The following is a 72,089-nucleotide window of genomic DNA, read 5'->3' on the forward strand; positions in this document are numbered from 1 at the left end:
ATAATAATGATAATATATTTTGTCCAACACGGTAATATTTATGATACAAATGTATATGATAATCTAGGTAGAGACTTCTAATAAAGTCTTATTATGCACGGTTAACTGGCAACGTCCACACTTGCCTTTTCCAATGTAACTGGTTATATACAATCAACATGCCGTTCTTAAATATAGTTGTCAGGTAATGAATATTAGATATACAAAAGAAATATTGTTGTGTAATCTTTTTTGTGTTAGAAAAATGTATGGTTGTTCTTACTTGAATTTTGATGTATAAACATTGTTCCTGGTACCATTTTGTCATCAACATTTGCTAAACAGGTTTCGATTGTACAAAATAAAACGAGACTGACCAGACATAGCAGAGTCACGTGTTTAAAACCCGCCATTGTTGTGCCTAAAACTTACTGTGTCTAGGTAATCCTATTTTCTAAAATCTTAAATCTTAAAAAAGACTACATGTAGAACATAATTGAGCGAATTTTATGAAACCAGGAAGCCTGAAGCCTGGACCTTACGTTTGCTAAAACAATTAACTTTTATAGAATACAGGAAGAAAATTGTATATCTTTGTGACAAGGATATTAAAGGCGGTTCAATACGCTTTACAAAACATTTCTTACTTCAAAAGATAAATTTTAATGAATACTTAAAAAGGAACGTATATAATGAATGAAATAGTAAAACATTGTATTTCCCCACAAATTGTAAACTAACAATTATTGTTAACATTTGCTACACTACATTAAGGGAAGATACATGAGTCATTCAATAAAAGTGACACTATGTACATTAAATTCAAAATGGTGAGTGCACAGGTAAATATCAAAATAACTTTACAATTTTTCATAATTGTTTTCAATTTTGTATTCTACGTCACAAAAAATGATCTGATTCAAAAGCTCACGTGACACACTAAAGTTCTATAAATATTCCTCGTGATCTATGGGTAACGTGCAATTGATAAAAAGTGTGAGACAAGCTTTCTTATTTTAGACAGTTTCTATATATTATCCTTATCATTTATTTTTTTATTATCATCTTTTAAATGTAAACTAGATCTAATGCAGTTCAACTTAACAATGAAAAAATGAGCATAATGTCACTTTGTCACAATGTGAAATATTTACTTTTAGCAAACGTTTTGGTTTCTTTATACTTTTGATTACATTGATGTACATCATATTCAATTTAATTAAAACTAATGCAAATAATTAATTATATTTAAATTATAGTAGGTAAACTTATCACAAAGGTTAATGATCCAGATGTTTTTATTAATTTAATTTATTTATTCATTCATTCATTCCAGTCTTATATATGCACAACTTCATATAAAATACATGAATATAATCATTCTATCAGAACTATAAGATACTGAAATATCTTAAATATAACAACACAAACATCAATGGTCAGTATGAAAACACAGCAAATGTTAAACAAGATCATATACGGCTACTACATGTATTAGATATTCAGAGTATACTTGTTTCAGTGACTGAGAAATGATTTGTAATTTACACAGGTGATAAAATACCAAATCATTATATGTCAATTTTAAATATGAGTATTAAATTTAAACACTGGGAATGTTTTATCTGTATGTTTTAAAATATATGTAATAATAATGAAATTGTTGCCCTATGTACAAAATAAATTTTTTATATATCACACAAAGTTTTACATCGTCGGAACGCCACATGTATCGCTTTCGCTGATCTACACTGAGAATGAAAGTTTCATTGCTCAGTTTTAATATATCACAGCAGGGATTTGCGAGGATTAAAACATTGTCTGGGTGAGATAATATAAACACAAATTTAACAGTATCTGACATATCATAAAACACATTTACAAATTAAGCCCTCTGATACACAACACACGTATTTGAGCATATATAGGACATTTTAGTAAAACATACATTTATGTTTCAATGCAAACTTTCAAAATAAACATATTCACAGATACAGGTACGTTAAAGATATACTATGCTCATCCTTGAGTAAAGTATTTTACTCACAGAAATTTATTGAAATCTATGAAATTCTTACTGAATATGTCCAGTTTGAATATAAAGAATGAATAAACTAGGTACTGGAAGCCGTTTTCCTTAATACAGGTCAAGCAAAGTTAATGTTTTCTTTAAAAAAAATGCCAGTTTTTTATTGACACTATACATGTATATGTATTAACATTGTGATCAACTTTAGTGTATAGAATTTAAAACATAACATATCGTTTTTGTTTGAAATCAAAACGTTTATTTTATATTTAAAAAAAAGACTGTGTAGCAAGTATCAATATTTTCCAATACTAAATTTGAGAATAGTATATCTTTAACATAACTCCCTGTTCTATTCTGAGTGTGGCAATATCTCTTCTGAATTTGGACAGCGCAGGCCTATGAGAGTATGGTAATTGTAATTTAGAATCATAAAAATTGATAAAATTAACCGCTTAAATTGAATATGGAAAATGAAAACAATATTTGTTTTGAATATGGAAAATGAAAACAATATTTTTTTTGCGGATATTTTCGGTCATGCAACTGATCGATAATAATTGCTTTCCAACACATATCACATTAAACAGCAAATATATTTGTACCTTTACCAGTATATGGGAAGAACCTCATTGCTCTGTGGTGAACAGCATTAACATATAAAAAGACCGCACACACGGACGAAACATATATGATAATGGTAATATATTAATAAAACAAAGATCATAGTATATAAACGGAATCAATGTACGCTGTCTTGCAAGCCTATACAGTTCAATGGGTACCCTGTCATACACGCACGTGTAATTTTCCGATCATTTTACCCTTCTCGAGAGGCTATATATTTCAACGATAACAGGAAGTAGACTTGTCCAACTTTTCGGCCCTTTCCGCCAAACATCGGATCACTTATAGGAACCGAAAGTACAAAATGTCTACCTGTTGACATAAACTCGGATTTGGTTATAATTGTATAACAGAAAGCATTTTTTTTATTGTCAGACATATTTTCAATCATAGTTTACCGAAATAGACGTTTATTTTTCTTTAGATGTTAAATATATACATTCTGTTGATGTTTACATTTAAAACCACATGGTAAACGTATTGAGTTCGAGGTTATTATGAATAATAGCCGGGATGCTCCGATTGGTTAATAATAAGTTTATTTGCAGAAAATAGTTTTCACAATACACAGAAACAGCCAGCAAAAAGTACTTGTGATACGTTTAAAATGTTACACTTTTTAATTGTGTCCACATATCCCCAGGAAAACTATTATCAGATTAGTGAATACAATAATGATTTCACCACAACATATGTGTTAATAAAATGGCACATGTCAATGTTTGTGGTTAAATCTATTGTTATTCAAATAAAATTTTAACCTTTACCTTTTCGAAGCAATCATTTCCCCTTAATCTTTCACAATTCAGTGTTAATTTTGCACAGTTTCTTAATTACTTCAACATTCCTGTGTTACGGGATATACGGTAATCATTATGCAATGCTTAATCTTATGCTCACCAATTTCTCGATTTAACACATTTTCTTTTGTAAAGAGCACAATCGAACAAAAACAGGTCGGTAAATATATCTGTTAATCGATCGCTAAGTGATTTACTAGACCGCTTTTAACAAAAGAGACGGTATATTATAACTGTTACAATTTAATCGCACACTTCGTCAGAATCAAATTCAACATTCAAGGTCTTTCAACTTTGAAAGACCCTGAATGCGTTAATGCAGAAATACTGATAAAATGTATTCTTTCGGTAGTGCTTTCTTACCTACGCAGAATGTGCTTGCGCGAAATGCTTGTATCATATACAGCCAGTATCTTTATTTAAGACAGTCAATCTTTGTGAAAAATTCAAGCCCCGTGCGTAAGATTTTCGCTTTAACAACAAGCTCCGTATCACCAAATATCAATGTAACCTCATTTTTGTTGTCTTCACAGGTTTCTCCGTCTGGGAATTCTATTGACAGAACGCCAAGCTGTTCGCAACCTGGGTCAGTAACAAACTGTGGATAGGGATCGCTGGTACAATAAACGGATATCTCCGCCATACGAGGATTCGTTGGAATATAAACTCTACGTACTTCGTGACCAACAGGATGTCCATCTCCTACTTCAACAAACTTGTCAAAAACGTTATGAATAACATTTTCATCTGACTCTTTATCCGCAGTCGACTGGTTATCACCTTGGCTACCGCCGTCGCGACAGCGCTGACTTCTGCCGAACCTCATACCAAAATCAAATTCGTTGAAGTCATCATCTGACCCCGAGCTGTATACGGCTTCGAGATCATTGAATGAAATATCGCTAGAGTCGTCACTCTCTGAACAATTGTTTGTTAATGAATAATTGTCCTCGTTATCAGAATCAGGAAGTGATTCTTTAACATTGATTCTCACTACTGAAACGCCATATGTATACTTCATTACTCTGGAAGACACAACATTAGGCATATGTCCGAACCGAACCGCTCCTTTAAGTACAGCAAGACCAGCCTCATTGGGTATTATAATGGTTTTGTTCGGAATATTTCTTTTCATTTCCTCGTGAACAAGCTGGCATTCCCCAAACCCACCAACGAGTAATATTCTCTGCACATACTTCATTTTTCTTTCAACAAGGAGATGTTTAACATGGGCAACTATTTCGTTTAATGGGGCTTCAAACCAACCTCGAACAATCGATACGTCAAGTCGCAGTTTATCGCTTGAGAATGTAACTTTGTCAGCTAAACCCATATCTCTGACTTTCCCTTTTAAGTCAGAATTTTCGACCTCTCTATATATTTCTCTGAGCGAAGCAGACACTCTGAATGTGATTTTCCCCTGTGAATTTGTTGTTATATTGCGTTTCTTTATTTCAAATTATCACTTGGACATCAAAGTAGTCAGCCATTTGTTCCTTTTTAAACCTCTCCATCGTCCTTTCTCCAAAAAGATTTGTCAGCCAGTCAAAATAGTTCTTGTCGACAGCAGTACCACCCCAAGGACCACCGCTTGCTTTGTGAATTTCTTTAAGAGAGCCATCTGCTTTCTTTTCATGGACTGATATGTCCGCTGTTCCTCCTAAAATATATATGTTAAAGCATATAGCATACACTATTCAAAGCTATTTAAGAAAGTTATGTTCTCTCATTTACGAAGAAAAAATAACAGATGTTTTACCTCGTAAGTCAACGACCATGTACTGGCATCCGACATCAGACACAGACTTCTTAAGATCAGTTGATACCATTTGACACCAAATCGAGGCCGCCTCGGGTTCAAGAGAAAGTTTCAAACGTGTTGAATCCAGTCCTGCCTGATGATTAATGCAAATATATGTCAGAAATAATCTTAATCAACTACAAATGAAAAATGTTTCGTCAGATAATTATTGCAAATGTATTTTCTCAATAGTCATTAGACCAAATGTTTTTTCTCTTTATGTTTGCTTTCATGACCTATGTTTGCTTTCATGACCTCCTTCCTATAGAGTATAAAATATCTCTGAGGTACATGTAAACGATATGTTACATTTAAGATATTACGCAAAAGCTGCTAAGTTATTAAATAATGTGTATAACTGCTATTTCACATTCAAAACGAAACAGCACCAAACATGTTTTTCACCATAAAGCAACGTGTTAAAATTACACAAATTATTGACACATGTTTTGTCATATTGACGGTCGGGTCGGCCTAACAACAAACCAGTATTTACAAAGTGCTCTATAAGCTACTAACTACTAATCCTACAAGATTTCTGAATCCGCGGTGAGAAACAAAAGATCGTTTGTCTCTATGTCCAAGATGCATTGTAAATGAGTTATTTCATCTCGCCCGAAGATCGAACGAGGACTCCTGAATAATTAACCTAATGCTTTGAATATTTGGCTAAGCGATCGAAAGAACAAAGTTTTGTACCATTATTGCAGCTTCTCTCATAAATTGTTTTGCGTTGTCATTCCAAATAGCTGGTACTGTAACGACATATTGTATGTCTTTCTCGTTCAAACCAACTGTCTGTTTGTTGATTGCTGTTAGCAAATGATTTCGGAGAAATCTAATAGCCATAGAAAATATCTCCATTGCTGGCATAGCTTTCCCATTAATGTCTTTTACCTTTGATGATCTATTCAATCCCTTTAAATGTAAACAGGGATCTTTATAAATAATTCAAATATACTTTTCCCCTTTCAAAAGCATACATAGTATAGATAACTAATAAACGATGCCTAGTTTCTATTTCATAGTATTAGATGTAGGTTTTAAATTGTGTTCTGCAAAATAGTTCAGACATCTACAAGGGATCCAGATACCCCGACAACATTCAGCCAAATTACCGCTTAAAAGATCGGCAAAAGAAAAAGCGGAACTGCGTTAGGGAAAATTGTGGGTGGTAAATTATTTAAAAATGCAAGTAAAAAATAAATATGAAAAAAATATGAATTTGAACCTTACATGGTGTAATTAAATGGGACGGAAATTAAAGGTTTGGGGATGAGGAAGGGGCGAACACAATGTTAAAGGGAGGTTAAGGGAAAAACTGTATATTTTATGCTTTAAAAGCTAGTAACGGGTTTAATCAGAGGTAATATTAAAACATATTTATTCCTACAAATGTTTATAAAAAGTAATATTAATAAGTTTTTCAATTAGCTGTTCTGATACGGACATAAACATAACATTTCTAAAGAAAAAATGTCACTTTTAAAGTGATGATATTGAGCAATTTGATAGATTGTAAACTTTAAATATATTTACCTCATTATTATAAAGCAACATCTTAAACCTGCGAAATAGCATCCAGCCATGGTGTTTGTTATCTTCGGCAAGATCAGAGTACCTGATCTCTGCCTCAAACCCAAACGAGTCAAACTCCTTACGTTGATTCAGAAGAACGCATGTGGATGTTTTAAGTGATATAAGCTTCTCGCTGCCAGCGTTACACCCCTGATTTGTTTGTATTTTCATCGGATCGTCGCGAAAGGAAAAAGCGTAGCCACTGTATGTTGTTCCAAAGTCAAAAGCTGCGACCAAAAGATGACGGGATGATGAGTGTTTACCTTTACAAGCCATTTCATCTATGAAATCAGATTACAAACTTTTAAAATCTCAAGTTTTATAATTTTGTACATGTATACATTTGTCTCTGCCAATTGAGATAAATGATGCATACTGTAACAAAATATATTAGTTACTCCCCTTGTTTTGATTATAAAATTATCTTTTACATTACACACACTGATTCACAAAATTTAATCACCATCAACCATCGTTTGCTTATTATAACTTATATTTGTAATTTTCATATTTTCTCATGTCCAAAATGTTATGCAATGTTTTCATTTTTGTGATTTTATGTAGTTATATAAGGCTTTTGAACCATCTTATGTACATATTTATATAACGTATATTGGCTGTGATAAGCATTACATCTATTGTTTAATCATTATGTAAATAAAACGTTATTTTACTGTTTTAAACGGCCCATTATACATTTTGTAAAATAGTCATTCATGTATACATGTCATAAATGACATAAACACAATATTTTTATTGTTGCCTCAATTTATGTTGTTATATTCTAGTCAATGTAGTAAATAACGATCTCCGAAATGGCATTTTATCAAGTGTTTTCAAGTGTCAATAATTGTGTCAATAATTGTGTGCAATAAATGCATTTTCTCCCTTCAATAGAAAAAAGTTTGTCTTTTTGCTTCTCATTTTGCATAATTACAGTTTTAAAGCTGCATGCCTTCAGATGAACCAATTTATTTTATAAGAATTAAAAAAAAGTATTCAAGATTACATGTATAGTAAAAGTTTACAGATTATGTGCTATTAATGACTGATTTTGCTGTATTTATCACCATACTTCTACTAAGTGACGCATTAATGGCTCATTGCACATTTTTACCTCTTTCTGACAATTTACGTTGATTGAATGTACCGTTTGCAGTGTGTTAATTACTTTCTGTATTTTTACTGCATGAGCATATTGTGAAAATTGGCTGTTTTCATTGAAAAGTAAAAACTGCTATGAATCTATGAAGATGTTTCAATTATGATCAAATTTGGAACAAATGTTGACTGGACCATCATGCTCAATCTTAATTTTCCTGTTACCAAGGCAGCGGGAAAGACATTTCAAAATTGCCAAACAATCACCATTTTGCGTTGATTTTCTATTAAAACTGATTTCAAAGTGCTGCAACTTCTCAATGGATTGAGATAGAGTCAAAAGCTCTTCAGCGTTGGTTACACGTTACCTAAAGATCGACCTGAGGCCAAATTTTAGTCTTTCTTCTTCGCGATGAGGGCTGCTGATCCCCTTCAAAGCCAGAAGCAAATGGGGACACATGCCCATTCTGGCACCCCCTTGGTTTACCTTTGTAAAGGGAACGCGCCAGAAAAGTGATCACTTTTTAACAACATTTCTCAAAACGAAAACAAGTGTTTGGGTCCAAAAATGGCATTTTGGTTCCAAGGGGGGGGGAGGGGGTTAAAAGCCTTCAAAACAGGTCTATATGAGGTTAAAAAGTAAATACATGAATCTAGAGGTATGCCGCTTTAAGTAAGACGTAAACTGATTCTCGAGAATGCATCTCGTTGAATTGATTAATATAAATGAATTATCACGCTTTACCGATCATCCACATTTCTTGTTACAGATTCCATTCAGTATAAGTAAACCTTTTACTTTACTTTATAAAGTTTGTTACTGTTATTTTGAGATTGATATAACTAGCCCCAGGGAGAACGAAATTAAACTTTACCAACCATTACATGAAGCATATAGACTCTCCAAAAATATTATAAATATAAGGAAAGGAAAGATAGGATTTTTATTTTTTAAAAACATGTTAAAACAGACAGTTTAACCGCAATTGTAAACACAATAAAAAAACTTCCTCGTTCATTCACATTTCTGATTTATTTCCTTTTCGTTAAAGCGCCGAGTTAAAGAAGAAAGACACCACAGTATCTATCGACAAGGTAAATACATTGTTTATAAACTTTCCACTTTACATCCAATTTACAAGGGAACGCTGTGTTTACGAACATTTGATCTTACAATTAAACACCCCAACCTTCACTAATACATGTTATATTTGTATAGTTATCCTCTATAAAGGCAAAAACAGTTACAAAGTTATTAGAAATCTATATTACATTTCAAAAAGAGTAAAATTGACTTACATAAAAATCGAAACCTATCGTCTTCAGCAGTAATGTTCAATGATTTCAACTCTGGATTATTCAATACAAATAATATATCAGGGCAGATTTCGAATTCTCAAAAACCTAAATATAGAAACAACTTCCTGGATTTTGTTTGTAGAACTGTTTAGTTTTTGTGCCAATAGAGACATGGCGTGTATTATATGAATGTTATCATTGAAAAGTAGATTAGGCATTATACTAAAGATCAAGAGGAACGTTTTAATCATTAAACGTTGATTATACGCCTTAAATTTTGTGTTTTGTTTTCTTTTTATAGTTATACGTATATCACCGTGTATATCCAGTAACGTTGACATGTGAAAATGTGAAAGTAAAGCAGCTCGTGCAAAAGTAACAACGATTCTATTCAAAGTTATGTCCGTTGCACGACAACTATAGTTTATAGTAAATCTACATTATCCGCATATTTCAAGGAATATAACACACATTTCAAGGAATATATTTACTTTTATAGAACATTCTTGAGAATACGACCTACTTCCGTATTGAGGGCAACTTTAGTGTTCCGTCGATATTAACTTTATTGTTTTGATATATTTGATATACTGTAGACATTTGTCAAACTATAAATGTATTATAACCGTTAAAACCTGTTTCAGGTACCTTTTAAGAGGAAACTGGCGTTGCGTTAGTGCATATGAACCGCAATCATAGGTCAGATGTTTTTTCCTACCATATTTTAAATGGTTTACCTAAACAATCATTTTTTTCAAGGAAATTAGTGACTATTCATCAGTAACTGTTTCCATAGAGTAGCGTATGAATTTAGAACTTCATTCATTGGTCGTTACGACGATATGACGTCATCTTTAGAACACAATTTCACTCCTCCCCTCCTTATGCCTTGTGAAATTTCCAAATGACCAAAAACGTTCACTGTAGTCAGTGTTTAAAGAAGTAAGGCTTATACATTTGTAAAATATATAACATCATGTTATGGAATTAATACGCATACGAAGAATAAACATCTTTTTAATCGTTTATCAAAGGACAATTGAGTTACTGACAAAAAGGTTAAATAAATCAAAGCATCTATAGATTAAAGATCCTGTATGTTTTGTAATTGCAGTTGTATACCACACTTGCATGAAATTATATATGTATATAATAATGCTAATACAACAGTTTTCAAACATCGAAGAATATGTAAAATATGTACTGCAAATATTTGTACATATCAAATGTAATCATTAAATTACATGCATTCATTTTTCATTGGAGAATTTGACTTAGAATTTATAGAAAACAAATTTCTAATATCCTCCCTTTATTTACATGAAATATTAAATCCGGTAATATCTTTATAAATAATGCTTTTTAGAACTTACAATATTGATAAATCTTAATTTGAGCATCATTATATAAAACCATAGAAAAATGTGTTACAGGATCTTTAATTAACCGTGAGTGTGTTACACAAAACGGGTGAGACAAAGATATTTAAAAAAAAACAACATCTATACAAGATGAAAGTCTGAAGAATAAACAACATATTGTTAAAGAGTACCCTTCTCAGTTCATGTTTTAATTTTAATCAAGAATTTACCATTATGCCAAGCATCCTCATTTGACACTAGCGTTAATAAGTTTCACACAGTCGCCCAAAGTTTCATTGAAGCTTGAGTTGAGATAAATAATTTTTATAAATGAACATGGAGGTCAACAGCTTAAGTTATATGCAAATAGCTCTCTAAATATACAAGTAGAAAACAAGCGTAATGACTTAAATGTTAAATCCTTCAGGTATGAATTAACAATGGACTAATATCGTCATAATAAAGAAGCAAACAGCAGGGTATCCAACTGTAAACGAAATTGATTCTTAGCAAGCAGCATGTTTAAAAATCAATACAAAATAAGACAGATAGATAGACAGAAAGCAGAAGCTTATATGTAGATCAGGAAGACATAAAGTTGATAATATAACTACCCAGAAAAAAATAAATTCAAAATGTAGCAAAACAATCTCAAAACAATGTGTTTCTAACAGTTTTATAGCAGTTTCAGACTTAGTTAAATCATAGATTTATCCATTGAAATATCTTAGCGGTCACAACATTGTACGTACATTGTCAATGTTCGTCTACTATAATAATAACAACGCACACACCCTTGTTTTAGACTGACTACATACAAGATATGTTCGTTATGGCATTTCCTGTTCCAATCCTACAATAATTTATAGCGGTTGAATTCTCTGATGTAACTGACCGCAAATAGAAATGAAATTATACTGTATATTACATAAGGATATGATCAATAGCCTGTTTACGAATATATTTTAACTACTGTCAAAAATATTTATAACTAATATTTTCATTTTATTTATCAGATAGATAGACATTGGCAATGTATTTAGAATGATATAATTATATAACAGCTATAAAAGTATTCAAAGTAGAAAAAAGAACATAACCATAATGAGAAAATTAAACATTCTTATATTTTACACCCATTCATCTGCACACTCTCACTGTAGTCTGCGCTTTTAATATTGTTATCGGCCATATTAGATCACCTTTTAAGTCATTTTCTTATCTCTAAAGTCATTTTAAGCGGGGTAAAAATAAAAAAGTTCGACGTGTAGATTTGGTATAGGTAAATATAGAGTAAAAAATTAAGTCTGCATATATGGAGAAAATAATAATAATAATAATAATAATAATAATTTTCGATTATTGATATTTATACGTTCTTATTCATCATTTCAGTCTCTTTTTCAATGTTGTAACAATATGTTATATATTTTAGCTCCTACACCTGAAGGAATACTCTTTTGCATTTTACATTGATAAATGTACATCTTAAAATAAATTGAAAGAAAATTACAGTTCTGATAGAGGATTTTCATAAGTAAAGCCAAAAATCATTTCATCTGCAGTTAATGATGGAAAAATGTTCTTTTTTGTTTTGAAATAGATATCAATGATGCCCTTTACAAAATTTCATTACCACAACAAATGTTCAATAGTTTCGTTTTCATTTTTACGAAAGGTACAAAAAGGATTATCATAGATTTTTGGGCTTTCTTTAAAGATTCTGTATTTATCTATTTTATGATCACATCCGTGTTATTTGTGCCGTGTGGCGGCTGTAAAAAGTCTCCCCGTACATTTAATCAATGATGTTATATTTTCGATCCTTGAAGATCGTTCAGCACGACATTATTGTTGTGCTTGTGGTATTTTTAGTTTCAACTTTTCGGCATTTTCTAGTTGGGTGGTTCCAATATTCCTACTTGAATAATGTTGAATCACCCTTAGGATATGTTACCTTCTTTTTAAATTTGTCTTTTGACGTCTTATCTGTGATACGCAGACTTCATAACCTCTGATTCCCTTTCAAAATTCCATTTTATTTAGTTTCGCCCATTGTTTTCTCGTTTAGGGCACACGCTTTTTATTACTTGGGGACCATACGCCGCTTTTCATGGAATGGCACGGAAGTGTCACATTGAAGGTTCCATGATAACCGCCGTATGAACACATCTGCGGATGTTTCTAAATTCAAAATTTTACTATTTCACGTTTAAATGTTGAATTCTGCTTAAGCCAGTGCTAGGGGGCGTGGACGGTGACTTGCACTTTCCAGTACCGTCCATGAACAGGCTCAATCAAACCGAGCCTGCAACATTTTCAATTTTGCCGTGTTGGGCTTTCTTTAGGGATTCTGTATTTATCTATTTTATAATTTATTAGTAATTATAATATTCTGTGCCAATTATTCTTTGATCCTCATTTGAAAGTCACTGTAACCTAGAATCTTTTGTTATTTTAAATGGCATTTCTTATATTTCTTTCCATTTGCTTTCTTTAGCCTTTGCATCCAGGTTACTTTAATTGTTGGTTGTGTGTTATCAGTATTCAATTAATTGTAAGTCTGTTTTCATCCCTCATTGTTTATAATTATGTTTTTTTTAAATAAGGCCACAAGTTTTCTTTACGTCATTCATACTTAAATTGAATTTTGTCATCATTTTATTTATCATTTTAAAAAGTTTGCATTTAGCCTGAATATGTTATTAAAATCTTCTAATGAAAGAAAAGCACGGTAAGAATATCAAACATATTTCCGGTATAATATACACCGGCTTTAAACCATGAATTAAGAAACATACTTTTATTGCCAATTAGCAAGCTATTGTTTATAACAAATAATATATTTATAGGTCTTGCAATACTGTTTTTCTGTATGTATAATTAGGCCATAACCATTTCTTAAGAAAATATTTGCTAAAAACAACAAACGCCATAGGAAATCTACATTGTTTTTATTTGAGATTTTACTGTGTACGAATTAATTTTTATTGTTGAAATTTATCAATCTATGGTGCATACTTGTGAGCCGGCATATATTTGACTTATGTAGGCTGCAGGGTCGGTTTGATTGAGCCTGTTCATGAACGGTACTGTCAAGTAAAAACTACCGTCCAAGCCCATAGCACCGGCTAAAGCAGAATTCAAAATTTAAACATGAAATTGTAAAATTTTGAATTTAAAAACATCCGCAGATGTATTCAAACGACGGTTACTTTAATGTGACACTTCTGTGCCATTCCATGAAAGCGGTGTACTGGTCCCTAAGTAATAAAAAGCGTGTGCCCTAAACGAGAAAACAATGGGCGGAACTAAACAAACTGGAATTTTGAAAAGGTATCAGAGGTTATGAAGCCTGCATATTACAGATAAAAACGTCAAAAGCCTAGGTTCAAAAGCAAGCAACATATGCTAAGTGTGATTCAACATTATTCAAGTAGGAAAATTAGAACCTACCAAAGTAGAATATGTCAAATAGTTAAACTGAAAGAACAAGAAAAATAATGTCGTGCTGAACAGTCATAAAGGATCGGGAATATAGCACCTCTGACTGAATTTACGGGCCTCCACACGGCACAAACAACGATGATGTGGCAATCTTATGTGCTTAGATACATATTATTGGATTAGTATGTGCTGTTATATATGTTAAGTTTTATTAAACAAATAATATAGGAAAGGGTATTAATGGAATAAAAAGACGGTAAGTCATAATCAAACTGATATAAAATACAGTCCAATTTTGCTAATACAGATCTATGTGCATATGGTTATGGTAATTAACAATATGTTTCAACCTCATAACAAGTTCTTTAAAGTTTGTATGTCTTTTATTTATTACGGCCGGTGCCACTAGCACCTGACACTCGATCAATACAGGTTCTCTTTGCAGGATATGAGTATCCATAAAAGCATTTGTCATTTCAGACACTAGAAATAAAAAGGTAGTTGAATATATTATGCTAAATAATAAGAAACTAACTTATCCTTTACCATCAATTGCCAATTTTTACATCTATTACTACCTTTAAATAAAGCCCAATCATTTTTTTCTTATTGATTCTACCAGAATCATAATAATGACAACGGTACCAGTGATTACATATTGCTATCCACTGGTCTACAATAATGGGGGATTCCAACTCATAACTCCTATTTGGTGTATATTTACAAGAGCCAAGGTAGAATCTCATTGCTATGTGTTGTATTGCTGCAATATAAGAGAACGACTAATAGTTGCCCCATAAGAGATAAAAAGGAGGTACATATGAATAATACAATTTGGTTAACATTTACACTATAAGCCAACTTTACTTTTGCATTTAGCAATGACAAGCCCCAAGACACGACCATCACTTGGTGCTATTGTTTTTGTAGTGATATTGTATTCAAGATGTTCCGTAACAAAATACTTGCTAGAATAATCTGTAACAAAATTACCACACTTTAAAATGCACAATATTACTTTTTGTAGCATTGACAAACATTCCATTTGCAATACACTTATCATTTAAGAATACTAATCATTTAAAATGATAACATATTTTCTAACTCTGTTTCATTTTGCAATTAACACAATATCATCTGCATATAAAAGTTTAAAAAAAACTCTATACACATTGAGTATGTGATGGACCTACATTGACCCAAATATTACATAGAATAAATGATTCATCCATTAACACAGTGTGACTTAATTGTGCACCTTACATTTTTAGTCAAAAATGATTATTTTGAGCTTGTGTCACACCTACATCAAGTACGTTCCAACAGCAGTGCCTTCAGCACATTGATTAAACTATGCTTCGCAATATCATTCTTCGTCAGAAATCAATAGGTCTTCTTTGGTAATAAAATGTCAATTATGCCTCAGAAATTTATATCTAAAAAAAAGTTTTCTTTTTGTTAATTTGTTACAGATGTATAAAACAATATTCGTTTGCCTACCTCTGCTCCTCTTGCTTTGTTGGCAAGTGGTATAATTGTAGTGAACAAGAGCCATGTCAACATGGCCATCCCCCGCCGAATGTGTTTGCTCATTGGAAGAATGTATATGTAGTACAGCAGAATAATTCCATTTTAGAGGTCTTTTGGTAATGAAAACTGATGGCTATAGTGATTACAGATTTGAAACCTATGTCATTACTGATGGCTGAAAATAACAAAGGGCAATAACTGAAAAATAATGCAGGGTAGGTTATCATTAATGTGTGCTGCATCCCTCCTCAGTAAAATCTATCCACCTATGAAGTTTCAAGTTGATACCTCAAATGAGAAAAAAAAATGAATTGAAAAATTAAGTATGAAAAATAACAAAGGGAAATAACTCAAAAATTATAAAAGGAAGAGTTATCATTCTTGCGCACAGCATTCCTCCTCAATAAAATCTATCCACCTATGACATTTCATGTTGACATCTCAAACACTTTTGAGTTATGCTCCACTCGGGTGAAAAATTAGGTATGAAAAATAACAAAAGGCAATAACTCTAAAATTATGAAAGGTAGAGTTATTATTCTTGTCCACTGCACACCTCCTGCGTGAGATCTATGCACCTATGAAGTTTCATGTTGATATCTCATTGGCTTTTGGAGTTATGCTCTGTACAAAAATCAATTTTGAAAAATAACAAAGGGCAATAACTCAAAAATTATGCAGGGTAGAGTTATCATTCTTGTGCAATGCACTCCTCCTCAATGAGGTCTATCCACCTATGAAGTTTCAAGTTGATTACTCAAATACTTTTAGAGATATGCTCCGGACAAAAATGTCGACGGACGGAAGGTCGGACGGACGGACGGAGATATTTCTATATCCCTCGCCGCCTTTTCGGCGGGGGATAACAAGCATTTTGTTTAGATGTCAAAATACTACTTTGTTTACATTTTTCAACATTTACGACACCTAACTGCAAATTCAGTCTGTTTAACATCCAGCTTGCTCAAATCCATTAGTAAAACATTCTTAAAGACAAGTTTGTCATTTCTAAAAAATTAATAAAAATGGATTTTTATTTCAATTGGCAATATAGAAAATCTCCCGAAGTAAAGTTCTTGACGATACCTCGCGGTGTTTTCTTCTTCTCCGGAATTTCACAAAAAGAAGGAGAAGGAAACTTGTATAAAATCGCCGACGAAGAAGAACAAAAGGCTGCAACTTTTGTTTCACGTTGAATAAAAGGCGGGAGGAAAAGAACATCGCAAGTTTTTCTTCTTCGGTAATTAAAACCACTTATTCATACTTACAATTAGTTCTTCTTCGTCGGAGAAAAAAGAAGCGTCGGAGAAGAAGAAGAAAACCAATTGTTTGTCTTCATCGGAGAAAGAAAAACGTCGAAGGAGAAGAACGCCATTTTTTCTCCTTCGTCGAAATTTACAGTCGAATGTGAAGAAGGACATTAGTTCAGCTTCTTCGGAAATTCACAAAAAGCCGACGAAGGAAGATAAAGTTCTTCTTCGGGGGTGTACTGCGGCTTACTATATGAAATAGTATTTACGTTTGAACGAATGTCACCCGTATATATTTGGGTAATAATGTACACCATAAAATAATCTTTTTTTTGATAGACATCAGTTTTATAAACAAATTAGAACTTTCTGTCATATAATCTTTCCGGGAATCATAAGTAGGTCTTCTCTTTAAGTAGATCCACCATCTTTACTTCAAACGAATGGCTGCAAAAGACGACCTTAGTTCGATAACAATGGATTAATTGACGTACACGTTCCTGACATTTTGCCTCAAACCTTTGACGAAATACATTTTTTTTTTCAACATGACGAGATATGTTAATAAAACAAATATGTTTTGATGAAATATTGCGAATAATAGTAACCAGATGTTTGAAGAAGCTTATAAGTTTGATCCATCTGACAACTTCATTAATGGTATCATTTTAAATTGGTTTATCAAATTTGTAATGAAAGGGAAGTAAGTACGAGTTAAATGCTTTCAATGTTTTAGTTATATAGATCTTTTATATATCCTACAATTTACTTAAGAAAATATATTAGATTGAAGAAGGTGTAGTTTCAATTGCCGTATAGAATTGTAATGGCTTATCTAAAGAGAAAGAAGAGGATTAAAACTTCTGTAATATATTAATTGTATCTAACTAAGATATCTTTTTTTTCTGCTAGAATCATAGTAATATAAAATTCAAAGGATGTGAGGTACACAATTTCTATTGCAAATTGCAACACAAAAAAGCACACCGGAATAGTGGTGGAATTATTTTGTTTTAAAGAGACTTTAAAGCGAAAAGAATTCCAAAAATTAGAAATCACTTTCACACAATCATATGGATATAGCCGATTAGAAAATAAAACATACAATTTGATACTATGAAACTGATGAAGAAGTAGGATTTGCTTGATGACACGTGCTGAGTATAGAAACATTACGATTATTTATTGAAGTGAAGGCAAATGAAATTAGAATCCAGTTAATGTTAAAAAAGCAATATAAATATTTGATAAAAGTTAACGGAATAGGTGTAAACTGATGCAGACGAGAGAAATTGAAGAGCTTTAAAGGAAAAGGTCATGTGATTTTTGGATATACTTTTAATAAAAAAATTCAACTTAACGAAAATATATATGTGCAAGAATTTCATGACTATTTTAAGAACTTATCAGATAGCATTAACACTACAACTCATCCAGATAGCGAGAATTACTGCGATAATCGGTTTTGTTATGCTGATTCTATTTTCGCGGATTTAGATTCTGTAATTACGACTGATGAAGTGCGCGATGTTAATAAGGTGTTTGAAATGAGGCAAGGCAGGTGGGAGAGATGATCTCGTTAATGAATATTTCATTGAAACATGTGACATCATATGGGACATCTACAGGATATTTTGTAATATAAAATTATCGCGCTGGACATGTTCCAAAGTGCTAATTTATACTGAGACGATATGGTATTATTTATGGATTACAACAAGGTTAGATGGCTATAAAATTAATGAAATACACTAAGGACATTGATTTCACCAAAATACAATGCTTATTTATTTGATTCATTTGTTATCTAAATTTTAAGTTCCTCTTCTGAACTTTCGGGTTTACTAAACACAAAGACATTAAAAGGGAACATTTGAAATGTTACCCAAAAAATGTAAATGTAAAATTATCACCCGGTAGTGTAGCTCTATATAGGGAATTAGGGCCATCCATTGTATGTGGTAACTGTTAAGTATTTTCTTGAAGTAAAAACTTACACAATTAAACGTTTAATATTATACAAAATTGGATTCGGTCGGGTATTTAAATTTGTCATATTAATTCTGATTGTTATATTCATGATCACGTGTTAATAGGTTAATAGTATAGGCAACTTAATCCTTAAATTTGTTAGACTGTGTATGAAAATGGTTTTTAGAGTGCTTAACATTACTTTTATTTTGACAACTTTCAAACATTATTGTACATTATTCAATAACGTTCATCTTAAATATAACTCAACGTAAGAATTATTCTCTAATGATTTGAGTATAAAGAAAACCTATTACTGAGTGAGTTTTATTCAACATTTCGTTGACTAGAACCAAGGTGATTAAACCTTCGTCATCAGTGTAGGCAAATATTCTATTCTATATGAAGCTCAGGTCTTGCATTGTAAAATCGAAATTCTAAAGCAGGGAAAATCCATTAACAAGTTCAGAGTGGGTTGGATTAAATATATTTAGTCAATAAATTTGTGTTCATACATTGATAAATTCATTGTCAATTATTTGACGCCTTTACATCCGGGGACTTCTTGCAGAGCATACCAGGATTCTATTGTTCTCGGGTTGTTACAACCGTTTGGACCGCCGTAATAATCACGTGACACCCCCTCGCACGTGAGTTCACAGCGGTATTTCTTTAAATACATTTGCATATAATTCTGAATACACTGTGATGCACATGTAATGTTGTTAGAACATTCCTTCCAGCCTGGAATAGAAAACATAAGTTTTAAATGAAACATCTCTCAAAATTAATTCAAAAGAAAAACAAAGAAAATTAACATTATTCTAAGGGCAATGTTCTTGCATCCAGGTTTGACATTTGGTTACGGTATATTAGATCGTTGCTTATTTTTCTTATATCTTTCAATATCTGAAACAGAAACTTTTACCAAGTTTCAGATAAATTTGCCGTTTCCTAGGGTTTGAAACGTTCCATTGTAGATCTCCCGTTATGTTTGCAGACATTTCGCAATGCTGCAATATTTCCTGGAACAAAGTTGTCACGATTTCTACAGGCATATAAGCAAGTGTACAAGAGCTACATTTGAAAAATATTTATACCACTGGAATCGGAAAATATTTCTATGGAACATATTGTACGTTTACTATTCGACAATTGTGACCTTGACATTGGAGGTAGGCGTCTGTCTGTTATGCACGACACTTTGTCTCGATATTGTGAACATTAGTGCCAAGTATTTTCAAAATCCTTTGATGGATGAGAAAGGTATAGACCAGACACGACATATACTATCCAACAAACACTGTTGATCTTCAAAGACAAAGTGTGTCTTTGACCTTGGAAATAGGGGTATGGATGTCACGCATGACACATCATCTTATTATATAAATAAATATTTGTGCAAAGCTGTTTCAAATTTCTTTGACGAATGGCTTAGATATGGACCGGACACAAAAGACTTAAGTGAGATGGACGGACAGACAGACTGACACAAGACGGAGCCCATTTCTAGATTTCCTTTTTATCCTGTGAAATGGCGGGGTACAATTACTGCATAAAATAGGAGTAAAACAAGAAAATGTAGAAACAGATATAGGTAGATGATACTGCATTATCTTGTAAGAAATTCCTTTAGAAATGAAAGTTACTTACCCAAATGTACACCAGGAAGAGTCTTACAGTCTTTCCACTGGGCTTGTGATAGACGGAAGTAGCCACAATGTAATGATATACCAAATATTTTACACCCAACCGGTTCACAGTTTGACAACTCCTAAAGAATTAAATTAAAATCTTTAAAACTTTAAAACTACAACCATTTGAACTGATTTTATGGTGCCGGTCGTGTACCATTTAATTCAAAACGTGCCTTCATCAATTAATCCGTGTTACATTTCGATTTTCTATTTTGATATGCTAAAGAAGAATCCCATGATTTCCACCATCTAAGTTTTATTGTAGAATGAACTCTATCTAAATCTTGGATTTTAAATAGACCAAGCCATGCAAATCTCGGATGATACAAAATTATGTAAAGTTAACGTTAAAACGAAGATATATTATCTATAATGATTAATTAACATGAAAAATAATTGACTTTCCATAACATTTTAAATGATGTTAATCAAAATGTAAATGGATAAATATGAAATTGATGTTAATCTAATATAAGTGGCTAAGTATGAAAACGATGTTATTCAAATGTAAATGGCTAAGAATGAAATGGATAGATGAAGTGAAACTTCGCGAAATGTAAATATCCTGCTTGTACAAACCAGACATAGACAGCGGAGACAATCGACAGACACCATTCCAGGAGCAAAACTGTAATTTTCCACTCTTCTTTCCTGCGTTTTTGATCCATCTAATAATAACAACAACAACAACAACAATAATAATAATAATAATGATAATAATAGTAATAGTAAAATAATAATGACAATAATACTCGTTATGTATGTTGCTTTTAAATTGCATTAGTAAATTCAAAAAAATAATTTTCTGTTAATTCTTATATTGCTTGGTACATCTCACATTTCACACATTTAAGTGTTAATAGAAGTTACCGAACAAGTTAATACAATATCCTTCATTGATAGTTGACTGTAAAATGTAATTACTACACAATAAAACTACCATTTGAAGATATTGTTTCTAAACATCCAGCTGATAATAAAACTCAAAACTATCTTTAATTCACCGAGTTCTATTATTGCCTCTCATAATTATAGGATGTCTCTGTAATATTTTTGTAGTTCATATGACACGTAACTTATATAGTTTAAAACAATTGTCCTCAACATAATGTGATAACATTAGATCACATTTAGTCTTCTCACCACCACCTCTAAACATGCTCGATATACAACACAAATACCCCTGTCAACTAAAAAGTTCACTTACCAACTTGAATGATAAAACAGTTAAGTTAAGATTTGTCCAAAACGGTAATATTTAAGATACAAATGTATATGATAATCTAAGTGGAGATTTGTCTTTCTAATAAAGTCTTCTTATTCACGGTTAACTGGCAACGTCCACACTTGCCTTTTCCAATGTAACTGGTTAAATACAATAAACATGCCGTTCTTAAATATAGTTGTCAGATAATGAATATAGATATACAAAAAAGAGAAATAATCTGTTTTGTGTAAGAAAAATGTATGATTGTTCTTACTTGAATTTTGATGTATAAACTCTGTTCCTGGTACGATTTTGTCTTCAATGTTTGCTAAACAGGTTTCCATTGTACAAAATATAACAAGACAGACCAGACATAGCAGGGTCACGTGTTTAAAATCCGCCATTGTTGTGCCTGAAACTCACTGTGTCTGAGTAATCCCTTTTAAAAAAATCTTAAATCTGTTAAAAAACTACATATATAACGTTATTGAGCGAATTTTATGAAATAAGGAAGTCCTAAAGCCTGGACTTTAAGTTTACAAGATCAATTTTCATTGATAGAATACAATAAGGAAATTGCATATCTTTGTCACCAATGTATGACAAGGATGTTAAAGGCGGTTCAATAGGTGTCGTCTTATTCACTTATATTTTAGATTTAGGGAAAACATATCTAAGATAATCTAAATGAATACTTCAAGAAAGTACGAATATTATGAATGAAATAGTAAAACAATATATGGTTATATCCTCAGACATTGTTAACTAACAATTATTGTTTAATATTTGCTACAATATATTAAGGGAAGATACACAAGTCATTCAATTAAAGTGACACTATGTACATTAATTTCAAAATGGTGAGTGCACAGGTAAATTAAAAAAAAACAACAAAACATTGCAATATTTATAATTGTTTTCAATTTTGTATTCTTCGTCGCAAAATATGATTTGATTCAATAACTCACGTGACACACAAACATTTCTTTAAATATTCTTCATGATCTATGGGTAACGTGCAATTGATAAAAAGAGTGAGACAAGCTTTTTTATTTAAGACACTTTCTGGAATGGTAAACAGTGTAAATATATTGCTCGCAGCTAACTTCTATATCTTGATTTACTCCACTTTTTATTTATTTTTTTGGGTATGAACATTTTCTTTTGGGTCACATTTATCATTTAGCTTCTTCAGTTTTATTTTCTTGCTTGCTTTAAATGTGTTTTTGCTATTCTTCCCTGCTTATGTTAATATTATCATTTAGTTTCTAGATAGGATGTTGCTTTATTTTGTGATCTTTTGTTTTGATTTTGCTTTTTGTTTTGTTGTTTTTTGCTTATCTTTTCCAGCATGACTCAAGCTAGCTGTTAAATGAGTTCAACTAATGACTTACATGTTTAATACCTTCTGTCTTTGTGTAGTCTGATAACCCATAGTCTTTCATATTTAAATTATATATAAAAAATGTATGTTTTTTTTATTTTTTTTAGTATTTTTATTTATTTATTTATTTAAATAATTCATTAAATTTTTAATTGTTTACTCGGTATATTATTGAACTTTAAGCAAATTTTTAGAAACTAGACATTGCTAGTGATGTAGATTTGGGTAAACTATCATTTTTAGTTTTTTAGCATATAATTCGTTATTATAAATATATCCTAAAAGGTCTATTTTATGCATGTGATGTATATATATCATGTGTAATTATTTTTTATTGTAGCTGTTTTATCTTTGTTTATCTTATGCTTTATGTTATTTACAGTCGGTTATAAAAGCTCCTAGAGCTTATGTTGTAATGTTGAAAACTTGCCGACTTAAAATAAAACTTATCTTATCTTATATATTATCCTTATCACTGAATTTTGTAGCATCATCTTTTAAGATGAAAAATGTATCTAATGCAGTTCAACCTAACAATGAAAAATTGGTATAATGTCACTTTGTCACAACATGAAATATTTACTGTAAGCAAACTTAATGTTTTTTTTAAAATACTTTTTCCTTGACGTACACAAATGTTTAATTGAAAACGAATGCATAATAATAAATAGTTTTTAAATTATAGGGAAAGTTATCACAAAAGACAATGATCCAGAATTTTTAATTTAATCAAAAATAATAAATTTATTAATTCCAGTCTCATCTATATACAACTTTCTGTAGAATACATGTATATAATCATTCTATCAGAATTATAAGATACTGAACATCTTAAATATAACAACACAAACATCAACAAGTAGAGATTTTGATGCTAAAGCATCAAGTCGCCGGATAGAAATATGATTGTATTATCATAAATAAAAGAAAATATCAGTTTAATGGTTCGAGAATAAAGAAAAGAGGAACAATAAGTTGAGTAATGTTTATTCATAAACACGTTTTCATTTACTTGCCACAATTATATCTTTCTTGCTGAGAGTTTTAAGCAAAATATTATCTTCTGTTATAATAAAACATCATATTTGAATCAAACTTGCTTAGCAATTTTGTCAAGAAACTGTTATCATTATTAAATAAGCAAGTATTGTTTGGCAATATTTACCCGAGACTCAATAATTTTCGGGAGCTGTATCGTTTGCTTACATAACTTATTATGATTAATGTTTACAATTTTATTGTAAGCATAATTACATGTATAATTATATCAATTTATACTGCTCGATGGCCTAGTGGTAAGTATGACGAAGTTGTAATCTACATGTAGTAGGCGCAAGTTCGAATATCGGAAAAATCCTGTGTGTAGTTTTCATAAATTGATTTTTATTATATCTTTTAACTTTATGAAACATAAGTTGATAAATCGTGTGTTTCATTTCTAGCACTTTTTTATTTCATAATTTTGGTAAACGGTTAAGTTTTGCAAAATACAAAAAGTATTATAAAAGAAAACATAAAAATTCACTGTCTTCAATTTGAAACTAGTTTAGAATCTAACACCTTGTCACCGAGGCTTGTAAAGCAAGTTATATGATTATAATTATATTTGTAATTCTACTTTATACAAATACCGTTGTACGTATGATTTTTTTCAGCATCCGAAAATTACCGACAAATTATTACCGATCATCGAATATATGCAAAGTGACTATGAAAATATAAATGCTTAATTACTGCATACAACAATGCAATTTTACTGTAAAAGTGGTGTCTGCATAAACAAATTATTCTTATGCACTATCGAAAAAATATATTATTTAGCTGAAATCAATATTCCTGCCGTTACATACGATAAAGTTAATGTTTAATTGCCTTTCAGTGCGATAAACTATCAACGCAAAGATGGTTTATTAGTTTTCTCTGTGTATCCGGTGTCACCTCGGTACGGAATTAGACCCAGCCCGTTGTAGTCTAGAAAGTAAATCTTTAAAATTTTGAAATGGCCTATTTCAAGTCATCTTAATTGATGCTGGTTATATTTTAAGTATATCTTTAGTAATTGTGTACATAAAGTATCATTTCTGAGTACTTGAAAGGTTGATTTTGATGTATTTTTGCAGGATTTCATTTCTGTGTGGAAGGTTTCATGAGGCACTATGCGCAAGAATACACACCAGTTACTATTTTGAATATTCTATAGTGATAACAGATATTAAAAGCTGCAGAAAAACTCCAAGGGCTAATGTATTATTTTTTTTGTGCTAAATTTACTTGGACTGCATTGGTGTTTAAAAAAATGGTCATGAAGTTTCGGTACCGGATTTGCTTTGTCCAGGATTTAGCCTTAAATGTGATAGGATATATGGGTCGAAAATTCAGTGGGCCGTCTCCATCCAATACGATTCAGACCCCTAGTGTCATACCGAGATTTTTCATACAAAATTACTTTGATTTGCACTTTATCAGCTGCCAACCATTCACATGTTACCTGTATGTCTATCTTATCAGCCATTTGTTACTATTAATAGATTTCATAACAATAACATACAGTGTATAGTCACGTGATTCTGGGAGAAACTGTTTATAATAAATAAGATGAAAATAAGTCTCATAAGATTCAAACAACCAGATTATTAAAGAGTGTCATTTCAAATATCATGCATGATTTATTTCTCATAAAATAGCAACGCTTGACACTTTTAAAAAAGTAAAAGAATCCCTAAATTGCTGGTCCATAGGGATACGTCATTAATTCATTTTATAAATATTGCAATGTTGCTTTTCACGATGTCAGTATTTGAATATTTCATTTCATTTAGCAACATTATTGTATGTTTGAATTTTCGAGATTACTGAAAACAATTGTAGTCTTTAATTGTCTAGTAATTATTATGCTTTTATTTACAGAAATTAATGCCTTCTCCTATCATAGGTATAATATTAAACTATTACAAATATAATCGCCGGCTTTACGAACTATCCATCATAGAGTCTCCCACTTGGTCCGTCAGATGCAATCAAAAGAGGAAAGCGTAGTGTCCAACTGTAAAACATGTTTATTAGTCCACTACCGGTTTACCGGAGGGGACTTTAGGTTTACCCTTCGTCCGTCTGTCCGTCAGTCCGTCCGTCAGTCCACAAAACTGGATCCCGCGATAACACAAAAAGTACTGAAAATATTTTAATGAAACTTGGTATATGGATGGATGGCAGTATGGAGATTATGCACGTCTTTTTCTTTTCTTCCTATGTTGAAAATTCTGGTTGCTATGGCAACAAATAGACTGAAAATATGGCAAATTTTACACATAACCTGGATCCCGCGATAACGCAAAAAGTACTGAAAACTTTTTTATGAAACTTTATATATGGATAGATGGCAGTATGGAGATTATGCATGTCTTTTTTTTCCTATGCTGAAAATTCTGGTTGCTATGGCAACAAATAGACTGAAAATATGGCAGATTTTACACATAACCTGGATCCATTGATAACGCAAAAAGTATTGAAAATATTTTTATGAAACTTGACATATGGGTAGATGGCAGTATGGAAATTATGTTCATCCTTTTCTTATCTTCCTGTGTTTAAAATTCTGGTTGCTATGGCAACAAATAGACTGAATTTCAAGATTTCTGATTCTAGTTTTTAAGTTTTTTCACTATAAGTTCTTTATTTCTTAAGGTATTTTCTTCAAACTTTAAAAATAAGTTGCTAGTCATCAACCACATCATATGTGACAAAGTTTACAACTCTAGCACAAAATTTATCAGAATTACCTCCCTGAGTTCAACTTGAACTTGAAATTTTCATGAAAAAAAACATTTTTTTTTTTAATAACTTCTTTTTTTCTGAACGTATCTACTTCAAACTTCATATAAATGTTTCTTATTATCACTCAACATTTGTGAGTGTTCAATACTCTAGCAAGACTATTTCCAGAATTATGCCCCTTTTGAACTTAGACTTTTTTTTTGAGAAATTGGTAATTTTTACTCCAACTTCTTCAATCATGATAGAATTTTCTTCAAACTCCCACATCATTATAATATGACAAGGTTTAAAAATCTAGCATCCATATTTCCAGAATTATCTCCTCCTTAAACTTTTAATTTTTACTATTTGTTCTTTTAACTTTCATTTACTTCAATTTCAAAATAAATATTCAATATTCATACTTTCATTACTAATTGTTCTTTGTTACACTCACATCATGTATGACATCGTTATCTCCTTTTTTTTAAAATTTTGCTTTTAAAATGTTATATTTTGATAACAGGGATGTTTAAAAAATAACTTTAGACTGTCCTTCAGTCTGTCTGTCTGTCTGTTCACTGTGATCACTTTTAAAGAATTTTTTCAACAAATTTACTTAAAATAGAAACATAAGTGAATGGCCAATGGCCCTTCAGAAAGTTGCTTGGACTCTTACCGGTAGGGGGCTTACGGATTGCTTGCAATACTATGATAATTGCTTGTTTTATATTTGATAAAACCCATATCACACTAAACAGCAATAATATGTGTACATTTAGGAAGAACCTCATTGCTCTGTGGTGAACAACATAAACATATGAAAAAAATAAGATTAAACAGAACATACGGAAGAAACATATATGATAAAAATAATAGATAAAGAAAAGAAAGTTCATAGTATATAAACAGAATCAATGTACGCTGTCTTTCGAGCCTATACAATTCAATGGGTACACTGTCTTACATGCAAGTTTAACTTTCCGATCATGTTTCCCTTCTTGGGAGCCTATATATTTCAACTTGAACTTTTATTGCTTTAACAGGAAGTAGACTTGTCAAACTTCTCGGCCCTTTCCGCTAAACATCGGATAATTTAGAGAAACCGAAATTACATGTTTTGCATACATTGTCAACATCGTCAGTGTAGGTGCCATACATCATCGAGTGTTTCGCCCCGTTATAAATAGGACACTATAATATGGTGGGGCCACAGTGGGGACCAAACCACTGTATGTTGACAGTTTCCACCAGCTCTTTTCATCTCTCCTCAGCCATAACCAACAAGATGCCTTTTCAGCTTCACTACTGACTGAGCGGATGGCTTGCTTTCTTTGATGACCAGTTATTCCTATCTCGGTCAGCATCTTCCACAATGACATAGCTGGGAAGCCCCTGGTCCCGACTTCTACTGGGAAAGGCCAGGCTTTCCATCCTTTCTTTCTACAGTCTTCAGTTAACTGGGTATATTTGGTTGATTTACGTTCGTAGGCCTCGTAACACCTCACTTCCCAAGTTACCGTCAGTTCAATGAGCACAATCTTCTTGTCCTGTGGGCCAACAATTCTATGTCTGGTCGCACAGTTGAATAGACCACCTCTGGGAAAACAAGTCGCTTTTCCAGGTCTACTCTCATCTCCAAGGTCTTTGATGACAGCAGGACCCCACTCTTTTGTGCTCCAGTAGTTCCAGCTTGGCCCTCGCGAACAAATGAAATTCCTTTCTCTTTCTGAGGGAGTTTTCTATGATTCTTCCTTTACCTCTCAAGGGTGTCAGCTAACTGCCTCAAGACTATATCGTGTCTCCACCTGAAACGGCTTTGTGACAGCGCTGTTGAGCAAGAACTAAGAACATGCTCCAGTGTTCCTCTTTTGCCACATAGAGTACACGATGGATCAACGGTTAGTTTCAAGCGATGGAGATTAACTGGTGTCGGTATAACATCATACACGCTGCGGAGAAGGAAGCTTATACGAACTAGCCCCATATGCCAGATATCTGACCAGTTAAGTTTTCTCTCTGGTTGATTCGACTTGGTAGATGCTCCTTGACTCCCCATCTGTACCATTTGTGCCATTCTTTGCTCCTCTTCATCCTTCCTAATTTCGGCCTGGATCAAAGAGCTTCTGTCTTATCTGGATGATGTTAATTACCTCTGACGTTCAATCATTCCAAGGCCTAGGTGCCCTACAGTTGTGGTACCAACAATGTCAGCATGTCTGAGGCGTGACTCTGCTGACTCTACTGCTTGGCTGACTTACCACTTTCTACCAGTCCTTAGCTCGATACTGGCTCCTCGAATGCATTCACCAGGAGAGCCCTTAAGTGTCATCAGTAAGCGAGCCTTTGAGACATTAACTCTTCGACCAATGAAGAGGCTGGTAGCTGGAGTTCCCCTGTTGCAGTGTTCAGACCTAGACTTGTGAAACATTGCGGGAGGCCAAACCACTTGTGTGCTTATTCCACGAATGTGCTTATTCATCTGATGCTCTAGGGATTCTGCTGTCGATGTTGGGATCTCGTACAGCATCAAGGGCCAGCTAAGCCTTGATAGGAGTGAGTGTTGGTACATCCGAACCTTGAACTTTCCTTGAAGCCCTGTCTTGTCTATAGTCTACAGATTCTGGCTCAGACTAACCTGGTGTTGATTGATATCTTCCTTGTCCTTAAGGGTAGCATCAAGCCACTTCCCAAGGCACTTGATAGGATTGTCTATGATCCTCGGGATGTCTTCGCCTTGAATCTTGAGGTCCACATGTGGTAGTATTTTCCCCTTCCTGAGAACAAGGTACCTTGACATTCTTTGCTTGAACTTTATTCTTGCCAAGGATGGTGTTTTTTCCAGAGCACCAAGAATCCATCTTGATTGTATGTGGGATTCTTTTGTTATGGTTATATCGTCCATAAACCGTCTGGTTGGGGGCATCCATATGCCCGATGTCATCTTGGGACCCCTTGTCTCCTGTTCTGCTGCCTTCAAGATGAGATTCATTCCAAGGACAAACAAGATGACTGAGACTGTACATCCTGTAACTATACCCCTTTCTACCTTGATCCAGTCAGTGGTAAAGTCTGGAGTGCTGAATCTAAGACGAACATTGCTGTAGAAGCTTCGTATCAGCATCTTTATCTTGTCTGGGAAATGATAGTGATCCATGGCATGTTCAATCACCTGGTTTGGAATAGATCCATAGGCGTTGGCAAGGTGTAACAAAACTACTGCGAGGTCACTATTGTTGACGCCTGCTTCTCTGTGTTATGGCTGCGGTATGTTCAAGAAATCCTGAAAAGCCTGAAATGCCACCCTTCTGGACTGCAGTGTTGACATAATCATTTTCTGTCACGAAGGCAGATATCCTCTTGACGACAATTGAGAAGAATATCTTGTCCTCTACACTCAGAAAGGATATTGTTCGGAACTGGCTGCTGTTTTCCGACTTCTTCTCCTTAGGTGTTAGGCATCCTCTTGCTTCCTTCCAGCAATAAGATACTGTTCCTTTACGCCAGACGATCTTGATGAGGTTCCACAGTTTCTTCAACAGCTTCGGGCAGTTCTTGTAGACCTTAAAATGGATCCCACTTTGTCTTGGGGCTGACCCTGATCGGGCTTTCCTCAAATAGATAAATACAGAATCCCTAAAGAAAGCCCAACACGGCAAAATTGAAAATGTTGCAGGCTCGGTTTGATTGAGCCTGTTCATGGACGGTACTGGAAAGTTACCGCCCACGCCCCTAGCACCGGCTTAAGCAGAATTCAACATTTAAACATGAAATAGTAAAATTTTGAATTACGAAACATCCGCAGATGTGTTCATACGGCGGATATCATGGAACCTTCAATGTGACACAGTAGTGTCATTCCATTAAAAGCGGCGTATGGTCCCCCAAGTAATAAAAAACGTGTGCCCGAAACGAGAAAACAATGGGCGGAACTAAATAAAATGGAATTTTGAAAGGGGATCAGAGGTTATGAATCCTGCGTATCACAGATAAGACGTCAAAAGACAAATTTAAAAAGCAGGCAACATATCCTAAGGGTGATTCAACATTATTCAAGTAGGAATATTGGAACCGACCAACTAGAAAATGCCGAAAAGTTGGAACTCAAAATACCACAAGGACAACAATAATGTCGTGCTGAACGATTTTCAAGGATCGAAAATATAACATCATTGATTAAATGACGGGGAGACTTTTTACAGCCACCACACGGCACAAATAACACGGATGTGATCATGAAATAGATAAATACAGAATCCATAAAGAAAGCCCAACACGGCAAAATTGAAAATGTCGCAGACTCGGTTTGATTTAGCCTGTTCATGGACGGTACTGGCAAGTGCAAGTTACCGCCCACGCCCCCCTAGCACCAGCTTAAGCAGAATTCAACATTTAAACATGAAATAGTAAAATTTTGAATTTAGAAACATCCGCAGATGTGTTCATACGGTGGTTATCATGGAACATTCAATGTTACAAAGTAGTGTCATTCCATTAAAAGCGGTGTATGGTCCCCCAAGTAATAAAACACGTGTGCCCTAAACGAGAAAACAATGGACGGAACTAAATAAAATGGAATTTTGAAAGGGGATCAGAGTTTATTAAGCCTGCGTATCACAGATAAGACGTCAAAAGACAAATTTAAAAAGCAGGCAAAGTATCGTGTGTCCCTAAACGAGAAAACAATGGGCGGGAACTTGCCTCAGTGTTGGTTCAGTCAACCTGAATGGATGTGTAGGTTGGTCCATTGTGCGTATCTGCGAGCATTCCCCCAATGGATCTTCACTCTGGGAGTCAGCGTGTGCTGTTCTCAGGTATACCCCGTTTCCTCTATGCTGCTTGTCAGTCTTCCTGACTTCTTATCACTGAGCAGGGCTTTGGAGAACTTACGCGCGTTGGAGATAAATGCTGCTCTCTGTCTCCTTCTTGTCTTCCTGCCTTTCCCCAGCCTCTCAGCTGTGGTCAGGCTCTTTAGCTAATTTCTGATGATGTCCCTTAACTCGCTGAGACCAATCTTCTCCTGTTCAGACGCTTTTTATACTGCTTTCTTAAGGAACACAGTTCCCTTCTTAGGCGTTTTATCTCCATCTCCTTGTGATTTGACTTGAAGGGCTTTGGGGCTCTCTTGAATGCCAAACCTCTCCTCAACTGCATATGTGATAGCTGAGAGTGTGCGTATTTTCCTGTCTACTTCGCCTTCGAGGGCTACACTGAGTATAGTATCAAGGTCACCATCAAACAGCTGCCATGATTTCTTGTCTCCTGTGTAGGCAACTTGACTTACGGCTTCCGTTCTGTAGTGGGTTGTTGTCGCTGTCTAGGTTCATCATGGGTTTTGCTGTCTGTTTTGCTCGCTTCTCCATCTTACAGATCTGACAAGTTGGGATCCTGGCTGTTAGGGATTCTGTATTTATCTATTCTGTATTTATCTATTTATCTTTAGGGATCATGTATTTATCTATTTTTTGGGATCCTGGCTGTTAGCCCCTTCATCATGAGCTTGGATGTCTTCAGCACTATGGTGATTATCCTGGCTGGTGTCTTCCTGCGTCTCACTGATGTTTGAACCTTTGCGCTGCTCATGCTGTAGATGCCGACCGCACTTTGATCTCGCTTGGTGGATCTTCAGTCCCCTGGCATTTTACACACCTTTCCACACTTGCAAACAGATGATGCGATCTGCCCAGTCAGTGTCCGTTGAACAAGTCCGGTTGTTTCCCTTGAATCCGTCCTGGTGAGCCTTTCACCCCCTCTCGGAAAGTCTCTTTGGTGTTGTTTGTTGTTTCTGTCTGTAGCTGGTATGAAGGTGTCTCGGATGATACATGTAGCAAGGGCTGCTAATCCCTCCTACCCCGATGCCTGTCTTTCCAAGCTGTCGTCTGTCTATCCAGCGTCACTGGACTTTACTAGTTGTCAATCAACAACAAAATGTCTACCTGTTGTCATGAACTCGGATTTGGTTATAATTGTATAACAGTAGGCATTTTAAAGGGATACTCAGGCAAATTAATGACAAAAAATTAAAATAGTCTTATTTCCTCATATCACTCTAAAATTACATTTTCGAAACACCTAGCATGAAATTCTGTATAACTTTAATATATTTTCTATATATTTTGTATTTTGAGCGAAAATATATCTATATATTTTGAACGAAATTCAAACACAAACAGATTCGCTGGGTGGTTTTAAAACAAATCATGTGACTTGAACAAAACTTTGAAGTTACAATGAAATATATTTTTGATATTGTATGATTGAAACAAGTCTAAGTCATTCATTTGACATATTCTTTAATGTTTCAACAGTTAACTGTGACAACTATTGTGAAATCTTAACGCTCTATCTTGACCCACGCGGGTCAAGTTAGGAAACCACTTTTTATTCTTTATATGGTGAACAGTATTGGTTCTGTGACTGCCAAATGTAATTATTTTGAGGACACTTACAGAATAATGAATGAAAAATTCAAAACCAAAACAAAACTATATATTGCCTGTGTCTCCCTTTAAATGTCAGACATATTTTCAATCGTATTTTTACCGAAACAGACTTTAATATATCTTTGGATATCAAATATATACATTCTGTTTATTATGTTTACATTTAAAACCAATTTGTAACAGTATTGAGTTCGAGGTTATAATGAATAATAGCTGGGATAATCCGATTGGTTAAGAATAAGTTTATTTGCAGAAAATAGTTTAAAGAGTACTTGTGGTACGTTTAAAGTGTTAAACATTTTAACTGTGTCCACAGATCCCCGGGAAAAACTAATTCAGTGCTTTTTCCACATAATGTCATTTATAAATGCCCGAAACGTCACTTCGTTGCATTGTATTTACATGTATTACACGAAATGAAATTTGATGCAACAAAACATGTAATTACCAATATATAATTGATACATATTCAATTCATATTTATATTCGATCGCTCAATTTAGATACTCTGAACCCATTGTGATCAGGTCCCCACCCCATAAAAATTCAACAACAAACCAAACGATTATATACCTTGTTTGCTACAATTTTTTTTCACGTGCATGCGCAATTTGTAAAAGTATTTTATAGATAATTACGAACAAAAGTATCAAATTATATCAAATAGCCTTTAACCTTTTACTTTTCAAGGTACAACCTGTAATAATAAGGAATTGTTCTTCGAGCATTGTAAAGTACTCCTGAAGGATTTCTTAAATTTGTAAGTCTATATTGTGAAAGTAGTGGAGCGAAATGGCAAAGATGGAGCGAAAGATTCGATGATGAGGGAAAGGTTATATTAATTTGGCGATTTAGGGGAACGTAGTCTAAATAGTATGAATAAGTTAAAAAAGGGTATGATCAAGTGTTGAGACTGAGATATATAAACCTTTAAAAGACAACTAATAAAGTGTGATATCCTTTCAACAAATATAGTGTAATGAATGTAATCGGCAGTGTGTCACCTGTGGCTGCCTTAAATTCCATTATTTATGTTACAAATTAGGATGAGGCCCGATGATTGAATCATATGCCTGACGTAATACAGGGTGCCACTTATTTGATTTTTGGCATGGTTATGAAAAACTTATGTCCGTGCAAATTCGACAAAATCGAATATTTTCAGTTCTATCGCGAATAACTGTTTCCGAGCAGGTACATTGTATGTGTAACGCGTTTGTTCCCGTTCAAAATGTTATGCTTTTCGAAAAGTTAGATATTCAAGGTGCAGAACAGAGACAAAAGTATGCAATGTATGGGGCACATTAAATGGATCATTACTTCTGAGTTCGTTTAACTATAACATTCTGTAATTAATTGTCCAACGTACATGTTCAGATCAAACACAAATAAGCCACGTTTTCATGAAATTGTAAGACTTTTGTAAGGTGGGAAACTCTATGAAATTATTTGATAAAGTGTCAGTCGTTCTAAGGATATAAAATATGATAAACAAGAAAATGTGGCGTTCAATGAACACTTTGGATCATTGAAAGCCTAAAACAATCCTTCGAGGAACTACATTGGTCTATTTTTGAAAAAAGTACAACTGAAATGAATTACAACACAAAAATATAAACAATTAGCCGTTAAATCGGCCTCGCGCTCTATTTCGGAAATGCCGTTCGCTGTTTTACTGTACACCACAATTTGAAGTGGAGCGACAGTGTGCCGGGCATGACAATTCAGCTTTATTTTTGCAAATTTTTCATTATTTCAATATTCATGTGCTACGGGATATACGGTTATCATTATGCAATGCTCTATCTTATGAACATATATTTCTCGACTTGACACATTGTCTTTTGTATAGAGAACAATCGAACAAAAACGGGATCGGTAAACATATCTGTTAATCGACCGGACAGTGATTTAATAGACCATTTTAACAAAAGAGACAGTATTTATCTGTTACTATTTAATCGAAGACTTAATGCTTGAATACGAAGGTTCTTACTAAAGAATCAAATTCAACATTTAAGGTCTATCAACTCTGAAAATCCCCGAACGCGGAAATGCAGAAATACTGATTAAAATATATTTTCTTTTGGTATTGCTTTTTGCCCTACGCAGAATGTGCTTGATCAAAATGCTTGTAAAAATGTTTTACGTTTTTGTCTTTTCGTTTACCATTTAAACAAAATATCTTTATTTCAGACAGTCAATTTTTGTGAAAAATTCAAGCCCCGTGCGTAAGATTTTCGCTTTGACAACAAGCTCTGTATCACCAAATATCAATGTAACTTCATTGTTGTTGTCTTCACAGGTTTCTCCGTCTGGGAATTCTATTGACAGAACACCAAGCTGTTCGCACCCTGGGTCGGTTACAAACTGTGGGTTGGGATCACTGGTACAATAAACGGGTATCTCCACCATACGAGGATTCATTGGAGTATAAACTCTACGTACTTCGTGACCAACAGGAATTTCATCACCTACTTCGACAAACTTGTCAAATACGTCTTCAGTAACGTTTTCATCTTTATCTGACTCTTCATCCGTATTCGACTGGTTATCACCTTGGCTACCGCCGTCGAGACATAGCTGACTATTGCCAAAGTACATACCAAAATCAAATTCGTTGTAATCATCATCTGACTCTGAGTCGTATATTTGTAGTTGATCATCGAACAAAACGTGATGGTCATCATCTTCAGAAGATGATTTTTCATCGTCACTCTCTGAGCCACTGTTTGGAAATGACTTATTGTCCTCGTTATCAGAATCAGAAAGTGATTCTGTATCATCGACAGTCACCACTGAAACTCCATATGTATACTTCATCACTCTGGAAGACACTACATTTGGCATGTGTCCAAACCGAACTGCTCCTTTCAGGACAGCAAGACCAGGTTCATTGGGTATTATTATAGTTTTGTTTGGAATATTTCTTTTCAAGTTATCATGAACAAGCTGGCATTCCCCAAACCCACCAACGAGCAATATTCTCTGCACATTCTTCATTTTTATTTCGGCAAGGAGATGTTGCACATGGGCAACTATTTCGTTTATTGGGGCCTCAAACCAATCTTGTACAATCGATACATCTAGTCGCAGTTTATCGCCGGTGAATGTAACTTTGTCAGCTAATCCCATAGCTATGACTTTCATCTTTAAGTCTGAATTTTCGACCTCTTGATATATTTCTCTGAGTGAAGCAGACACCCTGAATGTGATTTTCCCCTGTGAATTCGTTGTTATGTTCCGCTTCTTTATTTCAAACTCTCTCTGGACATCGAAATAGTCAGCCATTTGTTCTTTTTTAAACCTCTTCATTGTGCCTTCTCCAAATAGAGTTGTCAGCCAGTCAAAATAGTTCTTGTCGACAGCAGTACCACCCCAAGGACCACCACTTGCTTTGTGAATTTCTTTAAGAGAGTTATCGGCTTTCTTTTCATGAACTGATATGTCGGCTGTTCCTCCTAAAATAAATATGGTAAAGCATATAGACTTCACATAAAGCCTACACTATTCAAAGCCGTTTCAGAATGCAATGTTCTCTTATTTACAAAGGAAAAAAGCCCAGATAATTTACCTCCCAAGTCAACAACCATGTACTGGCATCCGACATCAGACACAGACTTCTTAAGATCAGTTGATACCATTTGACACCAAATCGAGGCTGCCTCTGGTTCAAGAGAAAGTTTCAAACGTGTTGAATCCAGTCCTGCCTGTAGGTAAATGCAATACAATGTTAGAAATTATCTTTATCAACTTCAAATGAAAAATGAAATGTTTCTGTGAGCGTCAGAGGATTATTGCAGCTGTATTCTCTTACTAATCATCAGACTAAATGCCTTTTCGTTGATGTTTACTTTCATGACCTCCTTTCAATAGAGTAAAAATATCCTAGAGGTAAATGTAAGAATAGTTTTCACATTAGATTTAAGATATTACTTAAAAGCTTCTAAGTTATAAATAGTGTTTAACTGATATTACACATTTAAAACGAAACAGCACTTAACATGTTTTGCACCATAAAGCAAGTGGTCAAATTAACCTTCGTATTTTTTGTTTTATTTGATTGGGTTAAACGTCACACCGACACAGTATAGGTAATTCGGCGAAGTTCCGGCTGTACTGGTTGAGGAAGTCTCAGGTGCCCTTTGTACATTATTTAAGGCACAATAAATTGATTTTATGAACACATTTGTGTCATATTGACGGTTAGTCCAACTAAAAATCTTTTCTGGATAACTAATCAGAATTTACAAACTGCTCTTTAAATGACATATTACTATCCTGCAAGATTTTTTAATCCGCGATTAGAAACAAATGATCACTTGACTCAATGTCTAAAATGCATTGCCATGGAGTTATTTTTCATCGCCGCCCGAATATCGAAAGAGCGACTTCTGGAAAATTACCTATCTGCTCTTAATATTCGGCTAAGTAGTCGAAAGAACAAAGTTTTATACCATAATCGCAGCTTCCCTCATGAATTGTTTGGCGTTGTCATTCCAAATAGCTGGTACTGTAACGACATATTGTATGTCCTTTTCATTTAAACCAACTGTCTGTTTGTTGAGTGCTGTTAGCAAATGATCTCGGAGAAATCTAATTGCCATAGAAAATATCTCCATTGCAGGCATAGCTTTCCCATTAATGTCTTTTACCTTTGATGATCTATTCAAACCCTTTTAATGATAAACATGGATCTTTATAAATAATCAAAATATACCTGTACCCTGTAAAAATTATACATAGAGTAGATAAGTAATAAACTATGCCTACTTAATATTTCATTGCTTATGACGTAGGTTCTAACAAGTATTGTATAAAATATGAATTTCGGATCCCCCGATATTATTTAACCAAATTACCACTTTTAGTTTGGCGAAAGAAATGCGAGGCCGCAATAGGGAAAGGGTGACCAATCAATATAAACATTGAAAGCATATTAGAGAAAAACTATTGATTTAAAAATTACAGAGCATACTTAAATGGAGACGAAAATTTAAGGAATGAGTATGGAGAAGGGGCGGACACAATAATAAAGGAAAGTAGAGGGAATAAATCTTTGTTTCAAAATTTAAAAGGAATTAATGAGATCAATCATAGTAAATATTAAAACATATTCTTAAAAGTGTAACGTTATGAACGTTTTTGTTTTCAGTTAGCTGTTGTTTATGTTCGACTGATACGGAAACTAACAAAATATCTCTAGACAATAATTGTCACTTTTAAAGTGATGATTTTGAGCAATTTGATAGATTGTTAAATATATTTACCTCATTATTGTGCAACAACATCTTAAACCTGCGAAATAACATCCACCCATGGTGTTTGTCATCTTCGGCAAGATCAGAGTACCTGTTCTCTGCCTCAAACCCAAACGAGTCAAACTGCTTATGTTGATTCAGGAGAACGCATGTGGGTGTTTTCAGTGATATAAGTTTCTCGCTGCCAGCGTTCCACCCCTGATTTGTTTGTATTTTCATCGGCTCGTCGCGAAAGGAAAAAGCGTAGCCACTGTATGTTGTTCCAAAGTCAAAAGCTGCGACCAGAAGATGGCGGGAGAAAGAGTGTTCGCCTTTACCACCCATTTTATCTATGAAATCAAATTACAAACTTTTTAAATCTTAAGTTTTACAATTTATATACATACAATTGTAATATTTAGTCTCTGCTAAGCGAGATAGATAAGTCCAATTGTAACAAAATATGTTTAGTTCCTCAACGTGGGCACATGTAGCCAAACAAAAAATATTTGACCTTGAGACATAGGATTGACAAATCGGTGGCGAGTAGGGGCACCCGTGTCCTATGGAAACATTTCTTGTTCTAGTTTTTGCTCCAGTGACGTAGTTTTTCACCTGAGATGACCCATGTTCCAACTCATTTGAGCAATTACCTAGACAACCATCCTGAAAATTTTTGATAATAATTGAGTAAAAAATGTGACCATTAGAATGTTAACAAGGTTTTCCATATTTGGGCCGTATGGCCTAGTTTTTGATCCAAGGTAACCCATTATCTAACTAGACCTATAAATTTTCAAAACAAACTTTCAGACCAATTTTTTGGATATGTGGATAAAACGTAGCCACTAGAGTGTTAACAAGATTTTTCAATTTTTAGCTCCTAAGACCTAGTTTTTCATCCGAGATGACCCATGTTTAAAGTCATCCGAGCAATTCCCTAGAAAAGCATCCTGACCATGTCTATGATGATTTATTCAAGAATGTGATCACTAGAGTGTTAAAAGGGTTTTTTAATTTTTAGCTCCTCTGACATAGATTTTGATCTGAGATGACCCATGTTTAAACTTTTCTGAGCAGTTACCTAGACAAGCATCCTGACTAAGTTTGATTATAATTAAGTCAAGAATCCGATAACTAGAGTGTTAACAAGGTTTTTCTATTTTTAGCTCCTATGAACTAGTTTTTCATCTGAGAAAACCCATGTTTAAACTCATCTGAGCAATTACCTACACAACTACCCTGACTAAGTTCGATAAAAATTGAGTTAAAAATGTGACCACTAGAGTGTTAACAAGGTTTTTCTTTATTTTTAGCTCATGTGACCTAGTTTTTCATCCGAGATAACCCATGTCCGCACAAATCTGAGCTATTACCTAGACAAGCATCCTGACCAAGTTTGATGATGATTTAGGCAAAAATCTGACCGCTAAAGTGTTAACGAATAAAAGATTAGTCTTTTTGCTTGTCATTTTGCATACTTACAGTTGTAAGGCTGCATGCCCTCAGATGAACCAATATATTTCAAGAAAAAAATGACTGATTTTGCTGTATTTATCATCACATTCTACTAAATGACAAACGCAGTAATTGCTATTTTGCACATTTTTACCTCTTTTTGATAATTTAATTATATTGAATGCGCATTTTGAATTACTTTCTGTATTCACTTCAAAATGTTTTTCTTTTAACCCTTTACTGTGAACCTCTTTATTGTGAAAAATGGTGTTTTTCATTGAAAATAATAACTGTTGACTGTACCATAGCTTTTGTAACAGCATGATCAATTTTATATTTCATGTAACCATGGCAACGGTGGACATCAGACATGGCTAATGCTAATCGGTAATTTAATTTAATTTAATCGATTACAATTTTTTGAATAATCACAGTAATCAGCAATCATAATTTTTTCCCTGTAATTTAATCATAATTTTATCAATTACATGACAAATTAATCAGTATTCACAATGATTACATGTATGATTACAATACATGTTAAGCTAAAAAAAATGCTGAACAAACATACATAATTTATAAAGGTTAAAAAAGTACCAGTGTCAATACCTACTAATTGTCTTAGGTAGTGTAGGTGAATTACATGCAGTCAACCAGGTCAGATTTGATGACACAGGTGATTTAATAAGGTGATAAAAAGATCACTGACTGATTTACAAAATACATAAATGATTGTCACAATTATACCACTTTAATTTAACTGTGAAATTATAACAATTGCCTGAACAGGTATATTATCACTTATTGAGAAGACTTAACAGGTTCAGTAAAGAGCTGGTATAAGCTGCAATTTCTGACAAAAAGTGAGATATGATAACATTTTCTGTTGCATTTTGGTATTGTTAAGTCCATGTAGAAGCAACAAGTACAAAATGATGTTCGTCATATTGAAAAGAAAGCAATACGCAAGCATGGCAGGAAATATGCCTGCTTATTTTAAATACTTCATATTACAAGAAAAAATTCCTGATGATGGCAATGTGAGAGCTAAATGCACACACTGCGTTTCATATGAGAAAATAGCTTAGTAAATAGGAGGCCACAGATGCACATATGTAGACTGAATTTATTACTGTAAAACTAAGCAGGATTGTTTTTTGAATATTTGTTGTATTGAAATGTTCAATAAAACGATAGTGTTGAACCATTGTATTTCTTAACTTATGTACATGTAATCAGTAATTATAAACGTTATCTGATTACTCCTGTCAGTAATCAGTAATTTAATCAATTACAATGTCAAAATGAAGTAATCCGTAATTTAATTGAATCAAGCATTTTGACATTGGTGGTCATCTCAAAATTGCCAAAAATCACTATTTTGCGCTGATGTTTCCATGAAAACTGATTTTAAAGTATTGCAACTTCTAAGTAGATTGAAATAGAGTCAAAAGCTTTTTAGCGTTGGTTACACGTTACCTTAAAATCGGCGTTAGACCAATTTAAGCCTCTCAAAGTCCAAAATCTTCTTAGCGACGAGGGTTGCTGACTACTTTCAAATCCCTTAGCAGAAGGGGATACATTCCCCTCTGGAAACCCTTTGATGTACTTTATTTATAGGGGACGGCACTGGAAAAGTAATCACTTTTTAACAATATTTCTCATAACGAAAACAAGTGTTGGGCCAAAATAAGCATTTTCACTGTTTATGGGCCCAAAAATTAGGGAGTGAAAAACCGTCAAAACACGTCTATATGAGGTAAAAAGTTAAACACATGAATCTGGAGGCATGCCACTTTAAGAGCGATGGAAAATTATTTTCGAAACACATGCGCAAAAAGAATGCATTCCGACCGATCATGGAAATATTTCTTTTCTTCCGAAATACATGATGTACATGTAAAACAATTTGATTATATATAAATGATTTATCATCCTTCACAGATTATCAAAATTTCTTGTTTCAGATTCCATTCAAATATAATAAAAACCTTTTTCCTAAAGTAATAGAATTACATTGTTTCTGGCATTTGAGAATTATAAAACTAGCACTTGGGAGAAAGAAATTAAGCATTATCAATCATTACATAAAGCCTATAAACTCTCCAAAAATATTATTAATAAAAGGAAATAAAAGACAGGATTTTTACAGATAGTTTAACCGCAATAGTAAACACAATAAAAACAACTTAAAGTAAGACACCATCGTATTTATCGGCAATGCAGATACATTGCATTATAAACTTTCCACTTAACCTCCATTTTACAAGGGAACGCAGTGGTTTCGAACGTTTGCCCTTGCAATATTACACCCAACCTTCGCTAGATAAAACGAAACTACAAGTTGAATAATACATATTATATTTGTATAGTTATCGCCTTTAAAATTATAAAATTAATGCAAAAACAGTTACAAAATTATTATATAACATTTCAAAAAGAGTAAAATTGACTTACAAAAAAATCAAAATCGTCTTCTTTAGCAGTAACAGTAATATCAGCTCCGGACTTTTCAATACAGATAATATATCAGGGCAGAGTTCGAATTCTCAAAAAGCTAAATATAGAAATAACTTCCTGGATTTTGTTTGAAGAACTTTTTAGTTTCTGTGAATAGTATCATTGTAAAGTAGATTAAGTGTCATACGAAAGATCAAGAAGTACGTTTTAATCAGCCACACAAGGTTTAAAACGTTGATTGTACGCCTTAAAGTGTGTGTGTTTTTCTATCTATAGTTATACGTATTTAATGGTGTATATCTAGTAACGCAACCTCGTGCAAAAGTTATAACGATTCTAATCAAAGTTATGTCCGTTGCACGACAAACGAAATTTATAGTTAACAAACATTAACCGCATATTTCAAGGAATTTTACACACATTTCAAGGAATATGTTTACTTTTAGAGAACATTCGTGAGAATGACGACCTACTTCCATATTGAAGACAACTTAATTGTTTCGTTGATATTAATAAGTACAATCACGCATTTCAAAATTTATTGTTTTGATATTTGATATACTTTAGACAGTTGCCAAATTATAAATGTATTATAACAGTTAAAACCTGTTTCATGTCTCAAAAAATGAGGGAGTGAAAAGCCGCCAAAACACATCTATATTAGGTAAAAAGTTAAGTACATAAATCTGGAGGCATGCCACTTAAAGTACGACGGAAAATGATTCTTGCAACACATGTGCAAAGAAGAATGCATTCCACTCAATCATGGAAATATTTGTTTTTTTCTCTGCCGAATTACATGATGTACATGTAAAACAATTTGATAAGATATAAATGAACTATCACGCTTTACAGATTATCCAAATTTCTTGTTTCAGATTCAATTCAAATATAAGTAAACCTTTTGCTTTAATTAATAAAATTGCATTGTTTATGTCATTTTTAGACTTATAAAATTAGCACCAGGAAGAAAGACATTAAGCATTATAAACCATTACATAAAGGCTATAGAGTCTCCAAAAATAATATTAATATAAGGAAATGAAAGACAGGATTTTAAAACATGTTTAAACAGATAGTTTAACGCAATAGTAAACACAATAAAAACAACTTCCTTGTTGACTCAAATTTCTGATTTTTTTCTTCGTTTTTGTTGAAGCGCCGACTTAAAGCAATACCACTCAGTATCTATCGGCAATGTAGATAAACTGTATTATAAACTTTCCATTTAACCCCCATTTTACAAGGGAACGCAGTGTTTACGAACGTTTGCCTTTGCAATTCTACACCCCATCCTTCGCCAGGTAAAACGAAACAACAAGTTGAATAATACATATTATATTTGTGTAGTTATCGTCTGTAAAATTAATGCAAAATCAGTTACAAAGTTATCATATTACATTCAAAAAGAGTGAAAATGACTTACATAAAAATCAAATCGTATTCTTTAGCAGTAACAGTTATTTCAGCTCCGGACTTTTCAATACAGATAATATATCAGGGCAGATAACGAATTCCCAAAAAGCTAAATATAGAAATAACTTCCTGGATTTTGTTTGAAGAACTTTTTAGTTTTTGCGAATAATATCATTGTAAAGTAGATTAAGTGTCATACGAAAGATCAAGACGTACGTTTTAATCAGCCACGTTTAAAGCGTTGATTGTACGCCTTAAAGTGTGCGTGTTTTTCTATCTATAGTTATACGTATTTAAAAGTGTATATCTTGTAACGCAGACAAGTGAAACAGGCCTCGTGCAAACGTAATAACGATTTTAATCAAAGTTATGTCCGTTGCATGACAAATATGATTTATAGGAAATAAACATTTACCGCATATTTCAAGGAATTTTACACACATTTTAAGAAATATGTTTTTCTTTTAGAGAACATTCGTCAGAATGACGACCTACTACCATATTGAAGGCAACTTAATTGTTTCGTTGATATTAATAAGTACAATCACGCATTTCAAAATTGATTGTTTTGATATTTGATAAACTTTAGACAGTTGCCAAACTATAAATGTATTATAACAGTTAAAACCTGTTTCAGGTACTTTTTATGAGGTAACCGGCGTTGCTTTGGTACACCCACGAAATATGAACTGCAATCAAATGTCAGATATTTTGCCACACCGATTCTATAAATGGAAATTAGTGACATTTAATAAATATTACATACTTCCTTTGAGAGGCGTATGAATTTATAACTTCATTCATAACCGTTACTGCGAAATGACGTCATCTTTTCACCCGACTCCCCTCTCATGTCAGATGAAATTTTCAGCATAATAAAACATACGGAAACACCTGAATAATATGCAAGGAATCGGTGTTTTATAGAAGTATTTAAAGTCTAATACATTTCATTGATATATATATATCATCAATTTATTGAATGAATACACATACAAAGAAAAAAAATCATCCTCATTATCGTCATCAAAAGGACATTTGGGCCACTAAGAAAATGATTAAACAAATAAATCAACCGTTAATCTTTCACACAAAACGAGCGAGACAAAGAGCGATCTTATAAAAATATCTGTACAAGATATTCACAAGAATTAGCATCATGTTTTAAAGTGTACGCCACTCAGTCCATGTTTGAATCTTTAATCGAGGATTGACCATTATTATGCCTTATATCCTTCTTTGACACCAGCACTGATTAGTTTAAGATTGTTGACCGAAGTTTCATTGAAGTTTGAGCTGAGATAGATATTTTTATATAAAAACACATTGATATTTACATGTACGTCAACACATCAAAAGATATGATAATGATATATACAAATAGCACTCTAAATATATAAATATAAAACAAGAGTTTGAGTTAGATGAATTAAGGCGTTCAAGTATGAATTAACAATGGGCTAATATCGGCATGATAAAGAAGCTAACCAACTGTAAATGAATTTGATTCTAAGAAAGCTGTATGTTTAAAAATAAAAGCAAAGAAGTAAGACAGATGGATAAATAGAAAGCAAAAGTTTATATGGAGGTCAGGAAGAAAAAATGTGATAAAATAACTACCCAGAAATGAAAAATAAATATGTTTTTAAAATTCAAAATGAGGCAAAACAGTCTCAAAATAATGTTTTTCTAACAGTTTAATAATAGTTGCAGTTAGTTAAATCAGCGGTCACAACATAGAACGAACGTACATTGTCAATATTCGTCTGCTATAATGATAACGCACACACCCTTGTTACTTGTATAAACTGACTATATAAGAGGTATATTCCTTAAAAAATCAACAAAGGATAGAGTATTAATGGAATAGAAACACGCTAAGTCATAATTAAACTGATATATGATACAGTCCCATTTTTCTAATGCAGGTCTATGTGTATATGGTTATTGTAATTTACATATAATCAGTTTTTTTAAGTTTGTATGTCTTTTAATTATATCGACCTGTGCCACTAGATAAAGTTTAATCATTTTTTTCCTTATTGATTATCATAATCATGACAACGGTTCCAGAGATTACATATTGCTGTCCACTGGTCATCAATTTTGGATTCCAACCCATATCTTCTTGTACAGCTTTATTTGGTGTATATTTACAAGTGCCAAGGTTTTCATTGTTCTAAGATGTATTGCTGCAACACAAGAGAAAAATTGGTTCCCCATATAGCTGCCCCATAAGAGATAACAGAAACTACATATGAATAATACAATCTGGTGTATACTTCGTAGGATAGATCACCTTGACTTTTGCGTTTAGAAATGAGAAATCTCAGGGTAGGACCATCACTTTGCGCTTCTGTTTTTGTAGTGATATTGTATTCAAGATGTTCTGTTAATAAAATACCAAAATATAAATACTTGCTAGAACACTCTGTAACAGAATCACTACGCTTTAAAATAATGTAAAAATGTTAATTATGTAAAACAAATAATGAAGCTTCATTCTTTAAAAAGTAGCAAATCTATGTCTCCATAGCCAAAGACACTTCTTTATAACTATATCTTAGCCTACAGCGACATTTAAAACATTCTTAACACTATCGAAATTTTCGCAGTTTGCATTAGATAGGTAGCCCAAAAATCGTGCCACCATTTTTATCTAATTGTTTGAACATCATCTGTTATAACACAATTATCTTATACAATCTGCAGTAGCATAATTTTACTACGCTCATTAAATATTCTAACTTAACAAATATTTTTCAAGCAATGGTAATGATTATTTCTCTAGATTTAATAACATCTCATTTTGACTTTTCTGCCAATAGTTATGTTGACATCGTTGCACCGCTCTGTCAAATGTTCTTCTAGACAAAGTGTATTTATGTTTGAGCTTCCTTTTACGTGCTTTATTTAAACATTTGAGCCAGCTTCGCTCGGCAATGTGTAAACTATTCAACATTTCCTAGAGTTTTAGAATCCACCAGGGTCTACATTTCTTAATTCTCCTTACAACAGTTATACATTGGTATGATTTAACAGTTTTAAAAGGCAACATATCGTACATTTTAGCTTTCACAAAATCACACTAAGGTATGTTAGGGTCGGCACGTATCTCATTCCATTTTCAGGTCTTTCATTTACATTATTTTTTCAGCTTTTGTAAAGCCATCCACCAAAAAACATTTGTAATATTCTCAAGGTTAAATATGTCAAAACAAGGTGGTATCTCGTTATCCACTGGGCTTTCATGCAGACCAACATTGACATTGTCCATGGAATTTCAGTGTTATAAGGTATATTATAGGTACAATATTTTCATTACAAAAGTTACCAATTATCATATCGGTGATTTGCGTAACATAAAAATATGTAAAAAGATGCAAATTTTCATGAAATATTAAACAATAGATAACAATAGAACATTTTTTACTTGAAACAGATGTAAAATCGTTACTGACATAGTTACGACCATTTAATATGTACATGTTACAATCAATAAGAAATTGAAATCTTAAAAGTTTGTCTTAAACTATACAATATTACGCTGTTTAATTACGTCAACTGCTGCAATAAAGTCATCCTGATTGCCACAGCAGCTATTCAGGTCACCAAAAATGTTAACAAGGCCCATTTGTTGATATTCATACATATTTTGCAAAAGACTATTATGAATGAGATTAACATCTGAATATCGATATGAGCTTTCTAACGCAAGTACAAATACAAAAATCACAATGTTTATGTTTCATTTTTAACCATAATATACCATCCTGATAGTCCTTTAAAACAGAAATATCAAAGTCCAGCAAAAGATTATCTTTCACTAAAAATCCAACTCCAACTGAGTCATATTAAGCATTACTATGTATACACCAAGGGAATATGATGTATACAAAATGACAATACAGATCAACAAGGGATAGGAGATGGAGAGTACGTGAGGCGGACGGATAGGGAACTTAAGGCAGAATGAAAAACGATTGGGGCAATTTCTCAATATTTATATTCACAGTCTAAAGTGCTATTAAGAGTGATAAAATTTCAGGCTGTTCTGGATATAAGGACAGTAGTAACACAGAGGGACACTGTATGTGAAAAGAAGAAAACGGTAGATAAAATGATTCCCAGTCAAGCGAAATAACAAATGCCATGATAAGAGAAGGAGAAGATGAAATAGATATAACACTGATATTATCATACATAAAATGTAAAATATATTAACAAAAACTAAATGACCGAAAAAAATCAAAAACGCAATGTCTTACAAGGGAATCACTTACATAGTCTTAACGGAACAAAGCAGGAGACGTTATTATGTCAGCTCTGTCCAAAACAGATCATCTCAAAACTCAATTCGCGCACCTTATTTGCGCACCTGAGAGAAACAGATCAACAACATCTCAAACCCCGCCCCCCCCCAAAAAAAAAAGTAAAAAGAAAGAATTATAAAAATAGAAAATGAATAAATCAAAATAAACTGTACACACTTAAAACAAATTATTTCCTCATTACTTTCAACCAAGCCTTTTTCTTTCAAATGCATTGTGTCAAATAATGGTTTGACTTGAAAATTTTGGATATGCATGTAAAGCTTATACACGGGGGAGGAACTGTTAAACGAAGAATGGAGTTCTTATGATAAATTGTCAGGAGTTCTTGTGATAACTGTCACGGAGATCGTTGGAAAACTTTTGTATATACTACAAAAACACTCGTCAAAAATGCTAATTTTATCTTTGCAAAGTTAGTTTAAGGTGCTAATTTATACTTTAATGATTAAGCTTGCCTTACATCTTGTATAATGTGTCAAAAACTAATACATTTCATAAAGATTACAACCTTATTGAATAATAAAAATCCGTTAAAACATGCCGTGATTTAGCGCAAGGAACACACTGGAAGTAACAAAAGTTATCATAAGAACTTTAGACAATATTGGATGTTGCGAATTTCGACATAACAAATTTTGATTTACTTAGTGTTGTTTTTCAAAACACAATGTATCAAGTTGATAGAAGATACATAATGGGTAATATGATAATATCCTTTGAAATCAAGTGTTGTTTTCATGTCTCTACTTATACATGTTTCATATTGCATTATCTTGGAAGTGATTTCACCACTTGCTCTTTACGGCTGTTGGTTCGAATCCCGACTTAAGTTTATACGAATTTATCTTATTTCGATTGTGTTGGAAACTATAAGCTCATTGAAACACTCTCAAATCCTTTCCTGACCCAACCCTATAACTATACTTTTTTTTCTTGCTCTAGGAAAGAACGGCTTGCCTCTGACGGGATATGAACGCACACAGTCAGCAATCTTTAGTTTACTTGTCTAACGCGTTTACCACTCGGCCACGCCACCACTTTGGATTTTTTCATTTGATGAAGATATCCAGCTATTTAACAGAACGTCCATGATGCTACTTAGGAGTACCAGAGGTCTTCCTCCAACAGGGAAGAAAGAATGTCGCCGTAAGACCTTTACATTGTTGGTACGAGGTACACCCTTCCCGCCCCCTAAAATGACAATACACCCCCACAACAAATATTTATTATTATTATTTAATGATTCAATTTTTAATAAGTTGATAAGCCTCACACTTTTTAACTATTAGTCTTTTTAAAGTTTGAATATGTAAAAATAAAAAAAGTAATTATAACAAATCCACCAAAAAATTTACCTTTTAACTCAAGGCGGACAACGATTGGCAAATGAATCACATAATATCACTCTAATACAGAACAGATACGCTAAATATAAAAAATACACATTTATTAACAAAATGATTTAAAATGATATACTTTATATGTGAAATTAAAAGTAAATATTTCATATTCAAATTCAATGACTTCCTGTCATTACATCTGGACTCCATTCCGACTTACATTTTGAAAATCGTTAATATCCATAAGGCAATATACACTAACCAAAAACCAATGGGTATTCACCTTATAATTCACAATGATTGAGCTGTCACGGGAAGTATAAAAATGAATTTAATTTCCCTGTATATTGCACGATGCGAAATAAACATATTTGCCTAAACCTATAAATTCTTTAGGTGATGTTGTTGATAATAAACTTTCATATTGTCTTAATGAAGGTCATCTACAGTAATAATGTTTTAACTATTTATTCCTTATTTCTGTGTGTTTGGGACAAACCAAGAGAAAATGATTTTCGTTTTTCACCATTCGCATATTACAATTCTATCTCATCTATGAGTATTTGTGTATCGATCAGTTTCTTTTTTTCAAATCTTGTGATGAGGTTCTTAGTCTGCATAAGGTTATTCTAAATTTAGTTTAAATGTTGAAATAGAAAGTAAGAGCACATTCTTGGTGTGTTATTAATGCGTGCATACCACGACTGTGCAAAAATATCGTGTATACGTTGTTAAATTTGGTAATTTTAAGTTTATTGCGTCAGTATTTTGGTGATGCCACAAATCAGTCATGCCTAACTATTTTAACCTTTCTCTTATGATGTATGCCCAATTATTTTCATTATAGGATGCATTATTTTCAGTTTCATTTCGGAGCATATTGTACATTACCTTTATAATATGGTTATAGTGTGATTTTAGAAATGTTACCCAAAATTTAAGAATAATTGACATTCGAATAACTGACATCGGTAATCTACCCAATTCTCCATATAGACAAGTTAGTAGATTGTTTTTCTCCTAATATTTTTCTAAAAAATTTAGCATGAATTTTGTCAATATTATGACCCTCATGAAATATGATAAACAAGATCAACAAGGAAAGGCGGCGTTCAATGAACGCAACCCCCACATGACCCAGCAACAAGAACCAATGGCAAGGAGCCCAGGGGGACCCCAAACAAAAACAGGACAGGGCAAAGACAGAGCACGGACAGGTTAATCATTAAATGATAATTAATTTGCAACTGATTAGGAATTTAAAGAAAATAAAAATAGGCCCACAAAGGGGAAGGGGACAGGAGACCGGGGGAGGGGGTGGGGAGTAATCAAAGAAATAAAAACTAGAGGCAATGGGGAAGATACTTACCGTAGACGAGAAAACAACAAGGGACACAAGCAAAAGTGTCACCAAAACAGTATGAAACAACATAAGACATACATCTGAGGAACACAGTGGGGCGCCGCCTTGGAACGGTCAGCAGCATAATAATGACTGCTGGGGAGTTTAAACCGGTTAATGGTGCACCACACCTCGCTCTTAGCCCCACCATGTTCCTATAAACGAGACAGTGTAAATAAAATGAATCCCCGCCAAGTGAAATTCTAACAGTTGTCATGGTTACAAAAGGTTAAATAAGTAAAACACTAAAATGATCATGTAGAAACATATAAAAGTAAACCCAATGACCATAACAAAAGTACTCAATGTCCTAAAGGAAGACAGAGCAACAAGAAAATCACCTACAAGGGCCCGACGAAGCAAGACAGAAGACGAACATTAAGACAATTCAGTCCCAAAGGGCTTTACGAACTATCCATCATAGAGTCTCCCACTTTTGTCCGTCAGATGCAATCAAAAAAGAGGAAAGCGTAGTGTCCAACTGTAAAAGGGTTGAACACTAAAAACATGCAGTATGTCTTAAAATAGTAGGGTCATAACCTCTTTTAATAAAACGTTTAATGATTTTAGTAAAAAACAGCAGAAAAATTACCATGACCCAAAAATCTTACGAAGTTTGTAAATCACATCGCCATAAAAACCAGGCTGGCTAATCCCTTGTCGCAGAAGAGTTTTTAAATCACTATTGAATTTGGAAATTAAATCAAAGTTACGATTGTAAAATTTAGTAAAATATTTCCGTAATTTATGATAGCGGTAGCCCTGTTTTAGAAGCTTGCTGGTAATAAAAATGTTCCGCTCGTTGAAATCCTTTACGTTGCTTAAAGGTCTAGCGAATCTAATTAACTGGGAAACATAAACCCCGTAAGATGTTGCATGGGGTACGTCTCCATCTAAATGTGGATAATTAACTATACAAAAGTCAAAGTCATCTCTTTTATCATAGATTTTCGTGTGAATAGAATTGTTTTTGATAGTAATATGAAGATCCAAAAATGATGTACTAAAATTTGAAGAGTTCGTTTTATTAAGTTGTAGTTCATGCGGATATATGTCAGACACCATTTGATCAAAATAAGGATTATCTAAATTAAAAATATCATCAAGGTATCTGGAAGTATTATTACATGCGACTATAACATCTTGTTGTTTATCTTCAGAGAGACTCAACATAAAGTCTCTTTCATAGCAGTACAAAAACAAATCGGCGACCAGGGGTGCACAATTAGTACCCATAGGAATTCCTATGATCTGTTTAAATAGGGTATTACCAAACCTGACATAAATGTTGTCTAAAAGAAAAGAGAGTGCTCTACAAACTTCGTCACAGGTCCACATAGTATAATGTTTTACAATACCGTTAGTAAAAAAAGCTTTGTTAGAATTACATGCTAGAAAGGTAACTTTTTCCCGTGCAAAAGTTTTCTGAATTAGGGAAATTAGTTTATCATTGATTAATTTATGTGGCAAAGTTGTGTAAAGTGTAGAAAAATCGTATGTACTGACAGTTGAAGCTTGAAAGTTCTTAATTTTGAATTTATCCAAGATTTCACCAGAATTTTTAATTGACCAAAAGAGATGTTTGCCTGTGTTTTCATAGACTTTATCACAATATCTAATTACATGTGTTTTAATGGCAGTCAAACAAGACGATAATAAAATGGAAAGTTTACTTGTAGTGCAAGATGTAGAATTAGCAATGAATCTAGCTTTGTAAGGTTTTTATGTAATTTAGGAATCCAATACATAATAGGAAGTTTAAGTTCTTTTTCATTAATTTGTACTTTAAGATTTGAAATATTAGTAATATGATTGTTTACAATGTCTTTTTCGGAGGCAGAGGTTTTAGAATACGCATTAGTACTATTAAGTTCCTTATGCAAAACGTTAATGTAATGGATTCGTCATACAATTATAATATTATTAGCCGCCTTGTCCGCTGGCACCAAAACAAATTTAGAATGAAAAGCTAGAATATCTTTCTTCAGATGTCTTAAAGTAAGTCTTGTTTTAGGTGGCAAAAGATGTTCATTTCCACGATAAAAATTAATACGTGAATCAATAATTTTAAAGATGTTACGTTTCCATGAAACTAGAGCATTACTATCCGCATTTTCACGGCGACACCATTTGACCGAAAAATCCTCTATAGATTCAGCAATCTGACCACAACAAGCATTAAAATCAATTTCAGAAGGAATTCTGTATTTAGGTCCTTTCAAGAATAAGTTACGAATTCTTTTGTCTGCAATTATATCAAAATTACCAGTGATTATATGGCCAAAATCTGAATTACAGAATTTAGAAGTATTGCAGTCTCAAGTTGTTGGAGTATTAGACTGAATATCCAAGTCAGAAACCACTTTGTTGTAATTAAATATGATATTTCTAACAGGTCTCTTATATTTATAGCAAATAATTGGTATCTCGGTGTTTTTGAAGTATAAAGGAACTGAATTAGTGACACGTTTTTCACGAAAAATACTTGGTAAATCGATGAAATCGATACCTTTATTAAGAAAGGTTACTTTTAGGAAATGCCTGTTGTGGTCAGAAGTGTTGTCGATATGAGGTCTTAAGACGTGCTGAGTATAACTTTGAATAAGATAAGCTGCTGTATATAAAGGATCTGTTTGAATAACTACATTATCTGCTTCCGCGTCTAAGATTTTCAGAGATGATAATGAAAGGGAAGTAAGACGTGATAACATTGCATGTTTACCAGAGTTCTTTAAGATAATATTTAAGTCGGTGACAGACAGGGTAATTTTAGATTTACGTTTGATGTTGCCATTTCTACGTACTCCGTGAGATCGGGATTTACGTTTACGAATATTCAGAATAGAAAATATATCAATGTTTGGATCTTTAGAGATGTTACCTTGTTGAAAAATATTGTCATTTAGGCCAAGTGGGAAAGGCGTTTGTAAGTTCTTGATCCATACTTTTGCAGAATAATTTTACACTAAGCAATTGAATAATTTGCATTTATCTTTAATAGGTAAATCTTTTTGATTAGTAAGAGTATGAATAAATTATGCATATACATGTAGTAAGCTTCATGTTGTGCTTATCGTTTTTTTTTTGCGTTTTTATATCAGTTATTATTTTAAAACGTGTGTGTTCCTAGGAATTAAATTGATGTAACGATTTCAATTTCAGTGTTATTAATTAAAAAATTGAAAATACTACAAAACAACATTTTTTAACCAAAATTAGTTGAAATACCACATGTTAGATTTTGGATAATTCCAAGCATTCCGCGAACATAAGTAAAATAGTTTGACATTTTCTATTGTAAATATACCATTTTCTAGACCTACGCCCGAATCAAACCACCTGGATTTTTAATTTTATGTCGTCCGCAACATTTTATCGAGGAATAAATTGCCTTTAATGATTACACTAATTTTGAACTTACTTTTTCTTCAAAAAATTAATTCTGTCAATTTTATCATATGCCTTTTCATAATCTACAAATATGTAAAAAGCTTCTTATTTTCACTAAGTGTCTTCGCAATAACAGAATACAATGTTTTTATTGAACCAGAACTCCTTTTCGTTTAATTTTTTCATTTATTTCTGTCCACTTGGTTAATTTATCTATTAAAATCTGTGAGTATATCATACTCATAACATTGCTTTACGTAATACCTCTAAAGTTTTTAGTGTCATTTAAATCTCCCCCTTTAAATATCGTATGAATATTAAAAAAATTCTGAAATGAGCATATCATTGCAGGGGCTTTTCCCATTGTTTTGTGAGAATACAGCATTTCTAATCTCTATTTCTGTGATATCATTATCGAGAAAAATCATGGAGTTGGTTGGGTATATTAAACTTTTGTTCTCTGTTCGGTGAACCAAAAAGAGTACTAAAATGTTCATGCAAGTCGTTTGAAGAATGATTATATGAATAAAAATTTACTACCAAGAAATGAAAAAAACCCAAAAAACAACATATTTTTGTTCAATTCAATATGAAGTAAATTGATCTCAAAATAATGCGTTTCTAACAGTATAATAACAATTTCCGTCTTAATTAAATCATAGAATTTTCAATTAAATAAAATATCGGTCACAAGATAGTACGTATATTGTCAATAATTATCTACGAGTACTAGTTAAATACAACGCACGCACCCTTGTTATAGTCTGACTACATAAAATGCCTTTTTCTTGAGATATTTCCTGTTCCAATCCTGTGATTATTTAAAGCGGATGAATAATCTGACGTAACTGACCGAAATAGGAATCGAATTATACTGCATGTTCAATTAGGATAGATATAATCATCAGCCTGGTTACTAATACTTTATGTTAACTTCTGTCAAAAATACACGTATTTATAACTCATAATATATTAGATATTTGCGATAATGTTTTTCTGTATGTATGATTATGTCATTACCATTTTTAACAAGAGTATTTGCTAAAAACAACAAACGGCATAGGAAACCTACATTGTCTTTAACTTTACAAGGTTTGGCTATTGATGTAAGGTTTCGCCGCTCTTATGCCCACTCCCAGTTTTGGCTTGGTGCCGTCTGGGTGTCCTGCTGTGTTTGCTTGGTGTGTCGGGGGCATTGCGTCTTGTGAACATTGCCTTTTGCCTTGTTGATCTTTATTCTCGTTTTTTTTTGTACAAAACTCTAAAATCAATATTTTATGGTCAGGTATACAAATACATAATGTTCACAATGTTTAACTTTTGTTAAATTCTTTAATTTGTGCTAGAGAACCTATTTGAAATGGTATACGTGTTTATTAATACATAACTTTAAAATTTGCAGCATGTCGACAACGATATGATTGAACCTTGAAATAGAGACAACATATTTTCGGAGATTTTACTGTGTAAGAGTCAATTTTTATTGTTAAAATTTATAAATTTATGGGCATACGTGTGAGCCGGTGTATTCTTGACTTATACATTATGTTCTAATCGATCAGTCATTGGTATCCTATCAAGCATTAATTAGTCTTTGGCAGTATAAAGTTGTTATTTTGTTTGTTAAATCTTACGTGCTTTGATACATATAATAGGATTAGCCTATGATGCTATATATATTAAGCTTTAATTACAATCAATAAAGGATAGGGTATTAATGGAATAGAATCACGGTAAGTCATAATTAAACTGATACATGTATATGATACGCTCCAATTTTGCTAATGCAGATCTATGTGCATATGTTGTTGTAATTTATACAATGTGTCAACCTCATAATTAGTTGTTTTTTTTAAAGTTTGTATGTCTTTTAATTATTACGGCCTGTGCCACTAGCACTTGACACTCTCTCTACTCTGAATTTTACATCTATTACTACCTTTAGAAAAAGTCTAATAATTTTTTTCTCATTGATTCTATCAGTTTCATAATTATGACAACGGTACAAGAGATTACATATTGCTTTCCACTGGCCAACAATAATTGGATTCCAACACAGCTCCATTTGCTGTATATGTACTAGTTCCAAGGTAGAATTTTATTGCTCTATGATGTATGTATTGCTGAAACACAAGAGAAAGATTTTGTTCCCCATATAGCTGTCCCATAAGAGATAACAGAAACAACATATGAATAATACAATCTGGTGTAGACTTCGTTGGATAAATCACCTTGAATTTTGCATTAGGAAATGAGAAACCTCAGGGTAGGACCATCACTACGGCTTCTGTTATTGTAGTGATATTGTATTCAAGATGTTCTGTTAATAAAATACCAAGATATATATACTTGCTAGAACACTCTTTAACAGAATTACCACGCTTTATGATAATGTAAAAATGTTAATAATGTAAAACAAATAATAAATCTTCAATCTTTAAAAAGTAACAAATCTATACCAGCTGTTTTGCCAATTTAAGCAGTCTCCATAGCCAAAGCCATTTCTTTATAACTATATCAAAGCCTATGTACAGCGGCATTTAAAACATTGTTAACACAATCGAAATTTTCACAGTTTGCATTTAATAGATAGCCCAAACATCGTGCCACCATTTTGATTAAATTGTTTGTACATCATCTGTTATAACACAATTATCTAATACAACCTGCATAGGCATACATTTACTCCGCTCATTAAATATTCCAACTTAACAAATATTTTTTAGCAATGCTCATGATTGTTTTCTAGATTTAATATCCTCTCATTTTGACTTTTCTGCCGTGGTTGAGGGGTTAGAGTAGATGACTTCTAATCCATTTTCCTCTCTGGCGTGGGTTAGATCCCCGGGAGATGCTTTGGTAGTTTAGGAGGAAGAAATTCTAGTTCTGATGTAACTCTCCAGGAACGATGGTTAGGAAACTACCCGTGTATATGATGACATCGTTGCACAGCTCTGTCAAATGTTCTTCTAGACATAGTATATTTATGTTTGAGCTCCCTTTTATGTGCTCTATTTAAACATTTGAGTCAGCCACGCTCGGCAATGTGAAAACTATAGTTTTTAGACTCCACCGGGGTTTACATTTCTTATTCGTCTTTACAATACGTATAAATTGGTTTGATTTGACAGTTTTAAAACGCAACTTTTTGTACATTTTAGATTTCACAATATCACACCAACCATTGTAAACTATGTTAAGGTCGACCTGTAATCTCAATTTATTTTCAGGTCTTTAAATGACATTTTTATTTTCAGCTTTTGTAAGGCTATCCATTAAAAATCATTTGTAATTGTCTCAAGGTTGACTTTGTCAAAACAAGGTATAACTCGTTATCCACTAGGCTTTCATGCAGACCCATATTGACATTTATTGTCCATGAAATTTCAGAGTTATATTGTAGCTACAATATTTCCAGTACTTAAATTTCCAATTATATCAGTGACATGCGGAACAAATAAAAACAAACAAAAAAAATCTGTAAAAAGATGCACATGTTCATGAATTACTAAATAATAATTAATGACAAAACATCCTTTACTTGAAAACAGATGTAAAATCGTTACTGACATAGTTATGACCATTTAATATGTACATGTTACAATCAATAAGAAATTGCGATCATAAAAGTTTGTCTTAAACTATACAATATTACAATGTTTAATTACGTCAACTCCTGCATTTAAGTCACCTGATTGCCACAGCAGCTATTCAGGTAACGAGAAATGTAAATAGGACTATTATAAATGATATTAACATCTGGATATCGACATGAGCTTTCTGGCTGTTAAAAGTATACGCAAGAACAAGTAAAAAAGGGGCGTCCGTGGCCGAGTGGTTAAGGTCGTTGACTTCAAACCACTTGCCCCTCACCGCTGTGGGTTCGTATCCCGACAGGGACTTTGGATTTTTTCATGTGAGGAAGCTATTCAGCTAGCTTACGGAACGTCGGTGGTTCTACTCAGGTGCCCGTTCGTGCCTGAAATAATGCACGGAAGGGCACCTGAGGTCTTCCTCCACCAGTAAAGCTGGAACGTCGCGATATGACCTATACTGTGTCGATGTGACGTAAAACCCAAAACAAAACAAAAAACAAAAACAAGTACAAAAATAATCATAATTATGCTTCATTTTTAACCATAATATACCATCCTGAGAGTCATTTAAAACAGAAATATCAAAGTCCAGTAAAAGGTTATCTGTTACTAAAAATCATACTTTCGCTGTGTCATATTAAGCATTTCTATGTACACACCTACGGAAAATGATGTATAAAATATGACAATACAGATCAACAAGGGAAAGGAGATTGAGAATGAGGCGGACGGATAGGGAATTTGAGGCAAAATGAAAAAGTATTGGGACAATTTCTCAATATTTATATACACAGTCTAAAGTGCTATTAAGAGTGATGAAAATTGCAGGTTATTTTGGATGTAAGGACAGTAGTTACACGGAGGGGCACTGTATAAGAAGAAGACAATAGTAGATAAAATGATTCCCAGTCAAGCGAAATAACAAATGCCATGAATGATAAAAGAAGATGAAAAAGATATAACACTGATATTATCATGTAAAATATATAGACAAAAACTAAATAACCGAAACAAAAAAACGCAATTTCTTACAAGGGATACATTTACATAGTCTTAACAGAAGAAAGCAGGAGACGTTATTATGTTAGCTCTGTCCAAAACTGATCATCTCGAAACTCAATTCGCGCACCTCTTTCTCGCACGTGAGAAAAACAGATCAACAGCAACCCCCTCCCCAAACCTCGCCCCCCACCAACATTTTTTTTATAAAAATAGAAATTGAATAAATAAAAATAAACCGTACACACTTAAAACAAATTATTTCATTATATTCAACCAAACCTTTTTCTTTCAAATGCATTGTGTCAAATAATTGTTAAACTAGAAAATTTTGGATATTGATATGAAGCTAATCACGGGAAAAGAACTGTTACACGAAGGATGGAGTTCTTATAATAACCTGTGTAACTGTCGCAGAGTTCGTCAGAAAACTTTTGTAGATACTACAAAAACGCTTGTCAAAAATGCTAATTTTAATTTTTGCAAAGTGAGTTTAAGATGCTAAATGAAACTTTAATGACTAAGCTTGCCTTACATCTTGTATAATGTGTCAAAAACTAATACATTTCATAATGATTTACAACCTTATTAGATAATAAAAATCAAACTGGTAGTAACAAAAGGTATTATAAGAAGGAAGTTGCGAATTTCGACAAAACAAGTTTTGATTTACTTAGTGTTTTGTTTTTCAAAGCAAAATGCATAAAGTTGCTGGAGAATACATAACAGGTAAAATGATAAAACCATTTGATGTCTCTAACGTATACATATTTCTCATTGCATTCTCTTTAAAGTGATTTCACCACTTGCTCTTAATAGCTTTTGGTTCGAAACCCGACTTAAGTTTATAACAATTTATCTTATTTCGATTGCGTTGGAAGGTACAAGTTCATTGAAACACTCTAAAATGCTAGTCCTGACCCAACCATTACTATACAAAAAATGTAAAGTTTCTTGCTCAAGGAAACGACGACTTGCCCCTGACGAGATATAAACCCACACAGTCAGCAATCTTTAGTTTACTTGTTTAGCGCGTTAACCATTCGGGTACGCCATCATTTTTTATTCTATCATTTGATAAAGATATCCAGCTGTTGAACAGAACGTCATGATCCATGGTCCTACTTAGAAGCACCAGAAGTCTTTAATCCATCAGTGAAGAAATAATGTCGCCGTAAGACCTTTACATCGGTGGTATGAGGTACCCCCTCCTCGCCCCTAAAAGGACACCCCCACAAAAAAACAAAAACAAAACAACCCAACAAACATACAAAGAAACAGTAACAAAATCACCGAGCATTATATGCCCGAAAGTGTTTTTTTGTAAGGATGAAGTATTTGCAAGACATGGGAATTAAAAAAGTATTACCTCCTTTAAAATTTGAATATTGTGGGCCAAATGAAACTTACTTAAGTAATGCTTCGGAAACTGTTTTCAGTTGTAAGGTAACAGTGTCCTTGACCTTTCACTTTGTGACCCCAAAATCTATAGGAGTCTTCTATTCAATTTGGACAATCATCCTATGAAGTTTGAACACTGTGGGCTAAATGAAACTTAAGTTATGCTTTTCAGTTTTAAGGTAATAGTAACCTTGACCCTTTACCTTGTGACTCCAAAATCAGTAGAAGTCTTCTACCCAATATGGACAACCATCCTATCAGTTTGAATGTTGTGGGCCAAAAATAAATTAAGTTATGTCCCGGAAACTGTTTTCAGTTATTAGGTAATAGTGACCTTGACCTTTGACTTTGTAACCCCAAAACCAATAGAGATCTTCTACCCAATATGGTCAATCATCATATGAAGTTTGAATATTGTGGGATAAATGGAACTTAAGTTATTATCCGGAAATCAATTTTCTAACGGAAGGACGGACGCCAGGAGGTATAACATAAAATATAAAAAAAAAATGCAACGTTTGCAATTTTGACGTTTTATGCGTTATTTAATCATTCCGTTTTTAATTAGTTGATAAGCCACATACTTATCAATTATTAGTCTCATTTTTTTCACTTTGAATATGTAAATTAAAAATAGAAATTATAACACATCCGTCAAAAGGATTACATTTTAACTCAAGGCAGACCACGATTGACAAATGAACCATATACATGTAATATCATTATAATACAGAACAAATAAGCTAAATACAAAAATTACTTATTTTTAAAAAAAATGATTTAAACTGATACTTTATATATGATATTTAATGTAAATTGTTTTCTCGATTTCAATGGGCGGAACTTAAACTTTTGGTAAAGAAATAACTAATCATCAAATATTTCCAATCAAGAGTATATTGAGAGAGAAATAGCCGTTTTCATTGAAAAGCATCCTGTTACAAGTTCAAACTGCTATGACACTAAGAAAAAGGCTTTAATACTGATGAAACTTGGCACAAATGTTGACTGAACCATAACCTCTGATCGTAAATTTCCTGTTATCATGGCAACGGGGGGACTTCTCAAAATTGCGAAACATCACCATTTTGAATTTTTTTTTTCATCAAAACTGAGTGCTGCAACCTCTTAATGAAATGGGATAGAGTAAATGGCTTTTCAGTGTCGGTTACTAGTTACCTTAAGATCGACATGAGGCCACTTTTAGCCTCTCACATGTCCAAAATTTTCTTGGCGATGAGTGGGGCTTCCGCCCCCTTCAAAACCCTAAACAGAAGGGGGCACACCCCCCTCTGGCAATCCCCTGATGTACCATTTTTGATAAGGCGGCTCCGAAATAGTGGTCACAACATTTTTCAAACAAAAAACGAAGCGAAAAGGGCATTTCTTCACTGTTTGAGGCCTCATAAATGGGGGGGGGGGGAGCCGTCAAAACACGTCTTTAAAGGGTAAAAGGTTAATTTTTCTTTGAATTTGTTTTAAAGCGATACAATGTATACTAATTATATTCATCAAAACCTTTGAAAAGTCTTATGCAGTCTAACATGTTGTAATTGGCTCATAAATAGTTGACTTTTATTGGTCCAGCAGTTGAGTTTAGTTAAAAGGTATATAAATATTGGGAAAATGTATAGGGGAAGTATAAAACTACATCTATTGAATTGTGTTACACAGTAAAATAGATAATTATATGGAATATGCTCAGAACGTTAAAAGAAGACTATGGCTAAACATTTATTGATAATTATTTTCATACTGATAGCATATACAGCAATTGTAAATTTTTTTTAATAAGTATTGTTGAGTATTTATCTTCTAAAATATATTGACAAAACCTCTGAAAATTAAAGAAAGGAAAAAAGAATTCATCAAACATTATAGGAACAATGCTTGAATTAACCTTGGACACTATTTTATTTGTAACTTGTGACAAAATTGGATACATTGAATGCAGAATTGCTAACTGGATATGGAAATTTGTACCTGTTATTTTGATTGTTTTTGGCCTTGTTGGAAACATTTTGAACATCACGGTCTTGTTAAGGAAACAACTTCGCAAAAAATCAACGTGTGTTTTCCTTCTGTTTCTTGCGTTTTCTGACAGCACACTTTTAGTCTCGGGAGCACTTGTACAAACGCTGAGAGCTTCATTTGGATGCAACATCTATGACGGGTACCCATACTTATGTAACATTCCCAGGTGGCTGTCTCATTCTTCAGGTTACACATCCTGCTGGCTTATCGTCTTTGTAACGATTGAAAGGTCAATGATGACTTTGTTTCCGGTTCAAGCAAAACCAAAATTGACGCCAAGAAATGCTCTAATTGCCTCGTTAGGTTTGGTAATCTTTTCAACAACATACAGTAGTCACCTAGCATATGGTTATATTGTTGCTGACAGGAACACAACGATACAAAACACCACAGACATTGTTTGCTCTCTATCATGTAATGTTCGACCGGGAATATATGCGAAATTTTTAAATAACACCTGGAGTCTTATGGTAAATGTAACTGGAATTTATCTGCCAATTTGCCTTATCATCGCAGGTAACGCTATCGTTGGTATATCTTTGGTCAAACATAAACGAAATATGCGGCGTGTACGTCATCAAGATGAAAACAATCGGATGCATAATATCAGCAATACATCTACATCTGCAATGAAAAGTTTTAGTACAAGGATATTTTTCATCCTGAGTATCGTTTACATTGTGACAACCGTTCCCTATGGAGCTCTCATCATGAATCTCAAACAAAACAAGCTAGTGGATGAACATACATTTACTCAATATCAACTTGTAAATGTTATTGTCAGATGTATCATGTGGTGTAATTTCAGCTTCAATTTTCTGCTTTACTTTATGACTGGATCTTTATTTAAAAAGGAATTTAAAGAAATGATTACCAGCATCATGCAGTTTTTCCGGTCACTTACTCGTACACCTGCTGATGTTACAAATGGGTGAAATGAGTATAATGGTATTCCAAGAGAAGGATTCTTAAAGGATTGTTTTTTACGGTTATACAGACATAACTTAATCAAACATTTCTGAAATTAAAATTTGGGTTAAATGGCTAAAATGATAATCAAACTTATAACGGTGACTATTTAAAGTTTGAAAAATTTACTTTAAAAGAGCAAGCTTTGATTTTATATAAAAGTAAATCAGATCAAAGTGGCATTGTCATATTTTCCATTATTATTTCAAATATTGATAAGAACAATTAAAATGTGAATCATTTAGATATTCTTATATGTTTTTTTAAATAATACGTTATTAATGCTCTATTTGTTTTATTGTGAACTTGTATATGGTGAATATCTAGAATACTATTGTTTGCTATATTAATTAATGAAATATCGGCTTATTGATCTCACAACTGCAAACGAGACCCATATACAATTATTTTTTAAATGTTGTTTAGTCTGATAATTCTGATTCTGAATTAATTTAACTTTTTTGTTTTGGTATTCCAGACCTTATATTATAGTTCCAATATTACTTTAAGTGTAAAGACGTCTGAAATGTCTGAAATTTAACAAATGCAGAGAACATTAAAGAGAACTTGGAAACCATTTAACATATCATTATCATATATCCTCCATGATCATGACAATATATTCGGAGAATGCCAAAAATATTTTTGTCCTGCCATAACTACAATTCAAAATGATTTATATGTAAACTTTAAAAAAAATTTCTTCAACACCGGTTGTTCCTGTGCTGAAGCACAAAATACAATTTCTAGGCAAAGACTGGAAGGGTACTTTTACAATAAATAAATATTTGTATCATTTCACAGATACATCTGTAAAACATAATTTTTCGATAAAATGATAAATTATGAAAGTGAAATGGAGTTCAAAATAATACATAATACGACCTTATTTATGGTGAAATCGGATGAATGTTTTTGCAAAATATGAGATATAGTAACATTCTAAAATTAAAAAAAATGTGTAGGTAATTTAGAAACAAGATATTATTGAAAATCCACAAACAGAAAAATTTGGCGTTCCTCACTGAAAGATTTATTTTGTACTCTTTGGTTTTAGACTGTTTGAGACTCTGAACTATTTTTTTAAGATTAAATGATCGATTGTTACAAAACTGGTCAGGAAGATTAAATAATTCAAAAGGAGATGCGTTTTATAACAAATGCAATATTTCAACCACAGTTGACAAGCATATCTCGATATTGTAAATGTTAAAAAAAATCGTGTATGTTTATCATGTTAACGTTTATTATCACAAACATTTCATTGAAAGTGGCCGATGAACTAAACTTATTAACACACATGTAAATGAACGGCAGTGAATATTAACCCATTTCAGCATGAACATTTTAGGGAAAATGACTGTTGTTATTGAAAAGCCACAAGTTTAAATTGCAAAGAACCTATAAAAATGCTTCAATACCGATCAAACTTGGCACAAATGTTGACTGGACCATAGCCTTTGTAACGCCATACTAAATTTTAAATATTTATTACCATGGGAGCAGAGGAATCTCATAAATGCCAAAATTCACTATTTTGGGTTGATATTTTTTCTCCATCTAAACAAATTTTAAAGTGCTGCCTATTTCATCCTCTCACAACTTGAGACAGTTTCATGAACATTATAGTTTATTTCATGTTTAAAAAGTTTATTTTGTTTAATATGTTATAGTTGTGATGGGGCATATCGTTGAAAATAAAAAAAAATAGATATGTGTGTGTATATATGGATAGAGAATTGATTTTCGTGCTTTAAGGTTTAATGATATACATTTGTACTTCACACTCCTCGTATTTCCTCGTATTTAATAAATATAAGTTTTGAAATAGGTTAATTGAAATTATAACGGCATTTGTTTTTATTTGTTTATTACCTTGATTTGTTGGGAATTCATGTTAAGCAAATCATCAATATAGTAACTACATCGGATTCCTTATTGTCTAAACCAAGAATAAATAGTTTTTAGTATTTTAGTGAAAACCGAACTTAGGCCAAAATGCCAAACAAACAAAGGCAAAAAGTTTTCTAAACAAATTTAACATATTGTTGGTGTTGTCTATGTAAAGGTACGGAAAAGTAAGCATCTTGCAAATCAATAGATGCAAAATAATCTGATTCCTCGATAAGATCTAAAACAATACTAAAATGTTCTTGTTTAAAATATATATGTTTAACACACTTATTAAGATGCTTCAACTTAATAATAGGCCTAAATTTTCCATATGTATTTTTATGTTTATGTATAAATATATATTTGAATATGTTGTCATGTTACCTTACTGCAAAGTATTGTCGAAAAACATAATTATCATTTGTTAAATGACATTATGCTTATTCATGAGTTAATGGTGAATGTTCAAGTAAAATTAAAATAACTTCATATTTTGTCATACATGTTTTTATCATATAAACAGCGACATCTGAGCAACCAATACCCCTCGTGACCCTTGCAAATATTTATATTTTTCTTCGAAAATAACGGTAATATTCGATTGAAAATGTGAAGTCATGAAGTTAAAATCGTAGATTTACGAAGTTCAACTCATGAATTCTCGAAGTTCAAATCGTGAAGTGAAATTTGTGAAGTTGAAATTTATTTGGAGTTTAAAATTGTGAATTCGTGAAGTTGAAATCGTAAAATTAAATTGCCTAAATTTGAAATTTTCTGTCTTTCAATTTTCAAGTTAGTAAGATGTTTATCTAAAATCAAAGCACAGAAGGCGCTGAATTTGTTTGGGTCTCAGAATGTCAGAAAGGTGAAGGTTGTGGGATTATAAATCAATTTGTTTGTATAGTGTCACCAATGCTGTTTCCAGTGTTATAACTATAGTAAATTGGCTATAAGACTAATTGCAACACTGATATTCAATTCAATGTTTATTTGGCTTAAACAATTAAAAAAAAAAAAAAAAAAACAAACATGAGTTGCCTGAACTGGCTTCTTCCAAAGCGAGCGTGCAAACCCCCTCGACCATGGGGCGTTATAAGATAACAGCCTGAAGAAAACCATATTAGTCTAAATTAGAGTTTGTAATTCTTATTAATTTCGATATATTTTGTTCACTGTGAACATGTTGTTTAACGTTGTTTAACACGGAAGTAAATAATCATGGAGCTGAATATTAGCATGCATATCTATAAGAATAACACAATATTAGAAATCTTCGACCGATCGGGAACTATATTTTCGTTACTAAAATTAATACGCTTGTCTTTTGACAATCTTTACGCAGTGATCTCCCCTTAATTTTTCGGCGTTAATGTACATATGAAGGGAAGTAACCGCTTCGAGGAGTTTGAACTACTTTCAGTATTATCAAATAAGAACATCAGGGCCTGAAATTTCGCTACCATTATTTGTTTGGTCTGACGACCCAAGCAAATAAAAAACAAATATGTTATACAAAATACGAAAATGAAGTAAAGTGAAAGTAATTTTATCTAATTTAAAAGTTATTAAAACTAAACATAAAATATACAAAATTGTCTAATCTACGTATAACCTTCATATATATATAGCGATTGGAATAGTCGTATATACTTTATAATAAAAGGTTATAAACGAATTTTAGAGTGTCAATTTTTTAACTTTTTTCATTTGTCTAAAGCAACTTTGCCAATTTACTGTTTGTAGGGTTATTTGTAAAAATATATGGTAAACACATTTTTGTGTACGTTTAATGTTATTAAGTGATGTGTGTATGTTGTAAAAAAGTATTAATATCATAACTTTACCTATCATGCATCATGTTTGTCTATGACAAACCTCAATCAGAACAAGCATGGAACAATTTTAAACATCCTCTGAGGGCATTCTTTCAAGATTGCATTTGTTCCTTGTTTCTATATCAGTTTTTGTATTCTTTTCTAGTTTTTTGAGATGATTGGTTCCAATACCTATTATTTTTTGAGGTTTGAAAAAATGTTTAAGAAGGTGGTCGGGAGTGTAAGAGCTGTTGTACTCCCCATTATCTGTCATTAAAAGATTAAAGATCCTGTATGTTTTGTGATTGATATTGTTACTGTGTGTACAGCACACTTGCAAAAATTATATATGTATATAATTATGTAAAGAAAACAATTTTCAAACATCGAAGAATATGTAAAATGTGTACTGCAAATTTTTGTGCACATTATTTTTAATCAATGAATTATATGCATTCATTTCTTAGTTGAAAAATTGGCTTAGAATTTATAGAAAATAAATTTCTAAATACCTCCCTCTATTTACATGAAATGTTAAATTCGGTAATATCTTTTTAAATAATGCTCATTGGAACAATATTGACAAATCCTAATTTGAGCATCATGTTTTTGAAATAAAACCATGAAAAAATGTGTTACAGGATCTGTAAAAGAAACCTGATTTTCAAACATTTGTTGTTTTCATTGCGTTAGAGAGATCATCTTCCTGCATTGTTTATGTATCCAGAATAAAAATGTTTCTGATATAACAAGATACTAAATAGTAGTAAACAAGAACCGGTTGAACCGGGTGATGCTCCCCGAGAAGGTTCTGGACACAGGAAAGTATAAAAAAAATGAACAAAGGGCAATAACTCCAAAATTAGACCAGGCTTTGTTTAGGTTCTTGAAGCGTTGCAGTTCTATCCAATTATATCTAGCTACCTACAAAGTTTCATGTTGATATCTCTAATAGTTTTAAAGTAATGTCCAGGACAAAAGTCAAAAAGTAAAAATAAACAAAGGGCAATTACTTCAAAATAAGGCAAGGCAGAGTAATGATTCTTAAGCACTGCACTTCCACCCAATGAGACCTATCTATCTACAAAGTTTCATGTTGATATCTCTTATAATTTTAGAGTAATGTCCCAGACAAAGTTCAAAGTGTCAAAATGAACAAAGGGCAATAACTACAAAAGTAGGCAAGACAGTGTTACAGTTCTTGTGCACTGCAAACTTACTCAATGAGATCTATCTACCTACAAAGTTTTATGTTGATATCTCTTATACATTAAGAAATATGTCCCGGACAAAGTTCAAAGTGTAAAAATAAACAAAGGGGGATAATTCAAAAATAAGGCAAGGCAGAGTTAAGGTTCTTGTTCACTGCACACCTACTCAATGAGATCTATCTACCTACAAAGTTTCATGTTGATACCTCTTATACTTTTAGAGTTATGTCCCGGACAAAGTTCAAAGTGTAAAATAAACAAAGGGGGATAATTCAAAAATTAGACAAGGCAGAGTTACGGTTCTTGTGCACTGCACACCTACTCAATGAGATCTATCTACCTACAAAGTTTCATGTTGATACCTCTTATACTTTTAGAGTTATGTCCCGGACAAATTTCAAAGTGTAAAATAAACAAAGGGGGATAATTCAAAAATTAGGCAAGGCAGAGTAACGGTTCTTGTGCACTGCACTTCTACTCAATGAGATCTATCTACCTACAAAGTTTCATGTTGATACCTCTTATACTTTTAGAGTTATGTCCCGGACAAATTTCAAAGTGTAAAATAAACAAAGGGGGATAATTCAAAAATTAGACAAGGCAGAGTTACGGTTCTTGTGCACTGCACTTCTACTCAATGAGATCTATCTATCTACAAAGTTTCATGTTGATACCTCTTATACTTTTAGAGTTATGTCTCGGACAAAGTTCAAAGTGTAAAATAAACAAAGGGGGATAATTCAAAAATTAGGCAAGGCAGAGTTATGGTTCTTGTGCACTGCACTTCTACTCAATGAGATCTATCTACCTACAAAGTTTCATGTTGATACCTCTTATACTTTTAGAGTTATGTCCCGGACAAAGTTCAAAGTGTAAAAATAAACAAAGGGGAATAATTCAAAAATTAGGCAAGGCAGAGTTACGGTTCTTGTGCACTGCACACCTACTCAATGAGATCTATCTACCGACAAAGTTTCATGTTGATACCTCTTGTTGTTTCAAAGTTATGCCCCGGACAAGAAAAGGGGACGGACGGACGGACGGACGGACGGAAAGACGGACGGACGGACAAGGCGGCGACTATATGCTCCCCCGAAATTTTTTCGGGGAGCATAAAAATTGTTTGTTATTATACATGTTATAAACATTGTCAAAATTAATATCTTTTAAATAAATACTGGTTGAGTATATGTCATAGGGTAGTAATCATTAATAAAATATGAATAAATACTGGTTGTTGTTTTCAATCTTTAATCCATAAACGCAAATTTGGTCTCGTATTAAGTCAAATATATTTTTCTTCTCATACCAAGGTGTACTTTACCTCAGTCATTCAATAACTAATGCATAGATCCCTGATCTGTCCAAGTCTAATTATCAGATAAGTGGATACAATAAGAATTTCACCACAACATATTTGTTCACAATAGAGCACATGCCAATGTTTATGGAGGCTATTCGTTGCCAAAAATCCAGCCTTGTTGATTTATTTATTTATTTATTTTATTTTAGCAACAACATAGATCACAGTTACATAATAAGATATATATATAAATAAACATATATATAAAATAACAGTTTATCCAAATTAAAATATCATTTCATATTAATAATAAATAAATCAAATTTAGTTAATGACTGAGATCAGATGAGGCATAGGATAAATGTATTTAAAAAAAGAAGCAAATGAATAAATTAATAAAATCACATTTCAGGTTAAGACTACAATAGTCAGAATTATAATTATCACAGAATATTGTTTAAAGTTGCTGATAAACATGATATAAAAGAAGTAAAAGAATTTCAATAAAATTTCAATACAAGGGTTTTGTTAAATAGTGATCTATGGTTACAAGGATAGCCCATTAAGCTGGTGTGCTTATTTCCAATGGGGTCCTGTTAATGAATACATTTGAGTTGGACAGTTTGTTAATGAAAAAAATACAATTGTATTTCTTTGTATGTAAACTCCAATGTTGCATTCTTTGATTGAGTTTGCCGATTTAACATTGTAAACATGCATTTCAACAAAATACATTTTGTTAAACGACAAAACATTATTAACTGATAGTAGCAATACCAAGTGTACTCATTGTTCGTGTATACGCCGACAAAACAGAAGTTACATTCTTAGCTTTAAATTGTCGAACCATCATGATTCGGATTACCATAATCCAGCTTTACACGTTTTTCAATAGGAGATAAAATAAGCTCCGCCCATTTTCCCGCCCACTACACATCGTAAATAAACGTATTTATCCGCTCATTTTCGGTATTTACCGTCGGCGACAAGAAGCGGCGTAGTTTCCGTTTACCATACCTTTTAGGTGTTTAGTTATTCACCAAACATAATTCACTTGCATGATTGCCATTCTATGCCTTTATACAATCAACACCAGCGGACTTTAAAGGATTATAGGCATATTAGTTTTAAAACGTTCTGGACACATTTCATAGAAAAAGAAACTTAAAAAAAACAACAACAAAAGACAACACCAGGTTACTTACTGTCTGAGGTTAAATATTTTTCAAGGAAGTGAAAACTAATGATAAGACTATATTCAACGACAAATAAATTTTACTGATGGTATTCCAATTTGCATGGGAATGAGTAACATTTACAATTTAGCTGCTACCTTACCACTTTCAAATTTTCAAGTCAACATCTGATAGAGATTTGATACGACTAATTACATGTACTAATACAGACCAAATTCTGGCTGTTGTCTTTCCTGGTAGTAGCATTTATTATTATATTAGTAAACTTAATTCTAGCGTATGACTTGACAAGAAAAAAACTTTTAACAATAGTAAAATTATAACCAAAGTTGTATGTATGAGACAAGGCCGAAGGCAATTTTACATTCAGAAATACATCTGTGATAGACTACGCTTTATGTACGATTTCCATTTTTGAGTATCTTTGTCATTTTGAGATTAAAGAGGTTGACCCAATTTTTTCTGACGGTCACTCTCTACTTGCTCTCTCTATAGATTGTAATGTTATGCATAAACAAGGTTGTAAACAATAACAACGACATACTACAAAATAATAATAATGATAATCAGCATGCTATTCTCAAACCGCCAAAATGGCAAAATCACGCGAACCTAATTTTGTTGAAAATCTTAACGAAAACAATATTACTGAAATAAATAATATTTTGACATCAATCGATACAAGCAATATGACCCCGACAGTCATCAATAGTATTGCTCAGAAAATATCTAGTGTCTTTATTGAGGCTGCTTTTGATACATTCCATACTCCGTCAAATAATAGCAATTTATCACATTCTAACAATAATAAAATAAACAGACCCTGGTTTGGGCCTCACTGCGAAAAAGCTCGGCGCAAATACCATTCAGCCCGCAAGAAGTATTATTTGCATAAAAAATGACTTGTATAAACAAGAACTAACAAGAGCAAGTAGGTTTTACAAGCAAACAATGAATACTTATATTAGTAAACATAAATTTAGTTATGAACGAAAATTGCGTGAAATAAGCACGAATAAACCGAGAGATTATTGGAAAATCTTAAATCGTGTCAAGCAGCAGTCGTCTCGTCCATTGCCCGAAAATAATACATTTTACGAAAACATTTTAAAAAATTGAACACCCATCAAGAAACTGAACTGCCTAATTTACCAGAAATGAATTTTGATACAGATTATTCTAACGAATTACTAAACGGACTTATTACTGAAAGTGAAATAAATAAAGCAATTCTTACACTGAATACTGGGAAAATCTGCCCCCCATATGATTATATTTATAATGAGTATATTAAAAGTTCAAAAAGTCATCTGACTCCCATTTATTGTAAATTTTTCAATATAATCCTTGACAACTGGTCTCATCCCAGAACATGG

General features: G+C 32.8%; 4 protein-coding genes across 6 annotated transcripts; all 4 read right to left on the reverse strand.

The window, feature by feature from the left end:
• Positions 1-3,829: 3,829 nt before the first annotated feature.
• LOC132756584 (heat shock 70 kDa protein 12B-like) lies at positions 3,830-10,184 on the reverse strand. The gene is made up of 5 exons (XM_060747693.1): positions 9,215-10,184; positions 6,776-7,095; positions 5,936-6,154; positions 5,195-5,330; positions 3,830-5,095 (listed from the first exon to the last, which is right to left on the reverse strand). Exons 2-5 carry the CDS (start codon positions 7,088-7,090, stop codon positions 4,890-4,892), a joined length of 876 nt encoding a protein of 291 aa, XP_060603676.1. The 5' UTR covers positions 7,091-7,095; positions 9,215-10,184; the 3' UTR covers positions 3,830-4,889.
• Positions 3,851-4,768, reverse strand: LOC132756611 (heat shock 70 kDa protein 12B-like). Its single transcript, XM_060747733.1, has one exon. The coding sequence runs from the start codon at positions 4,766-4,768 to the stop codon at positions 3,851-3,853; it is 918 nt and encodes a 305-aa protein (XP_060603716.1).
• A 9,060-nt stretch (positions 10,185-19,244) lies between the features above and the next one.
• Positions 19,245-22,319, reverse strand: LOC132756576 (invertebrate-type lysozyme-like). Its single transcript, XM_060747685.1, has 4 exons — positions 21,952-22,319; positions 21,050-21,138; positions 20,427-20,547; positions 19,245-19,517 (listed from the first exon to the last, which is right to left on the reverse strand). The coding sequence occupies exons 1-4, from the start codon at positions 22,079-22,081 to the stop codon at positions 19,309-19,311; spliced, it is 549 nt and encodes a 182-aa protein (XP_060603668.1). The 5' UTR covers positions 22,082-22,319; the 3' UTR covers positions 19,245-19,308.
• An 11,852-nt stretch (positions 22,320-34,171) lies between these two features.
• Positions 34,172-43,928, reverse strand: LOC132756596 (heat shock 70 kDa protein 12B-like). 3 transcript variants are annotated; one of them, XM_060747714.1, is made up of 6 exons: positions 43,842-43,928; positions 41,435-41,584; positions 38,528-38,847; positions 37,715-37,933; positions 36,832-36,967; positions 34,172-36,718 (listed from the first exon to the last, which is right to left on the reverse strand). In XM_060747714.1, the coding sequence occupies exons 3-6, from the start codon at positions 38,840-38,842 to the stop codon at positions 35,445-35,447; spliced, it is 1,944 nt and encodes a 647-aa protein (XP_060603697.1). In that variant the 5' UTR covers positions 38,843-38,847; positions 41,435-41,584; positions 43,842-43,928; the 3' UTR covers positions 34,172-35,444. The 3 variants fall into 3 exon arrangements, with proteins under 3 accessions (XP_060603697.1, XP_060603688.1, XP_060603702.1); XM_060747705.1 differs by lacking the exon at positions 43,842-43,928 and adding an exon at positions 42,413-42,527; XM_060747719.1 differs by lacking the exon at positions 41,435-41,584 and having other exon boundaries at positions 43,842-43,927.
• Positions 43,929-72,089: the final 28,161 nt, after the last annotated feature.

Source organism: Ruditapes philippinarum, unplaced genomic scaffold, assembly GCF_026571515.1.
Source record: "Ruditapes philippinarum isolate M1 unplaced genomic scaffold, ASM2657151v2 ctg2786_1_1_1_1, whole genome shotgun sequence".
In the NCBI taxonomy this organism is placed as follows: domain Eukaryota; kingdom Metazoa; phylum Mollusca; class Bivalvia; order Venerida; family Veneridae; genus Ruditapes; species Ruditapes philippinarum.

Coding starts and splice junctions, on each gene's coding strand:
- LOC132756611 (XM_060747733.1), bottom strand. CDS start 4,768: ATGGGTTTAGCTGACAAAGTTACATTCTCAAGCGATAAACTGCGACTT.
- LOC132756584 (XM_060747693.1), bottom strand. CDS start 7,090: ATGGCTTGTAAAGGTAAACACTCATCATCCCGTCATCTTTTGGTCGCA. Junction 6,155..6,775: donor TGTTGCTTTATAATAATGAG/GTAAATATATTT, acceptor TTACATTTAAAG/GGATTGAATAGATCATCAAA. Junction 5,331..5,935: donor TGAGAGAAGCTGCAATAATG/GTACAAAACTTT, acceptor ATTAATCATCAG/GCAGGACTGGATTCAACACG.
- LOC132756596 (XM_060747714.1), bottom strand. CDS start 38,842: ATGGGTGGTAAAGGCGAACACTCTTTCTCCCGCCATCTTCTGGTCGCA. Junction 37,934..38,527: donor TGTTGTTGCACAATAATGAG/GTAAATATATTT, acceptor TATCATTAAAAG/GGTTTGAATAGATCATCAAA. Junction 36,968..37,714: donor TGAGGGAAGCTGCGATTATG/GTATAAAACTTT, acceptor ATTTACCTACAG/GCAGGACTGGATTCAACACG.
- LOC132756576 (XM_060747685.1), bottom strand. CDS start 22,081: ATGGCGGATTTTAAACACGTGACCCTGCTATGTCTGGTCTGTCTTGTT. Junction 20,548..21,049: donor GTCTCCGCTGTCTATGTCTG/GTTTGTACAAGC, acceptor TTAATTCTTTAG/GAGTTGTCAAACTGTGAACC. Junction 19,518..20,426: donor TCTTCCTGGTGTACATTTGG/GTAAGTAACTTT, acceptor TTTCTATTCCAG/GCTGGAAGGAATGTTCTAAC.